The sequence below is a fragment of the Lycium barbarum genome, chromosome 10, assembly GCF_019175385.1.
Source record: "Lycium barbarum isolate Lr01 chromosome 10, ASM1917538v2, whole genome shotgun sequence".
Lineage (NCBI taxonomy): Eukaryota > Viridiplantae > Streptophyta > Magnoliopsida > Solanales > Solanaceae > Lycium > Lycium barbarum.
The window spans coordinates 20172566-20244654 of NC_083346.1; the positions used below are offsets into that span (position 1 = coordinate 20172566).

At 36.6% G+C, this 72089-nt stretch overlaps 2 protein-coding genes and 2 pseudogenes across 3 annotated transcripts in view; all 4 read right to left on the minus strand.

Moving 5' to 3' along the window:
• Positions 1–29474: 29474 nt before the first annotated feature.
• LOC132612639 (crossover junction endonuclease EME1B-like) lies at positions 29475–43377 on the minus strand. 2 transcript variants are annotated; one of them, XM_060326755.1, is made up of 13 exons: positions 43025–43377; positions 41548–41691; positions 39586–39741; positions 39405–39475; positions 37799–37981; positions 37562–37715; positions 37354–37463; positions 35802–35977; positions 34434–34497; positions 34201–34319; positions 31708–31797; positions 30732–30846; positions 29475–30072 (listed from the first exon to the last, which is right to left on the minus strand). In XM_060326755.1, the coding sequence occupies exons 1-13, from the start codon at positions 43284–43286 to the stop codon at positions 29890–29892; spliced, it is 1827 nt and encodes a 608-aa protein (XP_060182738.1). In that variant the 5' UTR covers positions 43287–43377; the 3' UTR covers positions 29475–29889. The 2 variants fall into 2 exon arrangements, with proteins under 2 accessions (XP_060182738.1, XP_060182739.1); XM_060326756.1 differs by lacking the exon at positions 43025–43377 and adding an exon at positions 40865–40904 and having other exon boundaries at positions 41548–41685.
• Positions 43378–51122: 7745 nt separating this feature from the next.
• On the minus strand, positions 51123–52010 carry LOC132612815 (TMV resistance protein N-like; annotated as a pseudogene).
• Positions 52011–52035: 25 nt separating this feature from the next.
• LOC132612816 (disease resistance protein Roq1-like) lies at positions 52036–56479 on the minus strand (annotated as a pseudogene).
• A 5824-nt stretch (positions 56480–62303) lies between these two features.
• Positions 62304–72089, minus strand: part of LOC132612817 (uncharacterized mitochondrial protein AtMg00810-like) — an 11843-nt gene continuing 2057 nt past the window's right edge. Inside the window, exon 3 of the mRNA XM_060326901.1 lies at positions 62304–62353. Within this exon, the coding sequence (XP_060182884.1) occupies positions 62304–62353 (50 nt within the window). The remainder of the gene's footprint in view (positions 62354–72089) is intronic.

Genomic DNA, 72089 nt, shown 5'->3' on the forward strand with positions numbered 1-72089 from the left:
TTTAAGTATCCAAGAACTGTTATGTAATTTCACAGCATGCTTTCACAAGCAACATGGATTGCTCATAAACCAATGTTCACTTAACCCGAGCACCTAGCATTTGAATGGTATTTTCTATGGACTAATTTTTCCTCAAGCAGGTTGTCATCCACCCGTTATCAGGAAAAGCCTTTTCTACGATTAAAAAAAAAAGAAACAAAATCCTAACGGGCGAATTATGCCACTACCGAGGGCCTAACAAATCTAAAAGAAAAAAAAAATTTCGATTTTTCTGTGTTTTTGCATTTTTTTCTCTCTCTAAGAACAGTCCTAACTAAATAAAAAAAAAAGTTAAGTCTTCAAAAAAAAAATCCTACGGCATAATCATCCTCTATCTCGAGACGTACTCCCACCCCACACTTACTTTCATGCAATGCCCTCAATGCTTATGAAAAGGTAAAAACAAAAGTAAGGCAGGAGATACTCCCTAGGGCCCACTAGGGGCTAGTCATTCTCCTAAATGTAATCCTCTTTGTTGACACCCAATTTTGTCCCCCTTTTATTTAATTTACTCGGGCTTTCTAAATTTACTGACGAGCTAAATACTTTATTTTTACAATATTTTATTTCCATTTCTACTAATATCATTACTTTTATTTTCGACGTTACAAGTATTACTTTACTACAAATTTTAGATGATTCGTCATCATTTCATTTTTTCGGGTTTGGACTCGTTAAATTAATTACTAGACAACACTTTCTAAAAATCCTTATTTTTTCTACATATTAATTATTAATTATCTTGACGTAGTATATGTTGTGCTAATTATTAAATTAGAAGCCCAAAAAATAATTAAAATAGCGGAGGAAGGACCAACAATTTTCAGCCAATTAATGGCCCGAAATACCAATACAATATTATTCCCTATCCAAATAAATAACCTACATTTTAATACCCAACCCACATTTATATCAGCCCATATTTAAAATTAATAGGCCAGCCCAAACGGACCAGCCCAATTTAATTTCGACCCGACCCAATTCCTTCAACCTAACCTTCACCCGCCTCCTCCTCTCTCTCTCTTTCTCTTTTACCTCATCTCCGCCGCTCCTCTGTCTCCTTTCTCCCTCGTCTCCGCCGCTCCTCCGCTCTCTTTCTCTCCTCTCATCGCCATCCCCTAGCCGCCTCTCTCTTTCTCCCTCAACCCCTACAGCACCCACGTTTCTCCTCTGACACCACCCCACACCACCTCCTTCTTCGTCTCTCTCCTCACGTTCTCCCCACACCCACGCCTCTGCCATCTTCCCTGACACCTCCATCACGCCTGTTCCCCGCTTACTCTCTCTCATACGCTCTTCTTCCATTTAAAAAATCCCAATTGCAATCCTATAAAAAAGGGGGGATTCAGTGTTTAGAGAGGGGGCAGGAAACGGGGGTCAAGAGGGAAAAACAAAATCTTGAATCCCAAAACTCCTCCAACGTTCAAATCTCCCCTAAGTCTTGATCAGATTTCTTTTTTTTATAACCTTGATTTTCCTTTTATTTTTTTTTCAAAAATCCGGTCCGAACCTTACTCACACTTGAAGTTCTGGAGACAAACAGAATTTCCCTTTCCTTTAACAAGTATATTATTTCCGTCGACATCGAAACTGTCGATTCGAAAGGTTTGTCGAATTTGAGTTCGTCGCGTTCGAGTAGATTCGACGACCTCGATATCCCAGTTCATTGCACACAAAAGAGGTAAACTTCGATACCTTATCACTCGTAAGCTTTAATTTCGTTTTTGGTTGAGATTTTAGTTTACTCTGCTGTTGTTCAGTAGTTATGTAATTTCGCTGTCGTCGTATTATTCCTTTGATGTTTGGGAGCTGTTAGGATAGAATTTTAGTCGCAAAAAATGAATTTGAAAGGTGTATACCGTAATTCGGATGTCTGGACTGATTTCCCAAAACTCAAAACCCATTTAGAACTAAATATACATATGGTATACAAGGAACTATTAAGATAAGGCGAAGGTATATACTCGCTATACGTTCGATATACACACTGGGTTGTGTATATCTTAAGTATATCATGTATATAATTAAAGCGGTCAACACTTTCCCTCGTTTACTCTATTTGTTAAGGTAATATAACGGGATACAAATGCAATCTGTTCAGGATGAGGTATGATGAAGTGATTACATAACATGGGGATGTTGTTTGCTAGTTAATACTGCCTAGGCCTAGTTTTAACAGAAACACATTATTTCAGACCATAAGGTTGTAAATCTCCCCTCTCACTTGATCAATTAAACCACATAGAAGAAGTAGAATATGGCAATCCTGAAATCTGCCCCTGTTCTTCTCTTGCCTTCACAATCTAGTTCAGTTTCGTTTGTTCAATGGGGGTTGGTCTGATGATTAAGTTGGGATGAGACTAATGAATGTTGTTTTAAGAGGGTACATGGTTTGATATAGTCGCTAGCGGAGTTCAGTTACAGTTTAGGTTAGTTGGCTAATATAGATTGGTTACGAATCATATGCTTGGAATGCTCAAGTCCCCTGAACACATTTCCCCCTCTGTATCCCCTCAACCATGTGCACTGCATCCTTTTGTCTAGAGCTGTTAGTAGCCAGTTGGTTTATACGAAGACGTAATTTGTCCCCTGTATTCACGATTGCAAAGAATAACCTGCATTCTGCCTGCTAACTTCGGCGAATAAGCAAACTGAAATACTAATACTATCGATGGCTATGAAATTGGCAGTTGCTTACTACATGAACAGGAAGTACTATGTGTATATTAGGGTGTATGTACGAGGGTGTCTCAGATATATGTATGAGTCATTTATGTTGGAAGTCGGAACTGTTCTTCTTTTTTTTTACTTGTTACTTCGATTGTTTGAATACGAGTTTGGGACCCGTGTTCATCTCCTTCTAATGGTTTGTTGGTATGGAGCTTTTTGCCTATTTTGTTTATTCTTGTATGTTTCCAGTTCGCCAGTGAGCTCTGTTTGTGGTGCCATTATTCACGTGACGTTTTCCTTGTTTCTCCTTCCATCTAAGTGTTACCGTTATATAATTTGAACGCATAAGACTTTGTAAGCTTGTGATCCCTATCATTATTCCCTCTCCCTGCACTTCAAAGTGATAACCATGCCACCTGCTTATTCATTTGTTGTGCTAAATTTCTTGCTCAAAATTGCCCATAATGACACTGTCAAATATGTGAAACATCAATACATGCCATGTTAGAAGCATAATAACATGATATAGTGCATTCTTAGCTCAATTGAAGTATTAAAGTTCAAAATAGAAATATAGTATAGCATCTTCTAAAATTAAGCTTTGGTTTATGTTTTGGCTGTTATATGTGGAGCGCATATCTAAGTATACCAGATGTATACAACCCTTATATATTCCCGATATATAAAGGTTGGTATATCAGGTATAGTTTGGTATATCAGTCCTCTAAATATTTCTTCATGTGCATTATGTAATATCTAATATGGGCCAGCTATGTTTGTCTAATCTCTTTTCTTATTGCTTGTTTGGGAAGTCATTAATACATTCATCTTAGCTTTATTTATGGGTTATATGCTAATCCTTTTCTTTTGTTTTTATGCATGACCATCGCATACGAGTCCGAGAGACTCGTTCTTCTTCCTCCGCACTTGGCGTTGGGCTAAAGCCCGACAAATCTCCCTTGAGTCAGCCTTATACAAACAGAGACAGGCCGCAGCAATAAAAAAAAAATATAAAATTTGTTGGGCCGAAGCCCAACAGCCAACAGACCACAGCAGCAATATAAGTAGATTTGTCGGGCTTAAGCCCGATAACGTAAACAGTTTGCAGCGGCTTGAGTCCATTTAAACTATTTACTCTCCTGTTTTATTTTATTTTGTACATTTAATTTGTAATTGCATAACTAACACTTTACTTATTTTATTTGCTTAGATTAGGTGAACCTTAGCGAAATCAGTGGGGTTTGATTTTAGTAAAATAGGTAGAAAGAACCAATAATTAATTTCATAGTTTCATTTTCATATTAAATTAGTTACAATATCTACAATATTTATCTATATTAGAACAATCGGTTTTTTTAAGGACGTGAGGTCGTAAATATATATTTTGAATTAAGATCACGTTTCTAGTCTTACTTTATTAGAAATTTCAAACATCACGGATACACAAAAAATATAAATTCAAGTACATTTTATGAACACACTTTTAATCATGCATATTTTAGCACAAATAATGTTAAATAAAGAGATAAAAATATAGAAAGAAATTCATGGACTTTTTATCATATTTAAGAATATAAGTCTAAGTGTTTTTATATTATCATATTCATGTAATATCATTTTTTACTTAAAGATCACTTTTGTCAAACTATCCTTTAAAAAGGCTATTATTCATAAGCAAATCATCCCATTTTTTACAAATCTTATTTTTGAATGACATTATTATTATATTTTTAGCTAATGCCTTAGCAATATCTTACAGTCTCATTTAACATTTAAAATCTTCTTTTACGCAAATTATTATGTTTTTTTTATATATATAAGTATTACTATAAACAACACTATTATACTTTTATTTAAAACTTTAACAATATTTATAAATTGTATTTCAAAACAGTATAAAAAAATATTCTTTTATACAAATTATTATTATTTTTTACAAGTTCAATTTTAAATAGCATTCTTACATATCTATCTTTGGCCATACTTACAAACTGCTTTCCTTTTCCTATAATACTATATTTACACTTAGCCTAACTAATTATAAGTCCGGTCGGTTAACCATTGTTAATGGATCTTAAAGGGTGCCTAATACCTTCCCTCTAGATTAATTGAACCCTTACCTAGAATCTTAAGTTTCGCAGACCTTAAACAGAGTTAACTTTAAACATAACTTTAATGAACTTTAGGTGTCCTAATTCACCATAAATAATTAGGTGGCGACTCCTTAACAAACCAACAAAAAACAGGAATCTCCAATACGTCATACTTCTACTTTAACCTCCCGGGTAAAAAAAGGGGTGTGACAGCTTGGCGACTCCGCTGGGGAATCACTTAGGTTCTAACCATAACGGACTTAGTTTAAATAGGCTTTGTGTGTTTATTTGGAATCACTTTATTTATTTGTTAACTATTTTTACATGCTATTAATTGTTTGTTTGATATAAACTGTCTGTTTTGATATAAACTGTTTATGTGTTACTGCTTCGATAAATTGTCATTCCGTTCATATTTCCTCCACTTTTGGAAATCTCACACTATCACACGTACACGCGAGGTGTGCTTAGCGCACCCGCAAATTTCTTCGTAGAATCCAAATCTTAGGAGAGTTGGCGCGTGCGTGGGGGTGTCCGAATAACGGTGACCGCGTAGCCTTCTCACTCGAGTAGTCCACTCGGGAACCTTGCGTCTAGTAAACCCACTCCTAGTCAACCTAGGATAGGGCTAAACCAACACCTTTTATTAAGAGCATACATTTCATATCCTAGGAGGTTTAATATCCTTGGTGTATTAAGCCCATTAGATGACTTTGTCCAAACGTCCAAGCGGGTTCACGACCCCAAGTGACACCAATCATACTTTATATGCATGTTTGAAGGATAACTGTGCCTAAATATTGATTATTTGCTCTAATTAATTAAACTTTAGAAAGGAGGGGGTGACTAACATTTCTATGACAGGTATGCATCGGAATATAACAAATGACGAAGATCAAGGGTATCACAAATGGAGCTAGAAGTTAGACATAGAAATTTTATTTACTTTATTTAGATTAGGAAACACTTTATGTTGTATTCATTTGACATGTAATAAATATTACATTATCTTGTACTTTATTTTGGGAAATAGAATTCGTTTAATCAAAGCAACGGGATGACGTATTATGGCACACTTTACCCTTCAAACAAACGTTAGGCCTACCTCTGGCACAAAGAGGTCACATGCATGTTAGGACACGTTGTTGCTTGATATGCTTGTTTGACAACTTGTTTGACTCTATTTGATGAATTATTTGCTACATGACTTACTTGACTTTACGTGATAATGACTTTACCTAGATATGTTCATGAGATTAACATCGTTTATACTGTATGTCTATTTTATCTTATTCCCGAACAGAGAGTTGATTCGTGTTGACGCTCGATGGCCGACCATCCTTACATCACGAGGTCAAAGACGTCATCGTTACCTGAACGTAGTTGGGCTGTCCAAGGAAACGAAATTACTATGTCTGATCCGGCCGCACCTGTTCCAACTGGTGTAGAAAACCTCGTGATCGCTAGCGATCCGCCTGAAACTTCTGAACATGGAACTGCTATTCAACGGGATGAACATATCGCCCGCCTGACTCAAGAAATTGAGAATCTACGTGGAGAACTAAATCGGGTTAAGGACTTGACCAATTTATCCATCACGCTCCAAAATTCACCTCCTGAACCTAGAAATACTGCACCAGACCCACCTCGTTTCCCATCACTCGAATCCCCAGTTGCTGAGCATTTTCCTCCCCAAAACAATGCACCTACCAACAACAACTTACCTCCGATCACCCCCGCAAATCCACAAAATCCATCATCCGCCTATACTTCTCCACAAAGTCAACCACCCACTTACACTAACTATACTCCTCCACAAAGTCAACCACCCATCTACACTGCTTATGCTACTCCTAATCCACCACCCGTCAACCCACCAAGTCAATCGCTAGTTCATACTCCCTATGTTCCTTTACCCACCAACACTAATCCACTACCCACGACCACTCCTCTAAACCCACCAAATCAACCACCTATAAACACCAATTACAACACACCACCTCTTGTCCAAAACACCCCCATCGTCCAAACTTATCCAACCCAGCATATACACGGGGCACACTTTGTCACCCCTAATGCACAATGCGTTCCTCCGGTATATGCCGCAGAAACACAAGCCTTTACCAATCCAATAACGGTCAGGTTCCAACCCGAGGTAGATCAATACGAGGAAATGGAAAAGGATGCAAAGGCAGGGCCAGATAACATACTGCTAAAAGAGATCCACAGTCTCAAAGAAGCAATGAGGAACCTTCAAGTTGCTAGAGGAACTAAGAGTGTAGAATACGAAGATCTTTGTGTTCAACCTGACGTTGATTTACCCGTGGGCTACAAACCGCCAAAATTTGATACATTCAATGGAACAGGCGACCCTCATACACACTTAAGGGCTTATTGTGACAAACTGGTTGGAGTGGGCAGAGACCAGAGCATAAGGATGAAGCTCTTCATAAGAAGCTTATCTGGCGAAGCACTTACTTGGTATACACAACAAGATGTCCGTAAATGGCGTGGTTGGAGTGACATGGCGCAAGACTTTATGGACAGGTTCAGTTTTAACACCGATATCACACCAGATAGAGTTTACATGACTAAGTTAACCAGGAAGTCAACTGAGACGTTCCGCGAATATGCGTTACGTTGGAGGTCAGAAGCAGCCAGGGTTCAACCTCCGATGAATGATAGGGAAATGACTGCTACCTTCATTGAATGCCAGGCTGGCATATTTTACGAGAAAATGATAGGTATGATGGGACAAAAATTCACAGAAGTTGTTCGAATGGGAGAAGCCTTGGAAGAAGGAATCAAATCGGGGAAAATTCAGGATCTTATTGCTTTACAAGCAATGAACAAAGCTATACAATCTGGTTCTATCAACGGGATTAAAAAGAAGAAGGAAGATGTCGCTGCAGTCATGAACGCTCAAGGACATGAGCCGAGCCAAGCCATTCCATACTTTAACCACCCACAACAAACTTTCTACCCTTACCACTACCCTGAACCCTACCAAGCTCCACTACCTCCTTACCCCGTTTACAACACCCAAGCAAACTACTACCAACCCCGAGCGCCTCCGCATCAAAACCCACGCCCGTATCAACCCAACCAAGCTCCAACTTACCAAAATCGACCACATACTATACCTAGAGCCCGTCCAAACCCTGACACCAAAAACACCCGTAATTACACTCAGATCGCTGAACCCTTGGCTCAATTGTTCGAAAGAATGAAAGCAGCAGGCATAATACAACCGATTGAAGGAAAAATTCCCGAGCCTATCCCAAAATGGTTTGATGGTTCCAAAAGCTGCGCATACCACTCTGGAGTTGTTGGGCACGCTACTGAAGATTGTTATGGGCTTAAAAACAAAATCAAAGCCCTGATTAAGGAAGGAGTAATTCAGCTCGCTGAAGCTAAGCCCAATGTGGTCAACAATCCTTTGCCTGCTCACGGAAATGCCAAGATTTAGAGGAGTCCAGTGCGGAAAGAGTCAGATCAACAACTTTGTCGCTCTCGTGGGAACAATCCAATACAACTACTCGCAACACCAAGGCACTGACAATATGGGGCGCCTAACCAGGAAAGACTCCGAAAAATTGGACTTGTACTCCGTCCTCGATCCGTCAGGAGCCTTGGTAGTATGAACATGTAGTGAACTTGTTTTCTTTCATTGATGCTTGAACCGTATTCAAAATTTTGTTTGTTTTGCTTCACCTTGTGGAAGCTTGAATTGCAAAACTATGAATGCATTTCTGATTTTCCTTAATCATCTATTTTCTACTTTATTTATCAAAACTGTCAACTCTACGATTGCGACATAAAATGTACGAATAGACAACATACATCCCGAGAGAGTGACAAACAAACTAGGGGACAAGACAAGATTCCACTCAAAAGAATTGAAATAGCCGATAGGTGATAACATAAGCCTGAAAGCTAGCAATCCAAAAAGAGATCAAACGACGACATTAGTTTGCAACCTTTCCTTTAACAACCAGTGCGAACTACGCTTGACCTGATTCCCATGGGGGATACGTAGGCAGCCCACATAGGGTTCGGTTGCGTTATAACAAAAAAAAAATCCAAAATATCTTAAGCATGCGAACTACGCTTGACCTGATTCCTCGGTGGATACGTAGGCAGCCCACATAGGGACTCGGTCATACTAGGTTAGATTTTTCCCATTTGCATGCGTACGAACTATGCTGACCTGATTCCCATGGGGGATACGTAGGCAGCCCACATAGGGTTCGGTTGCGTTATAACAAAAAAAAAATCCAAAATATCTTAAGCATACGAACTACGTTCCGACCTGATTCCCATGGGGGATACGTAGGCAGCCCACATAAGGTTCGGTTGCACTATAACAGAAAAACCAAAAAATCCTTACACAAAGAAAACCACACAGAGCTTGATTCCCTCGGCGGGATTCGTAGACTATTAACATATAGATCCGTCACACCTAGATAAAATCCAACAAATCTTTTACCATTTATATAGCAGAACTACGCCGACCTGATTCCCTTGGTGGGATACGTAGGCAATCCACATCGGGTTCGGTCCTTTTATTAGTAAACTTCAGATCATTTTTTGTTATGAACCTACGAACTACGTTCTGACCTGATTCCTTGGCGGATACGTAGGCAACCTATATGAGGTTCGGTCACACCACAACATAAATTTAGCACACCTGTCTGAACCCAAAACTGGGGCATATTTTGGAAAAAATATAGACGAAAGAACGGTTGGACATCGACAAGATTAAGGCTATCAGACAGGAAGTATTATAGACCAATTACTTTAGAAGCGTCACAATCTAAAGTTGGCAGAATATTTTACAACTTACATATGTATACGTTTACATATATATCTTTCCTTACATACATACATTTACATATACATATTTCACAACTTATATACGTATAATTACATTTCCTTATACATATACTTACATACCTACCTTTCAAATGAAATACTTTCTTTCAATTATTTCACTACTGTTCATCTACCGAGGCTTAAACAGAGGCCACAAGATCCAAACAAACAGGATGAATGGAGCGCCAACAAAGCCAAGCTTGGAGTCAACACGAATCAACTTCCCCCTCCCAAACTAAGAATTTTTCTTTGAGTGCAGGAATTAAAAGACCGCGAGATCAACAGTCAAGTCTATCACGACCGAAAAGCATCATCTGGCTCAATATGGCCTCGCCTCAAAAGCCAAACGGCTTTATTTCTAAACTCTATCTTTAATTTTATTTTATCAAAACAACTTTATGACTTCATTAACGAATATACCTGTTTTATAGGTTAAAGACGAATCAAATCAGGATTACGCGTCATTAATTCAGCCTGTTGCGATAGCGTCGACTTCATCAGCCAAACGGCTATGCTATCGCTTTACTACATACTTTATTACCTTCTTCATCTGTTTTAACCATTTCGCCTGAACTTTACAGGAATCAACATTAAGTCTCCGAAGACAACCGGAGGGAATTATCATCGAGTCCCCCGAAGACAACCGGAGACACAACATCAAGTCCCCGAAGACAACCGGAGACACAACATCAAGTCCCCGAAGACAACCGGAGACATAGCATCAAGTCCCCGAAGACAACCGGGAGCATCATTCGGCTATACGGCCTCACATGCACAAGCCATACGGCTACATTTTGACTTTACTCTCTACTTTATCATTTACTTTACCAACTTTAACAACTTTACCCTGAACTTTACAGGAATTATCATTGAGCCTCCGAAGACAACCGGAGACATCATCCACGTTACAACTTTATCCTGGACTTTACGGGAATCAGCATCAAATCTCCGAAGACAACCGGAGAGATATCATCAAGTCTTCGAAGACAACCGGAGACATCGCATGGCCACACGGCCTCATACGCATAAGCCAGACGGCTACACTTTGACTTTACTCTCTACTTTATCATTTACTTTACCAACTTTAACAACTTTACCCTGAACTTTACAGGAATTATCATTGAGCCTCCGAAGACAACCGGAGACATCGTTTGGCTATACAGCCTCATCAGCATATCATTGAGTCCCGACAACCATCGGAGACATCACCCGGCTGCACGGCCTCACGCGCATAAGCCAAACGGCTATACACCTATTTTACTCCTTACTCCATTCCTTTATTTCATCATCTACCTTACCACTTTAATGAATTTACCTTAAAATTCGCAGATATCATTTATCATCGAGTCCCGGAAGACAGCCGGAGACCTTATCACTATCATCTGCAAATGCAATTGGAAATATTATCACATCCTCAGCATACGCATCACGCATTCATTCAAGTCCCTGAAGACAATCAGAGACAACATTAGCCACACGGCTTCACTTTCATTCCCACACTCATATTTACTATCATTTTACACTCTTTACAATTTTACACTTTCAACTCTATTACTAATTTTGACATGAATTTCAGTTTTGGCAGAAAACACAACCTGCAGGGACGCAACACAATGTGGAACTTTATCTTACGCAGTGAACTGGGGCAAATTTGCTGAAGAGGAATATCAAACTCACAAGCAAAGGTCGCGAATCTACTCTCGAACTCAACTCCGCCTATGTCCACAAACACGTGATACATAGGTTAATTTCTCTTTCGTATTCCCCACCAAAACTCTATTTCAATCAACTCTTTGCACAATCTCATATTCCTTTCTACATCCCCAGCGTCTCCATAACCCAACACTGGGGCATCTTTGAAGAATTTACATCGTGCCTAGTAGAGTCCTACTTAAAGGTGTGTCGCGCACCACATTTATAATTAGGAGGCTACAAGCATATGTTACATTCTTGAACGTTCGCGACACCTGTCTACAATCCCCACAAGATTACGAATCCTCAAAAACTTTCGAACTACACATGGCCTGATTCTCGTGCAGCCCGAGATATGTAGGCAACTCGAAACTGAGATTCGGCCATAATTTTCCATAATTCCTTCGGTCCTCATAATATTTTCCATCAATTTTCCTACACCGTACTTTCTTACAAACTCATATTCGTCAGTCCAAACAAAATTGGCTACTACGTCAACTTCTTCGCCCGAAGATTCTTACATCACCTCCGGTCGAAGAGGGGCATCTGTTGACACCCAATTTTGTCCCCCCTTTATTTAATTTACTCGGGCTTTCTAAATTTACTGACGAGCTAAATACTTTATTTTTACAATATTTTATTGCCATTTCTACTAATATCATTACTTTTATTTTCGACGTTACAAGTATTACTTTACTACAAATTTTAGATGATTCGTCATCATTTCATTTTTTCGGGTTTGGACTCGTTAAATTAATTACTAGACAACACTTTCTAAAAATCCTTATTTTTTCTACATATTAATTATTAATTATCTTGACGTAGTATATGTTGTGCTAATTATTAAATTAGAAGCCCAAAAAATAATTAAAATAGCGGAGGAAGGACCAACAATTTTCAGCCAATTAATGGCCCGAAATACCAATACAATATTATTCCCTATCCAAATAAATAACCTACATTTTAATACCCAACCCACATTTATATCAGCCCATATTTAAAATTAATAGGCCAGCCCAAACGGACCAGCCCAATTTAATTTCGACCCGACCCAATTCCTTCAACCTAACCTTCACCCGCCTCCTCCTCTCTCTCTCTTTCTCTTTTACCTCATCTCCGCCGCTCCTCTGTCTCCTTTCTCCCTCGTCTCCGCCGCTCCTCCGCTCTCTTTCTCTCCTCTCATCGCCATCCCCTAGCCGCCTCTCTCTTTCTCCCTCAACCCCTACAGCACCCACGTTTCTCCTCTGACACCACCCCACACCACCTCCTTCTTCGTCTCTCTCCTCACGTTCTCCCCACACCCACGCCTCTGCCATCTTCCCTGACACCTCCATCACGCCTGTTCCCCGCTTACTCTCTCTCATACGCTCTTCTTCCATTTAAAAAATCCCAATTGCAATCCTATAAAAAAGGGGGGATTCAGTGTTTAGAGAGGGGGCAGGAAACGGGGGTCAAGAGGGAAAAACAAAATCTTGAATCCCAAAACTCCTCCAACGTTCAAATCTCCCCTAAGTCTTGATCAGATTTCTTTTTTTTATAACCTTGATTTTCCTTTTATTTTTTTTTCAAAAATCCGGTCCGAACCTTACTCACACTTGAAGTTCTGGAGACAAACAGAATTTCCCTTTCCTTTAACAAGTATATTATTTCCGTCGACATCGAAACTGTCGATTCGAAAGGTTTGTCGAATTTGAGTTCGTCGCGTTCGAGTAGATTCGACGACCTCGATATCCCAGTTCATTGCACACAAAAGAGGTAAACTTCGATACCTTATCACTCGTAAGCTTTAATTTCGTTTTTGGTTGAGATTTTAGTTTACTCTGCTGTTGTTCAGTAGTTATGTAATTTCGCTGTCGTCGTATTATTCCTTTGATGTTTGGGAGCTGTTAGGATAGAATTTTAGTCGCAAAAAATGAATTTGAAAGGTGTATACCGTAATTCGGATGTCTGGACTGATTTCCCAAAACTCAAAACCCATTTAGAACTAAATATACATATGGTATACAAGGAACTATTAAGATAAGGCGAAGGTATATACTCGCTATACGTTCGATATACACACTGGGTTGTGTATATCTTAAGTATATCATGTATATAATTAAAGCGGTCAACACTTTCCCTCGTTTACTCTATTTGTTAAGGTAATATAACGGGATACAAATGCAATCTGTTCAGGATGAGGTATGATGAAGTGATTACATAACATGGGGATGTTGTTTGCTAGTTAATACTGCCTAGGCCTAGTTTTAACAGAAACACATTATTTCAGACCATAAGGTTGTAAATCTCCCCTCTCACTTGATCAATTAAACCACATAGAAGAAGTAGAATATGGCAATCCTGAAATCTGCCCCTGTTCTTCTCTTGCCTTCACAATCTAGTTCAGTTTCGTTTGTTCAATGGGGGTTGGTCTGATGATTAAGTTGGGATGAGACTAATGAATGTTGTTTTAAGAGGGTACATGGTTTGATATAGTCGCTAGCGGAGTTCAGTTACAGTTTAGGTTAGTTGGCTAATATAGATTGGTTACGAATCATATGCTTGGAATGCTCAAGTCCCCTGAACACATTTCCCCCTCTGTATCCCCTCAACCATGTGCACTGCATCCTTTTGTCTAGAGCTGTTAGTAGCCAGTTGGTTTATACGAAGACGTAATTTGTCCCCTGTATTCACGATTGCAAAGAATAACCTGCATTCTGCCTGCTAACTTCGGCGAATAAGCAAACTGAAATACTAATACTATCGATGGCTATGAAATTGGCAGTTGCTTACTACATGAACAGGAAGTACTATGTGTATATTAGGGTGTATGTACGAGGGTGTCTCAGATATATGTATGAGTCATTTATGTTGGAAGTCGGAACTGTTCTTCTTTTTTTTTACTTGTTACTTCGATTGTTTGAATACGAGTTTGGGACCCGTGTTCATCTCCTTCTAATGGTTTGTTGGTATGGAGCTTTTTGCCTATTTTGTTTATTCTTGTATGTTTCCAGTTCGCCAGTGAGCTCTGTTTGTGGTGCCATTATTCACGTGACGTTTTCCTTGTTTCTCCTTCCATCTAAGTGTTACCGTTATATAATTTGAACGCATAAGACTTTGTAAGCTTGTGATCCCTATCATTATTCCCTCTCCCTGCACTTCAAAGTGATAACCATGCCACCTGCTTATTCATTTGTTGTGCTAAATTTCTTGCTCAAAATTGCCCATAATGACACTGTCAAATATGTGAAACATCAATACATGCCATGTTAGAAGCATAATAACATGATATAGTGCATTCTTAGCTCAATTGAAGTATTAAAGTTCAAAATAGAAATATAGTATAGCATCTTCTAAAATTAAGCTTTGGTTTATGTTTTGGCTGTTATATGTGGAGCGCATATCTAAGTATACCAGATGTATACAACCCTTATATATTCCCGATATATAAAGGTTGGTATATCAGGTATAGTTTGGTATATCAGTCCTCTAAATATTTCTTCATGTGCATTATGTAATATCTAATATGGGCCAGCTATGTTTGTCTAATCTTTTTTCTTATTGCTTGTTTGGGAAGTCATTAATACATTCATCTTAGCTTTATTTATGGGTTATATGCTAATCCTTTTCTTTTGTTTTTATGCATGACCATCGCATACGAGTCCGAGAGACTCGTTCTTCTTCCTCCGCACTTAGCGTTGGGCTAAAGCCCGACAAATCTCCCTTGAGTCAGCCTTATACAAACAGAGACAGGCCGCAGCAATAAAAAAAAAATATAAAATTTGTTGGGCCGAAGCCCAACAGCCAACAGACCACAGCAGCAATATAAGTAGATTTGTCGGGCTTAAGCCCGATAACGTAAACAGTTTGCAGCGGCTTGAGTCCATTTAAACTATTTACTCTCCTGTTTTATTTTATTTTGTACATTTAATTTGTAATTGCATAACTAACACTTTACTTATTTTATTTGCTTAGATTAGGTGAACCTTAGCGAAATCAGTGGGGTTTGATTTTAGTAAAATAGGTAGAAAGAACCAATAATTAATTTCATAGTTTCATTTTCATATTAAATTAGTTACAATATCTACAATATTTATCTATATTAGAACAATCGGTTTTTTTAAGGACGTGAGGTCGTAAATATATATTTTGAATTAAGATCACGTTTCTAGTCTTACTTTATTAGAAATTTCAAACATCACGGATACACAAAAAATATAAATTCAAGTACATTTTATGAACACACTTTTAATCATGCATATTTTAGCACAAATAATGTTAAATAAAGAGATAAAAATATAGAAAGAAATTCATGGACTTTTTATCATATTTAAGAATATAAGTCTAAGTGTTTTTATATTATCATATTCATGTAATATCATTTTTTACTTAAAGATCACTTTTGTCAAACTATCCTTTAAAAAGGCTATTATTCATAAGCAAATCATCCCATTTTTTACAAATCTTATTTTTGAATGACATTATTATTATATTTTTAGCTAATGCCTTAGCAATATCTTACAGTCTCATTTAACATTTAAAATCTTCTTTTACGCAAATTATTATGTTTTTTTTATATATATAAGTATTACTATAAACAACACTATTATACTTTTATTTAAAACTTTAACAATATTTATAAATTGTATTTCAAAACAGTATAAAAAAATATTCTTTTATACAAATTATTATTATTTTTTACAAGTTCTATTTTAAATAGCATTCTTACATATCTATCTTTGGCCATACTTACAAACTGCTTTCCTTTTCCTATAATACTATATTTACACTTAGCCTAACTAATTATAAGTCCGGTCGGTTAACCATTGTTAATGGATCTTAAAGGGTGCCTAATACCTTCCCTCTAGATTAATTGAACCCTTACCTAGAATCTTAAGTTTCGCAGACCTTAAACAGAGTTAACTTTAAACATAACTTTAATGAACTTTAGGTGTCCTAATTCACCATAAATAATTAGGTGGCGACTCCTTAACAAACCAACAAAAAACAGGAATCTCCAATACGTCATACTTCTACTTTAACCCCCGGGTAAAAAAAGGGGTGTGACACTCTTTATCAACCTCGCCATCAACCGGCTCGGCTTCTTCTTCAACATCTTCATTTTCCTCCTTCATATGTGACTCTACCTCCTCTCCGGCTGTTCTATCAGCCTCAATCAAGTCTGTTGAGTTCACAGCCGCATCGGCAGCTAACTTGGCCTCATTCCACATAAGAACTCGGGAGTACGGGGTGTGCGGTATTGCCGCAAATACACTGGACAAATCTACTTCGAAGTGCTCAGCCACCAATGTCATACCTTTGTAGAGCTGGGCCAGCACTATGGATTGGGCTGACCTCTCCTCCGCGGGAGTGAGCTGTTGTTTCTTACTCAACTCGGGAACTCAAACATTTGAAATGTCAAGCGCATCCTCAGGTGGTGCTAACACTCTGTCATATGGCTTTGCCAATCTTTCATTTAGGTTCATCAAATACGCCGTGAGAGTATTACCGAAATTCAATCTCCGCTGTATGTGCTCTCAGACCTTCTTAATTTCTTCCATCATCAAATACCCTATGTTTACGGGCTGCCCCTCCAATGGCCAAATCCGGTAGTTCAATAAACGCAACCACACTCGCGCGCTTCTTGATTGAAATTACTCATCTTCAGGTATTTGTGCTTTTGATATTTTCCTGCGTAACGGGCCCATGAAGCTTTGGAATCAATGCCACACAAGGTTTCCTGAATAGCCTTATAAAGCTTGTTGATGAAGTCCAGCAGCGGCTAGATAGGATAGTTAGGAACTCTTAAGTGTGCACATAATAAGGATAGCGAGATAGGTATATCCCCTCCCCTGTAATAAACAGTTGCATGTGCCATATCGATTGAACGTGATGTTGGCATAGAACTCGAGGACTAGATCAATGTTGACTGGCCTCGGTGTCTCAAATATTGATACGCACCTCATTTTCACGAGCCTATTGTACACATTCATGAACCAGCACTGCAATAGGATGCTATTTATGGCTCAATCATGGATGTACCCTGATACGGGGTTGAACCCGTCATACCAATCCTTGGACACTCAGATATCTAGTCTGGGCCTCGAAAGTGGAGCTCGAGGGATAGGAGTGGTTAGTTGCTTACCCCCCCCCCCCCCCCTCCCCTCTCCCCCCGATAGGGATTTGATTGTCTTTTTAGCCTTTGGGGAGTTCGCTCTCCCCCGTTTTGTGCCTTGGGAGGAGGTAGTAGTAGACTTCCCTTTGTTCTTTGTGTTGACCATTTTGCCTGCAAAACAACATCACACCACACGCTAAGTAAAATTCAATAATCAAAGAAGGTCGTGGAACAACCCCACTTAATTCTATGTCATGTACCCATGTCTAGAGTGTGTGGCCCTTTCACTTTTCCTGGACCTAAGCATGGTTATTACATCATTTTCTCACAATTGGAGTTGAACCTACCCCACACTTATTCTAAACTATATTACACAAATTTAAAAGAAAAAATTTAACTACTGCTATACTAAAAGTAAAATACCAAAATAAAACAAGTTCATGATTTAGGAATTTTGGGTTGGTGGTTCACAAATTTGCTCCAACCCATTGAAAGTTCAATTTTTATGATGGAAATTGATGCCCAAGGGTTCATATTGTTGTTTTATTGTTCCATTGCTACTCAAGAATTCACAATTTTCACAAAAAAAACTTCTTTCAAGACTTTTATCAAACACCTTATAGGCATAGAATCATCCAAACCATTTCGCCCCAACGTGCAAAAACAACTTTAAGTCAAACTTCTGTTCACGCGTTGGTCCTGCGTCGTGGGTCCAGCGCGTAAAATCTCCTTGCAGTCAAATTTTGTTCAAGCATTAGACCCACGTCACGAGTGCAACACATACAACAAACCTGGAGCGATTTTTTGACTCTTTTCGCATATATTGTGTTCCTGCTCCGTCCCTATTCCTGCAACATGAACAATCGTGACATATAACTGTAAAAATCTTAGGTTACCTCCTAATCTTCACCTTAGTTAAGGACGTGGCATGACACTTTTGCATTTTTCCCATTTTCTCATCATTGTTTTTCTTAATTGCTAATTTTACAAACATGGGTTGCCTCCCGAAAAGCGCTTGATTTAACGTTGTGGTACGACGCAGGCTCTCTCAAGCCTCTTCCAGTTCCACCGAGGTCCTCTCGCGATCAGTGACCTCTCTAAAGTAGTGCGTCACTCGCTGCCCATTCACCAAGAATGACTCGTTAGAATTCAGCTTTTTCAACTCAACTGCTCCATGTGTTGTTACTCACGCTATCTCAAAAGGTCCAGACCACTTACTCTTCAACTTCCTGCCAAAAATCATCAGCCGAAAATTATTCAACAAAGCTAACTTCCCAGGTTCAAACTCATGAGGTTGGATGCTCTTGTCGTGAATTCTTTTTGTCTGTTCCTTGTACAGTTTCGCGTTCTCATATGCATGATAGTGAAATTCATCTAACTCGTGCAATTGTAACAACCTCTTTTCGCCAACTTGTACCAAATCCAAATTCATCTTCTTTATTGCTCAATAAACTTTGTGCTCAAGCTCAACCGGTTGATGACAAGCCTTGCCAAAAAGTATATTATATGGAGATGTACCAATGGGAGTTTTGTAGGTTGTTCTGTAAGCTCGCAGAGCATCATCAAGCTTCATCGACTAATCTTTCATACTCACGCTCACAGTCTTCTCCAAGATTCTCTTAATTTCTTGATTCGATACCTCCACTTGACCACTCGTCTGGGGATGATAAGCGGTCGCTACCTTGTGTTTTACCCCATACTTGAGCAGCAATTTATCAAAACCCTATTACAAAAATGTGTACCTTGATCACTGATGATGGCCCTCGGGGTTCCAAACCTTGTGAAAATATTCTTCTTCAGAAATATTGCTACCACACTAGCATCATTGGTGGGAAGTGCAATGGCTTCCACCCACTTCGAGACATAATCCACAGCCACAAGGATGTACTTGTTCCCTTTGGATGGTATGAAGGGACCCATAAAATTGATACCCTAACAATCAAACACTTCGATCTCCAGGATGCCATTTAATGGAATTTCATGCCATTTTGAGATGTTCCCAGTCCTTTGACAACTATCAGATGCTCTCACGAATTCATGAGCATCTTTGAACAATATTGGACAACAAAATCCGAACTGGAGTACTTTTGTAGCTGTTCTATCTACGGCGTAATGACCCCTATATGGTGATGAGTGATAATTCTCAAGAATCGAAGGGATTTCTTCCTATGGAATACATCTCCTTATCAGCTGATCTGTGCTAACTCTGTAGAGATATGGCTCATCCCAAATGTAGAACCTACTATCATGTAAGAACCATTTTTTCTTCTCATGATTAGCATCAGGATGATACACCTCACTTATCAGAAAGTTCACCATGTTTGTATACCACGGTAGTTCGGCTGTCTGAAAAGTAAAAAGTTGCTCATCTGGGATAGTCTCCTTAATCACCACATCTTCATCAACATGTTCTCGATCTTCCAACCTCGATAAATGATCTGCTACTTGGTTCTCTGTGCCCTTTCGATCAAGAATCTTGATATTAAACTCTTGCAGTGCAGCATCCAACGAATAAGTCTGGGCTTCGCATCCTTCTTAGCAAATATATACCAAACAGCAATGTGATCAGTATAGAAAATCACCATGGTCCCCACCAGATAAGATCAGAATTTGTCAAAGGTGTAAACAACCGCCAATAACTCCTTCTCTGTGACTGTATGGTTCATCTGGGCTGCGTCAAGTGTCTTACCGACATAATAAATAGGATGAAAAATCTTGTCCCTTTTCTGACAAAAGACAACCCCCACAGCAAAATCGCTTGCATCACACATTAACACGAACGACAAGGTCTAATCCGGTGCAATGATAATAGGTGCAGTCACTAACCTCGCCTTCAGCTCGTCAAAAGCCTTCAGACAGGCTTCATTGAAAATGAAAATCACATTCTTCTTTAGCAACTTGCACATCGGATCAGCAACCTTGGAAAAGTCCTTGATGTACCGTTGATAAAAGCATGTATGCCCAAGAAAACTGCGTACTCCCCGAACAGAAACGGGAGGTGGTAATTTTTCAATCACCTCAATCTTAGCCTTGTCAACCTCAATTCCCCTGCTGGATACTTTGTGCCCAAGAACAATGCCTTCTCGAATTATGAAATGATATTTTTTCCAGTTAAGCACCAAATTAATCTCCTCACATCGAGCCAACATAACATCAAGATGGCTCAAACAATCATCAAAGGAATCCCCGAAGATCGAGAAATTATCCATGAATACCTCCCCATAGTTATCCACTATATCGGTGAAAATAGCCATCATGCATCTTTGGAATGTACCTGGAGCATTACATAAACCGAAAGGCATCCTCCGAAATGCGAAAGTTCTATATGGACATGTGAAAGTGGTCTTTTCTTGATATTCTGGTGCAATCATAATCTGGTTGCAACTTGAATAACCATCCAGAAAGTTATAATAATCGTGCCCAGCTAATCGATCCAACATCTGGTCCATGAAAGGTAAAGGAAAGTGATCCCTTCTAGTTGCGGTGTTCAACTTTTGATAATCAATGCAGATCCTCCAACCAGTAACAGTTCTCTGAGGTACAAGTTCATCTTTCTCGTTCTTCACCACAGTCCTACTCCCTTTTTTCGGGAAGCATTGAACAGGGCTCACCCATTTGCTGTCTGAGATGGGGTAAATAATACAGCTATCAAGCCACTCGACCACCTCTTTCTTCACCACCTCTTTCATGATTGGTTCAGCCTTCTCTAACTTTCAACATTGGCTTTGCTATCCTCCTCTAATAGTATATTATGCATGCAAAACGAACTGTTGATGCCATGGATTTCAGCTATCGTCCACCCAAATGCTCAGATGCTGTCTCTTAGTACTCGCAATACACGTTCAACCTACACATCAGACAAATAAGAAGAAAGAATTACAGGCAATGTGTCACCACTGCCCAAGAAGGCATACCGCAGATGGGATGATAATGGCTTTTAATCCAGAGGGGGAGCTTCTTTAATAGATGGTTTTGGCTTCTTCCACGACTTTGGTCTATCTAACTCCTCAAACGGGGTGTTGGCTCGTAAATACGCACAAGAAGTGTCAAGAATCTGAAGACACTCCTCGACGTTTTCATCATCCACCAAGTCTTCACCATACACCAATGTTATCTCCAAAGGTTCTCGAGAAGCTAGAAAGTGATACTAATTCTGCATTCGTGAGCTCGGGCTCCACAGATGTAATCATCTTGTATTCTTCATAATGGGGCGGAAGCCTAATAGCCTTGAAAACATCAAAAGTATCTTCTTGCCTATCAATTGTCATAGACATCTTCCCATCTCTGACTTGAATAACCGCATCAACAGTCGCTAAGAATCCTCTTCCTATGATGAGAGGGACATTCTTATCTACCTCGTAATCAAGGATAATAAAATCAACCGACAGAATAAAAGGACCCATCTTTACGAAAACATCTTCAATTATACCATCGGGATATGGAAGGGATTTGTCAGCTAGCAAAGTGACTGTTGTCGGCCTTGGCTCACCCAACCCCAACGTTCAGAACACATAGGTGGGCATCAGATTAATACTAGCACCCAAATCAAACAATGGCAGCCCAACCTCAATATTACTAATAGCGATAGAAATAGTAAAACTGCTCAGATATTTCAGCTTTGGTGGAATCTTGCTCATCACTCTAGAATTACACTCCTCAGGTGCCACAGTCTCAAATTATGTCTAGCGCCTCTTATTTACAATAACATCCTTGATATACTTCACATATTTTGGAACTTCTTGCAAGAGCTTTACCAAAGAAATGTTGATGTGTACCTGCTTCAATATGTCAAGAAATTTCTTACAAGCTGCATCTATTTTCTATTTCTGAAAGCGTTGTGGGAATGGTGGAGGTGGTCTAGTCACCACACGTTCAGGCTGCTGCAAGACTTTCTCGGGACTTTTTTCAGCTTTAGTCTTTGAGCAAGAATGAGTTCAGCATCTATCTTCTTGTTGTTCTTTGGTGGCACTTCTTCAAGTTCTCTGCCATCCTCAAGGTGACTACTTTACAATATCTCGGATTCTTCTCAGTATCACTCGAAGGAGCCCCCTGTGGTCTGACATTCTGAGCAAGTGTAATCTGCCGGACTTGACATTCGAGCTCATGAATAGATTTCTGCATCTCGCTCTACACTTTCTGATTTTGCTGCTGAACCACCTGTTGTTGAGCTATGAACTGCTTCATTATGTCTTTCACGAGCTTCCAGCTATATGGGCTTGGGGCTTCTAATAATTATTCTGCTCGAAGAAATCCTGCTTTCTGTATTGCTAACTATAATTATGTCCGAAATATTTTCCCTGATTTCCACCATCACGATTGTGTTGCCCCAAATAATAGACTGATTTTGGATTCTGAGGACAATTAATATAAGCATGAGGCTTACTACAACTCTCATATGCTGCTTGCTGAATATGTTGAACTGGTTGGATCTGCTAACATTGAGGAAGTGCTCTCGTTAGAAGATTACAAATTGTCCCAATGTCGCCCCGAATAGTTGCAACATCATCTACTTGAAAAACCCCAGCGGCTTTCTGTGAAACTCCTATGCGACTCGTCTCTTGATACTTATTAGCACCTTCGGACAACAGCTCAAGGAGAGCTTTTATCTCCTCATAAGTTTTGTTTAAGATCTGCCCCTGAGCTAAAGCATTCAACAAGGCCCTTGATTCATGCCTTAGCCCTTCTACAAAATAGTTCCCAATGATCTGCTTCGACTGCATGTGATGTGGACAATCCCGCAAATAACCCTTGTACCTTTCCCACGTATGCAGTAAAGATTCAGAATGTCTCTGAGTGAAGTTCGCAATTTTTCCTCTCAACTCCTTTGTTTTCTTGAGTGAGAAAACTCTGTTGATGAATTTATTCGATAATAGCTCCCAAGAAGTGATAGAACCAGTAGGAAGATTTGTCAACCAATCCCTCGCTTCACCAATCAATGAGCATGGAAACAAGGACAGCTTCACATAATCGTTGGGGACATCTCTGTATTGAAAATTCCCGCTCAAATCCACGATTGGATCAAGTGCTTATACGGGTCTTCATGAGCCTTACCCATATACTGGCACATATTCTACACCAGCTGCACTATTCCTTCTTTCAGCTCAAAATTTCCAGTAATCTTAGGCCTGACGATAGCCTTAGCGATAGCTGCCAGGCTGGGTCTACCATAACTGGACAAAAGAATCTATTTTTCTTGTGCCATCTCAGTAACTCGTATGATATTCCTGTTCCCGTCTTCAATGTTGCCAACCAACTCGGGCGCTCGCTTGTCTTCTGCCAGCTTTGTTTTCTTGTGTAAAGTTCTTTCGATTTCCGGATCAAAGACAGCTAAGGATTTTCCTTGACTTCGAGTGTCTGGCATAAACAAGAGAGTTCATCTGAACGAGCACAAATCAACCAACGAACCAGAGTAAAAACTTGAATAGAAATTCAAATATCCAAACTAGAAAAACAATAATTTTTCTAAGTCCCCGGCAACGGTGCCAAAAACCTATTGCTCCCAAACCCACACACAAGTATACGCGGTCGTACAAGTAATATAGGATTTTTAAGTCCAGATATCGTACCCACAGAGTCTTAGATTTTATACTGTTCAACTAATTCAAATTTCGTTGTAACTATTCAAAAAGGTGACAATCAAAGTGTTTGTTGTGACTAAACTAAAACTGAAAGTAAACAATTGAGTATGAGCGTGTTTGTGACTGAGAAACGTGTAACGAAGACTGTAAGGTCTATCAGATGAGAGAAAGTTCCAGGGTCATTGCTTTCGACAATGCAGATGATTTTTTGACAATTCTACCTATCTTATTTCCTGGGTTACTAGTTGACGGGTTAATTGTAACTTTATGAGAGCGCATTTATTTTTCTGTATTCAATTAAGAAGGGCTAAAGGGTCTATCTCTATCCTCAGTAGCGAAACGATAATATCGAACAAACTCTATTTATTCTTATTACGTACGTGAATTCCCTCTCTCAAGTCCAATTCACGCACCACAGATAGTGTCTAACTATTGGCCAAATAATCAAACAATTAAGCATAAGAATAAATAAGCAACTCAAAATATGAAATTTAATTGATAGAAATTGTCGCAAACCAACTATCATGTCTTTCGTTACAACCCTAGAATTAATAAGTTTAGCTACTCATGATTCTAGAAGAAGAACAAGAATTCATGAATAATATAGGGTTGAAAAGAAGAAAATAAAATAAAACTAGAGAGAGAAAGTAAAGATGACGGCTTACAAGTCTTAGAATAATCCCAGCACGTCATTAATGTTACACCTCGGAAAATTTCATGTCGTTGCACAGTGAATGGACTAACATAGGGTACGAAGTATACGATGTTTCTATAAGTAAGAAATAGTATTTAATGGTCCTAATTGAGATTTCAAAGATGTGTGACGCAAGAGAAGAAAGTTCGTCAAGAAAGGCGAGGTATACATTGTGTATCGGAAAGGATTTGCAAGGTACCGAACTAATGTTGACTTGATGATGTCTTAAAGAAGAATTATAACACCCCTTAGATTGTTAATGAAGTGTTAAACAAGTGTTAAGAAGGTTCCATAAGGATTGGAGATCAAACGAGTCGAAGAGGTTAAGTTTCGGAGAACTGAGCATTGTACGGTCCTTTATACGGACCATATAAAATATACGGCCCTTATATTAGACCGTATAAGCTGCCCAGAATTGGAGCCTTCACTGGAACAAATATACGGTCACACATACGGCCCATATAAATTATACGGACCGTATGTGTGTCCGTATAACCGAGTCGGGACAGATTTTTTTCAGTTGATATAAGGGACCCCAACCTCATTTATTTCATTTCATTTTTCACTTCACACCTCAAGAACCCTCTAGAACTCTCTCTACACTTTATCTACAAGAAACCAAGAGAAATTAAGGATCAACTTCATCAAACCAAGGAAATCAAGTGCAAGAAGCTCGCTAGGGTTCATCCAAGACAAGAAATCTCTTTGGAAATGGAACTAGGGTTTTGCTCAAGTCAAGTGTTTCCACCTAAAGCTCATTCCCATACTATCAAAGGTAAGTTTTATGATCAATTCATGTTATTTAGAATATTGAGGGGTTAAAAGACTTGGATTATGAAGAGAGGTAGAAGATGGGTCATAAGTATGAGAATAGTGGCATTTTTTAGTAGTAGCTTGGAATGAGTCTTGATTCTTGATATGTTGTGATTATAATTATGTTATGAATGACATTAAGAACATGGGATAAACATTATATAGGAATGAATGTAATATTGTACTATGACCATGGTTATGGATGATTTGAAGCGAAATTGGGAGACTTGGATAATGTAAGGTGAACGAAGATTGTTGCTTATGATATTATGAATGTTATTATTGACGTTTGCGAGTTGATATATGATATGGAGAAAGTTGTATAAACAAAGGAGATGCTGCCCAATTTTCTCTAGCTTTAGCTCAAGCATGCTTATGTTATCGATTATCTAATATTAGTATGAACTCTCTTGAAGGTAGAAACGTGAATATTGGAGGAGAACGTTCAAGTGATAGAGTAGCTAAACGAAAAGGTATGTAAGGCTAGTCCCTTCTTTCTAAGGCATGACTCCTATGGCATGAATCCTCCGATTTTTCCATGACTTTCTTACATTCCAGAAATTATGAGTCTATGATTATAAATGGCTTCACATGAGATAAAGAAATGAGATATGTTACAAGTATGATAATGATGATGATGAGTTTAAGTCTAAATATTCTAAAGCCCATGATATGATGTCTCTACAAAGCTAATGATCCTAATTATGCTTCTTTGATGTTATTCTTTGTATTACACTCACCTTATAATGCTAGTTCCTCCAAGGTGAGGCAAGATGCTTATGAATACTCCATAATGGAATCGGAGGTTCACGACCTTACGTCACCCCGATAGAGCTATAGTTGCATTTGAGTCTTTATGCATGATTCATGATAAGTATATGATGATGATATTACACCGTGCCTATATGACCGGGAAGACACCGCTAAGGCGGGCAGCGTATACACCATGTCCAGATGGCATGGGCAGACACCACTAGTGGGCGGCATGAGATGGTTACATCGTACGCGGGAGGCCTGGACGCGGGCTAATGATGATCACACCTTACCTATATGGTCGGGCAGCTTATATATATATGCATACATGATATGATGATGTTTATGAAGTAAGTTAGCATGCATTATTCAGTCTTAAGTGACAGTCAGCTACAGGTTGTTCCTTACTTGATGTCTCTTTGTTTCATTGATATGTTATTATTGTTTATGCCTTACATACTCAGTACAATTCTCGTACTGATGTCCTTTTCTTTGGACGTTGTGTTCATGCCCACAGGTAGACAGGGAGGTGACCCAGATTCATAGGAGCTGATCAGCAGACTTACGAGAGCACTCCACTATTCTGGAGGTTCCATTTGATTTATTATTTTGTGTACATATGTTTTGGGTCACAACGGGGTCCTGTCCCGTCCTTATGTCTATTACTCTAGTAGAGGCTCGTAGATGCGTATGTGTGGGTAGTACGGTCTCACGAATTCATTGTTGTATAATTGTATATCATTTTGTAGCCACAAGAGCTCTTGTATATGTATATAAGTAGGCATATGTTGCCCTTGAGATCATGTATGTTAAGATTGGACATGATGACTAGCAGGATGAGTGGTGCTCGGTAGTCAGCTCCGGGTACCCGTCATGGCCCCTAGTCGGGTCGTGACAATTAACGGCTAATAAAACATTAATTTATAGTCTAGGGTTAAAACTAACATAATTCGACCAAATCCTAATCAAAATAGGAGAAACTGGATGCTTGCTCGCGTTACACCCGTGTCGCATGTGCAACGCGGGTGTCCTCTAAGTTTTCTGATTTGCATTGGTTTGCAGCTATTTTTCACGTCTTCTACCGGCGATGCAGGTCTCACGCGGATATGCCTTTTGCGTGACGCGAGCCTAACGCGCGTCTCCCTTCAGTCGTCCAAAAAATCTTCTAAGTGTCGCGAGCTCCTCTCGTTAACTCGTGCACACAGGATCACCTCCAAAATCACCCAAAACTGCTCGGTTTCCAATTATTTGTCCTCATTGTACCTAAATACATAAAATATACCAACATAAGCAAGAATACAATGATTCCATCATAGAAAATGCGATTAAAGTACTAAAAACAAGAAGTAAGATGAAGCTGAACATCGATATTTGTGCCAAATATCACTAGAAAAAGGTAATAAGGAATATTCTAGAAGAGAGTAGTAAATACTGCTTACTAAATCCTTCCATCACCAACTATAAATAGAGGTGGTCCATTTAAGTTGTAAGTGTGCTCAAGAAAAGAGTCTGCTAAAAAAGTGACAGCAAGTAAAGTCACTCAAGTAAGAAGTGCTCAAGCAAGTATGCAAGAAGTGAGAGCGTGAGTGAGAAATAATAGAGAGCAACAAAGAGATTTGCTAGTGTGTGGGAGCAAGAAAAACATTAAATGTATGAATTGTAAAACCGAAATTGGTCTTACTTTGCAATAATTAAATTCAAAATTGTGAGCAATTAATTGCCCGACGATTTTCAACAAGTTGTATGAAATTTCCCACCAGCAAGGCGTCTTATTTACCACGTGTGTAGTATTGTTGATGACAAACTCGATGTATATATTTCAACAATTCACGAACTTTGCTAACAAAACACTCCCAAAAATCTTGATACAAATAGTCGTCGATTTTTTAGTTGCTTTTAAAATATAATTTCATATTTAAATACTTAAATGGTAGAAATATAAATCATAATTAGAAGTCAAACTTTTTACCGCAAGATAATGGTCTTTCATATTCACATTTATCACTTAACCATAATAAAATAATATATATTTTATTTTTAAATGTTAAAGTTAAAAAGTAAATACCAAAAGACAGATAAATATTTACTTGCAGTTCTTCCCCGTACCAAGAGTAATTATCTATGGAAAACATAAATAAATAAATGAAAAAACTATGGGGTTATTTTTTTAAAAAAAAAAATGTTTTTTGCAATTTTCTTTTTGACTTGATGGAGCTCATAACCTACTTGTATAAACTAAGCACCACTGTCATAGCAAACCAGAAATGCACGAATTGATTTTTTTTTTTTTAAGTTTTTGCAAAAACGAAGAATTAAATTCGATCTTCTCTCCTATTTACTATGGCGACGAAAATCAAATTATCACTATATTTATTCCTTTTCCTACTACTTTTTCCAAGTGCATGATAGTGTAGATTGATATATATGTGCGTATGTCTTATTTCTTTTTCAATTTTCAAAAAAAAAAAAAAAAATTACTCCCTCCGTCCAACTTTACTTGTCTAGTATACTAATAAATAAATGTCCACATTTGCTTGTTCAGTTTGAAAATCAAGACATAATTTACCACTTTGTACCTATTTTACCCTTATTATTAATTATTGGATTGAAAACTTTCAGGATTTATTAGTGACTGCACAACTTTTAAAGTATGAATAATTTTAATTTATTTAGATGATTAATAGTAATTATGGGTGATATAGTAAAATAGTGATATTTTTTAGTGTTCCTTAAGAGTAGCAAGTCAAATGTGGACAAGTAAAAATGAACGGAAAAGGTATTTATCAAGTAATGAAATCTTAAGAGTCAAGGTCTAGCTTTGATTGTAGTATATGTCATTAATATTTATCAGATTTGTGGTCTCAAAACTGCTGCGTTAGACTAGTTAGGCACACCAAAATCAATGATTAAGAGGAATAAACATCACAAATAATCTTAACGAACTTCTAAGCGACCGAACAAATATCAAGCATTGAATCAACTTAATCAAAAACAAGTATCTTCTGCAAGGCTGTAAAGCCAGGTTTTTATCTACTTTAACGGCAACCAGTAGCGACTCAAAAAAGGATTAATGCAATTGAAATACTAATTCTCTTTTTAGACAGGGAATCCCCAGATTAGGACTAAACGAAAAGGAAACAAAAAAGAGTCTAGCAAAGTGAGAGAGAAAAACAAATCAAAAGAACCTTGATATGAACTATGAAGGATTTCGATCAGTTAGGAGCATAGCATGATATTACGAGGGTAATAAACATTATATATCATTGTGCCCCAAGTCGATTGCCTAATGCAAAGCTCATCCTAATCTCCATCGAGATTACTGCCTTAGCCCTGTCCTATCATCTGTATTATTGACGGATTTGTCTTTCTTAGAATTAAAAGAAAAAGGATCAGGCATAGAAGTAACTTAGAGATCACTCGTCCAAAACTGAGCTACAAAAATTGGTGTGACTTGGTCTGCTCCAGTCTTGGTAGGTAGGATTGCCTTGGATACCTGTGCTTGTGGGCCGGACAAGTTGTCCGTTGAATTAGTTGAGGGGCACGCAAATTAGTCAAACACCGCCAATGTCCAAAAAGATTATATATAGATCATTCAGCAGAATGTTGGCTGAAGAGATCAGCTCCACACTCAATGTCATCTGTCTTGCTGCTTCCACTTTGAGCCATCAATATTCTGTATATTCTCTTTGAACAGATCTCCCCCAATCTTCTATCATCGCTCAACAACCCTTCCACTCTCAAATCTTTCAGCAGAAATTCTTTCTCATGCACCTGAAAAAATTTCAAGAGTAAAAATATATTAGGAACCCATTTTTCCCCAAAGGATCATATATTACAGCATGAAATGTGGCCTTCCATTCACTGTTAAGAGACTAAATAAGTACGACACGACGAAGCAAGTGTACATGTTCCCATAACATTTCAATTTTCAGTATTATCAACATCTTGTTTGCGCAGATTACATGGGTATGTTTATGGTTGTATCAAGCTCTTGTTTGAACAGAATTGTCTGAATGGCTCCTTGCATAACAGTATCCTCATTGAACAAGAAATGAATTACATTTACCAGACAATAACAGCTCCATAAGGTAACTTGCCCACTAGTAAATGACATTTCTTAAGCATACACTCCTCAGTTCTCTCAGATGAACTGAATATATGCTAATCTAATGCAGTTTTTAAAAAAAAAAAAAAAAAAAATCACCCTCTTTAGAAAGGTCTTCATACGATCCGAAATCTTAAGTTGAATACGCTGGTGAAAAGGAGAGAGATGGTAGTGTAACAAGACCAAAGGAAGTACCGTTCTTGATATTATCTTGCCATATATGCAAAAGCCATGAAAGTAAAATAGTGAACCAGAAGTTGCACCGTGATATCAGTAAATGAGATACTTTTTCCGAGGGGAAGATGGAGGAAATTTTGTTGCCTACCGATTTACTCGGATCCATGTAAACACTCAAAAGAGATTTCATTGTGGGATATTTCTTCCATATGGCAATGGCAAATCGTGGCTGAACCTTTGGAATAGCCACCAATGCTTTCAACCTGCAAGAGACGACAATTCATCCAATCCAATAAGAATGGAGCAGCCACCACTACCCTAGCATCGAAGATGGCTAAATGGGTGAAACGCTTGTAAAAACAGGTAAGCTTTCAAAGTTTTAAGTGATAAAGTAGCTTACTTTTACCATTTAACACACAATTGACCATTATGAAAGTACGGTTCAAGTAGAAGCCCCATAGTACAGTACAAACTAGCTAAGGCAAAACTTGCTAAATTGGGGTCGAGCCGTGGAAGCAGCAGCCACTAATGCTTGCATTAGGGTAGGCTGTCTACATCACACCCCTTGGGGTGCGCCCCTTCTCCGGACCCTGCTAACGCGGGATGCTTTGTGCACCGGGCTGCTCTTTTTTGGGATCTCAAACATCATTGTTGGATGAAGCAGGAAAGACGGTACAATTCAGCAGTAAAGGATGAAAATCTCTCTAAGTCAATCAGGAGTGATGATAAAATAAGTACATAGAAAAAGAGAAAATTGAAACTTAACCCAAGATAGAGAAACAACTTGAAACATGTTCCTTGCATATAACTGTGATCTTGCTTGCTTCAATACACTCTAAAAGATGAGTGCAAGAGCTTAGCAACATGAAGACAATTCAATTAGAGGGTTTCTCAAGGCAGTATAGGTTAAAAAGGAAACTGAAAAGGTAACAATTAAGATAGATTTGTTACTATTTCAACCGGAAAAAAAGGTTCTTGGTAAGAGAACAATTGAGGCCAAGATAGTGAGTGATTCACAGCCTTGGGAGTTCGGTAGAAAACCTACTCAGCTTTTTCCATTACACATGTTTATGGACATTGAGGAAATCCAAACTTCTAAAATGGAGAACAGAACAAGCACTTACCATGGGCTCTTTTTTATCTGGTTCTTGTCAACGGCATCCTTGGGAATAAGAGAACCATTCGCATTAACAGATAGTCTTGTTAACTTGTCTCTGTGAAAAACCAAGAACATCTTAGCAATGACATATGAAACAGTAGAAGGAACCACTAACTTCTTTATCATCTCTATTTAATCTAGGCAGCTGGCCCAGAGAACAGAAGTCCTTAGGCATCTGCATATTGAAATGTCTCGAGCATCACCATCTCATTTGAACCAAGAGCAGGAATGACACAAAACGACTTTTTCCATTCAGCCGAGTATAGTACTCTCTCTGTCCACATTCCATTAGCAGTGGAATAATAATGTAAAAATTCGTACTCAATCAATAATAATGTACAGACTTTTATAAATGAATAACAATACAGGAATTTTTATGCAGGGATTACCTACTTTGAGGGCATATCATTACATAATCATTCTAGGTATTACTAATAGTATAAGTATTTTTATTCAAATTTTACTCCACATAAAATAATAAAAAGATGCCTGGATAAATTATACCACTACTAATAAAACAGAGTTTCATGCCGAAATCAATTGTTAAATTAGCTATTGCAGAGTTGTAAACCGGAAATCAAATGTTTTATTAGCTATGCAGGAACACATTTGTAATGTGGAGTTTTATGTTGTAAACTAACATTGTATTAATCATCCATAACTTTATGTTAGGTTTATTTTCGTTATGCTTCCACCCAACAAAATGATTATGGTGGAATTCTTTCTGACTTTTTTCGTTTGCTCACTTACATGTCTTATGAATGTAACGGTCTATTACCATAAAGCTATGCATCAGTTAAATACTGAATGTCAGTAGATATTTAATTGAATTGTGTACAACTGCAACTCGATCAAAAACTTATTGGCATCTAAGTTGCTCAAACTCGGGTGCGGGTACCTAATAGGGGTAAGGATTGGAGTGTCGGATTCGGCAAAATCTAAATTTTAAGATTTAGGGGTGCGGATACAGGTATGGATACGGGTGCGGGGATTCGGCTAAGAAAATTCAAAATTATAAAAATAGAGCTATAAAGAACACGACCCATTGAATTATTGGTTTCTCTCTGTTGGGCCTGAAACATGAAGCAATGAATATGAGACAAAAGGGCTATAATATTGAAGGTATGCCATTACCATGTCTTAAATGTGTTTTATCTTTCATTTTGAGAAATCAAAATCTCAACTTTCCCCCCAAATTTGTCCATGGACTCCGATCGAAGTATCCGAAGTTGGTTGACCGTATCCAAGACGTATCCCGCTTCCTCTCCCGCTCCCGTCCCATATCAAGACAGGTGCGGCATCAAAAACGAAGAGTCCGCGCAACTTAGATTGGCATAATACCTCGGGAAACCCCCCTAAACTTGGCACCATTTATTCAGTGCACATCTAAACTATTTTTATCCTAATAACCCCTCTATACTTGGCTACTTGGTAGCCTTCACCCCAAGGAGGTGTGATGCACTCGCTGCGACATGGATATCTTTTGTCCATGTGGTATTTTTTTAATATATAAATATATTTTACCTTTTTAAATTCATTAATTTTCCAAAAGAAAATATGCAGAAACCGGTTCTTGCTGTTTAATGTAACTACAAGCTTTGCAGATCCTTCCTCCACCCCCGACCCCCAAAACACCCCCGGGATTAGTAACTCCTCTAATTGAAGCTTAATAGGTCACTCCACATTTTTTACTCAAGTAGCAGTAAACAAGGAAAACTCAAAAAAGATGTTGCATTCAGGGGGATGAAATCCCTGAACCACCTGCCCACTCATCCGAAAAGAACAGGAAAAAATGTGAGCAAATATTTTCCTTCTGAAAAGAACATAGTAAACAAGAGGCCTCAATTTTCCTAATTAGGAATTGTAGTAGACAAACGGTAGTTAAAAGTGTTTCAAGGACGCGCTTAAGCCCTGAGCGAGGCTCAAAACATGTTGAGTGCTTCGTCTCGTTTAATTTGAGCTTCAGTTTCATCATCAACACACTAGGAAAAAATTTTCCTTGCGAATGAGCTTTCTTGAAGAGGAGACACTAAACAATTGATACTTCACTTTATCGGAAAAAAGTTCAATTTCTTTGCCCATAATTTGTTATTCATGCTTATAAATATTAGTGTTGGACTAAACATATATATTTGTGTTTTTTTCTTTATTGGCGCCTTTTTTCATTAAAGCCCATGCTTTATGTGCGCTTAAAGCCCTAACAGACCTTAGAGCTTTTTTGCACTTTTTCACTTCTGATAACACTGAGGTAGTAGTATAAGAAACTTCACAAATTCACAATTCAGTTGGGTATTAATCAATTTTTTTTTTGTAAATTGGTATTAATCAATTAACTAGCCCAAATTTTATTTCAAATTACTTGCAAGCCGTTACATTGATATTATATAGATGTTTGCATATATGGAATCCATTGAATTGTCCAAGAATACAAGTTCACTGAGATATAACTATGACATACCTAAACTGACAGGAAGCTAGGCTGCAAGTCAGCCCAGCTACATGTTCAGCTAATTCAGCTTCATCGATACAGTGCCTAGAATGCACCTTAACAAAATTAATTGTTAACTTGCACAGAGCCTGCCAAAAAAAAAAAGGGAATTCAAAACCCAAGGAATAGCACCAGAATTTCAAGCTTACATGAATAAGATACTTAATTATTTCAATAATTACAAGAATCAGTGTTGCAACAACCTCCTCTATAAGTGGCCGTTTCCAACCAGTCTGATTGGCAGGGTCCTTGTATTGACCTTGTTCCCTATCACCAATAGCAGTCACAAATATTAGGTACCGTAGAAAATTAAATATCTTTCCTGCTGTCTTAAGCGTTAGAGATCTTGAAGCCTTGACCAGTTGTTTCTTTGAGCTATACATGAGGATTTGGGACAGAAGAAGTGCTTAGACTTGCAAAATATGATGACAAAGAAAATAACATTCACAAGCCAGCCTTTTTAGGGCACACAAAGTATTCCACCAACAACAACAACAACAACAACAACAGCCCAGTGAAATCCCACATCTTGGGGTCTGGGGAGGGTATAATGTACGCAGACCTTACTCCTACCAAGGTAGGATGGCTGTTTCCGAGAGACCCTCGGCTCAAAAAGTATTCCACCAACAAAAAGAACATAAATATATGCCCAAGATTAGAATGCTCTATGTTAGATGGACTCGGTTACAAGTATCAAATATGCTATGTATGATGATTACGTTCTGTAACCAGCAAATAATTTGTGTAATAAGAACGACTATGAAATACACATACCCAGTTCATACCAATTCAACAAACTCATGTACCAGAGGAGTTGCCTAACAAATCAAATTTGAACTGCTGCATTTTTTTGTATACTTCTAAAATAAAGCAAATGGAAATAAACATTCAGTTAGAATTATTTCAACTAACTTTTCTCCCTGGCTTCAATTAATAATTCAACGTGCTGCTACTTTTTTCTAAAACCAAGAAATCCCCGAGGGACTTTGCTGCTACTTATTCTTTCTTTCTTGAAGAGAACAATTAGATACTAAGCACATGATTCGAAAGCATTACAATAGAAAACCACAAGAAACCTAATAGGTGCATCGTAATTGTACTTAATACAATTTTCTCCTCAAAGCTTCATTCCATCTTACTTAACATTCAACAGAAAGAAAATTAACAACGAAATGTTAAATTCAGGATCTATCACAACTTGTGTTTCATCTCTCTAGCATGTCAGGCATGAAGAGAGGAAAATTGAAAAAGGAAAGGCACCTATAATAGAAAGTTCTATAGATGGACAACAAATGTAGTCAACAATCCAATGATCAAATTCAGGATCTTCAGTCATACATGAAGAAAAAAGGCTGAAAAGGAAAATACGGCAACAGTTCTACAAATGGAGAACAGAGAAGATATGTGTGTGTGTGTGTGTACATCGCAAAGAAGAAACACATTCACAAGAAAATAAATTAACAAACTTAACAATAACAACTACACCTCAATCCCAAGATGGTCCGGAAATTTAACAAACTTAAAAGTGAAAAAGAGTTGAGATAAAGGACAAAAATGAAGTTACCGTCAACCTTTTGTTGATGTATGCCAAAAGCTTGTTTGTGAGATAACAAACTGTATGAAGAGGATAAAGGCGTTGAACACGGGAGACATGACTCATCAATGATTTGCTATTTACAAGGTTGCAAAACTCTTCGGCCTCAAATATTAATAATACATATGGAACATCGATAACATCAGATGTGATCTGCGCAAAAATAATGAATCTAATGACCACACTAAATTGCAAAAGCTAGAAAGAATAGCTACCCTTAGCTTTAGAGAACCTATTCAAAAACTTGATATTGTAGCAGCACTAGCATACACAATTGCCATCATACACATGACAAGTAGAAAGCTCAAAAGAATGAATCAGAGACCAGCAAGACAAACTTTTGCATAGTACAAGAAAAACAGCTGGACACAGTTATCAAAACCCTAACACCAGCAATATGCTCTTTCAAAGCCCAAATGGACATCTGATATTATTCTTAGTATTTGACTGTTGAATTATGTAACCACCTCATTTAAAAACTCTGTTATTAGAGCGGGGACACTTTTATTACTTGTATAGGTCCACACCACACGCGTTCACATGCAAGCTTGATTCTTTTACTTGCTCTAATATATGGAAATATGACATTTGCGTTCTCAGGCACTATTTTTGTTAAATAAGGTAAAGTATTATTCATAAGTTTCTCTTATACCATTTTCCATGTGATCACCTCATTTAAAAACTTAAATTGCTAGACGCGGGTTTGCAACAGTGAAAAGAAACTTCAACATTTCAAGAATAGGAAGTACTTGAGGATATCAAGTAAAAAGTAAGAGACATCGATTTCTAGTACTTTACTTTTGATCAAGAAAAGCACCAAGTACTTTACTATCAGAATTTTTTGGGGATAGCATACTAATAGAATCTGTTGGACCAAAGAATAAGGACAAGTCCTTCCCCCACGAGTAAGTTCCTCGAAAGAAAGGGCCGACATGACTTATTTATATTGTTTTGATATTTAAACGTTGAACTCTTATGCTGCTCCATTAGTTGGTAAGTACCTTGGTTGATGTGAGACTTATAAGTATGTTTTAGAATTCCTTATGGTATCGGGTGATTGACATAGTATCATTGTGTTAAAATTGAATGCATAGTAATGGATATCACTTATTTTGATAAGCGTTATAGTGGAACGTAATTTAGTCGACATGGAAATATGGACAGCCCTAGAAGCAAAGGAAACTTTGTCCAATTTTTGTAGAACCCTAGAAAGGCTTGCGTGGGTGTCTTACCCACTAAGGGCATGTCACCACCCTAGATTTGGGTTGTGACAAGTAACTACCCAAATATTACCATCAGAAGAAAATAAATTTGCTTTTTCAAAGATAATTGACATCCAAATAGATATCACATAAAGATGCACATATTTTAGCACTAAATATAGTCAATTAAGCATCTATTATTCAACTGAAAGTTAAATGGGAACAATATTTAAGTATATGAGATTAAAACCAACTATTAAAAGGTGGTCCAGTAGTTCAAGATGATAGGTTAACTGAAATCTGCCAAATTTCTGAAGAATAAATTACCTTAGATAGTTCCTCTGGGACATTCATTGACCACACAATAGACTTTTCAATTGGATTTGATTTAATTTGGTAGGAAAGACCTTTCTCCGCAAGCCTTGTTAGCAAATGGCCTGACTTGATAACATTTCCATGTAAGACAGTCATTTATACGCAATTAAGGACACATGGAAGGGGGTGGGGAAGAAACTAACAGAGAAAGAAAATCTACCTCCAATTGAGCCTAGTTCCACAACTTTAGTGTCAATTTGAGCTACAATAGACTTATGTGCAAACTTTCCCTTTTCCCACTTCTGCTTTTCCTTTTCTAGCTTTTTCTTCTCGGCAGCTTCAGCCTTTTCGGCTGCCTTTTGCAATTTCTCTTGCTGTATTAATGAATATACATTAGTTTATATGCCATAATTACTTAACCTCCTCCAAATAAATAGGTTTTTGTAGGATGGCTTACCTCTTTCTGATATTTCTTTTCTTCCTTTAGGCGAAGTTGTTCTTCCTTTGACATTCTCTTTTTCCCTGTTGCTTCATCCCCACTGCTTCTGTTACTTCTATTGCCTTTACCTTTTCCTTTTGGTCTTGAGACCTCATTTTTTGGCTCCAAAGGATCTATTTCTTCATCAGGATCCCAATGGTCCTGTAAGCAAATTGCACCATCAAAATTTAAATAGAGACAAGCCCTTCATAGTATAGAATTTAGAAAAGGTCTAGACAAAGATACAAACATTAAGAACATGTCTTAACCCTTATCCTTCACGCTAATTATTTAGGCACGTCTGTGAATAGACTTATAATATTCAGATGCCTTTCTCATTTGGCAGAATCTGCACTCATGAGCTCGGGATATGATCAGCTCCCCAGGGTACACAAATCTTTAATTCAGATTGAAATCTTCTACTCTTCTGACAAAATAAGAAAACCCTAGAGGTTCAAACCATTTTAGTACAGTTTGGATATTTGCAGTGTATGAGTAGGTGTATTTAAATGAAATGAGTGGTTCACGAACAAAACTCACTCTGCTAATCTAAGCTCAACTTGAGTTCATTTATTTAGTACAAGCCGAGTTTATTAAGACCATTTGACTAAGTGTTGTTCATGAGGAATTTCTTCCATATTTTCTTTGGAAAAAGATATATAGTTTGAGCACTTAGGGTTTACGTTTTCCACCTCAAGTCCTCAATGCTCAACAGCCCTAAGCCTCCTTCTCACTTCCTTCCCCTCAAATCTTTCTCCAAGTTTCTCCCTTTCCCTCTCCATCAGTGCTGTTTTTCCTTCCTTAAGGTATTGCTTAATATAGGCCTCTCCCTCTCTTTTTCTCCAGTCCAATCTAAGCCGCACCTTCTCATTGCTATTGTTGTCTGCCAATTATTCTTTTCTTCCACAACCTTTTCACTCATTTTTTAAATCTCACTTTTATTCAATATTTCTTTGATTGAACCCTGAGATATGAGATTAATTTGATAGCATAATCAAGAGAATTTGATTGGAATTGATGAGAATTTAAGCTCGGCTTCAAGCTTTTTCTTGAGAAGCGACTGAACAGCAGTTTAAACTACAAGGATAAGCGAGTGAAGCTGAAATTGAATATTCAAAAATCTGTTGAGCTCACTTGTTCACATTCCAATTTACATGCAGTATATGGTTCCACTCCCATATTCCTGAAGCAAGTTACGAGGTATCTGTATTAACTTACATAGTCGAACAGGAGTCAAATCAACTTTTTTTCAGTGATGTAGTCAGTAGTCGAAGTGTCAGAAAATCCTAAAGTTAATTGAACATGGCTTTCTTTTTATTGGCTTCTTCTTGTGAGGTATCCACGCAAAAATCACACAAGCTTCTGTGGATAATGTGTGTTCCAAGGAATGGTATACCATAATGCAACATCCTGATAAAAGCTGGCTTCTTTAAGGGGCACACATGCACAAGATGAGGGGAGCTGTGGAAGGGGGGTGTTTGTATTCATATTAAGAAGAAGAATGGAATGGAAAGCCTATTGCTATGCAAGGAAAAAAAAAAGATGTTGAAAAATAATATAATAAACTTTAACAAGGCAGACACACCAGAGAAGGACCGGCTTCACTCGAATTTCGATGAGAAACATCTTCTTGCATTCGCATAAAATTGTCAAAACCTGTTCAACAATTTTCCGTCTCAGTTGAATAGCCTGACGGTAAATTCCAGCCAATGGAAAATTTGATTCTCTAATCTTATTCACCGGTAGATTAAACATTAGTAGCTTACCACGAGAAAGGGTGGACCCAAAAGGTCTGGAGCTCAATTCTGTCTCCTTTACAATTGCCTCCGGGGAACAAAGTTTCTCCTCCTCCTTCCAGGCACCATAATTACCACTATTCTCAGATTCATTATCAGACTCCAAACAAATTACTCCATCAATTCCTGAAGGAAAGCTTAAATTTAAGAAGAGCCACCGGTTCAATTCGATGAAAACACACCGCATCAGAAAAATTTCACAAATGGCAGTTCATGCAAACCTAATTAATAAAATTGGTTACAACAAAAGCTACCAAGAAAATGGTGCAAGAAATTCCTCTGAGTTAAAGCAGTCCACTTGTGCAAGGAAAGGTGCGGACAAAACTCTGAGGCTAAACGGAATCCTTGGAGGATTGACAATTTCTTTTCTTAAGTAGTATGCCAAGAAAATAGGAAAACCAGACTAGACCACCAAATGAGAAGAATCTGCAAGTATGTCAAAGCTAGGTTTGTCATTTTCCTATTTGTTTCGTATAAACTTAAACCTAAAAGCCAATGTGCCCATACTTTTTGGGTTAACAAACACACTGTAAGGACTAAAATATCCTTTTAACCATCCCCTTTTTGCATCAGAGAAAAAACACATATGAGGAGTGCGCCTAACTAGCTCAAAGTATTATGGCTGACCTTGACACGAGGCACACCAAGAATCTGCCTTTGCAGAAAATATCTGAATAATCAAACACAACTCATAGGAGCAGGCAGAGTGATGCAGCACCAAGAGCAAACCAAACTTCCGCACATCCAGGTTATAATGATAAGTATTATGGAAGTTTCCTAGTATTAGTTTAACAGGATATATGTCCAGGGGAAACGCAAACACACTAAAAGGGCAGCCTGGAGCGCAAAGCATCCTGCATTCATGCAGTTTGGGGAAGGACCGCAGCCCACAGGGCTGTGATGTAGGCAGCCTACCCTGACACAAGTATCTAATTCCACGATCGAAGCCATAACCTACAGGTCACACTGAGACAATTTTACCATTGCTCCAAGGCTCTCATTTGGAAAGGCAAACACAGTGCACAAAGAAAATGGGTTTGACTCCTGAGAACAGAATGTGAATGGATATATGGTACACTTATTTTAAGGCACATTCTATTAGCAGACCGGAGATATTTGTAACTGCATTTCATGTTTTTTCTACAGTTAACTAGTAAAATTAAAGAAGCAAAACCATATATGATCTTTAGAGAAGGGCCTGGAAATGATTCCTTTACAAGCTAATATGAAAGCTTAAGCCTCAACTTGCCGTAGTACTGTCTTGAAGGCAAAGCAACTGTAATCGCATGCTAGATCAACAAAAGCAACGGTCAAGCTTCTGGAGATGAATGATGATGACAAAGCAATCAATATAAACTAATAACAGTGATCGTAAAATAAAAAATATGAGTCAGGAAACTGAAGTAACCGACGTATAATGTTAACTAATGACAGAAGGAATAAGGAATAGATAAATACTAACATAAATTAACTGCTACGACCTACAACTTAACCCAAGAAACCATATAATTTATTTCCTGCACATTTTATAGGATGCGAAGAGTTTTCACTTTTCACACATTTGACTTGCACAAAGGTCTCTCCAAAAGAACTATATATGAACTCTCCCCAATTTTACTTCCAGATCTTTCCATCTTTTGTCCACATAATAATGCTCATTTTCTATAGATCTTCTGTCGCTTGTATTATTTGCTATGTTTTAGATTATTTTTTTTCTTATAGGATTTAAGATATTGTCCAACTTTTGCTTCGGGAGTTTGTTAACCCTTAAGTAGAAGTGAAATGTTTGGTATCAAACATTTGACTCTTGGGCCCTTTTTCACTTTTTCTAAAGCCCAAGTAAAGTTGCTTTCACCAGCACAATGGCAACTCTGATGTCTCAAAACTTGAAATTCAATTAAAAACTTCAAATTAGGCCAGTTGAAGGCTTACCGCCATCTTTGTTGTGGTCTATAATTGAAGAAGAGCAACTCTGCAAATCAGCATTAGCTTTAGTACATCTGACTATTGGAACACTATATCTTGGAAGCTCAGATGCCGGGGTTTCAGCAACCATGGATGGGGTCAAATCAAGACCTGAAGAAGATATAATTTTTGTCAACACTTGTTTCCTTTCTTCCTTTTATTGAAGAAGAAAGACTACTATTGAGTACATAAATCTCTAAAGACTTAAAAGACGCAAATTGCAATATAAATCCCAGTACAGGAGAAAATCCACAATCAAGCCTTTAGCAGTCACACCAAACAACAAAAAGAAACAAAGGAATATAGAACTTTTTTCCAGAGTGTTTTTCCGGAAAACTGTTTGGACATAGAATTGTTGCAATTCCCCGAAATTCGAAAAACTCCAAAAAGCTGTTTTCACAATTTTCACTCCAAATCACTCACAAAAATTCAAAAACAACTCCAATTTGTGTTCATATCCAAACACAACTCCAATTTCCAAATACCATTTTCAACTTGAAAACAAATAGTACTACTTCTTTTCTTTTTTTTTTTTTTCAGATTTCACAACTTTTATGCCCAAACGCCCACTAACACACATAAACCAAAACTCTGTAATTTTAGATCAATTGCTGAAAAAATACTTTAAAAATCCAATAATCCACAATTCAATCAACTCAAATTCAAACTATGATAAAGAAATATGAACTCACACGAGGATTAAGGGTCCAACATTGTTGTATTTTAGGATAATCTATATCCAAAAGAACTTAAATAAAACAAAGAATGAAATGGAACAGGTCCAAATGTTGTATATTCCACATTAACTTCTACAAAGAGACATCATCTATAGTAAAAAGACTAGCGTGCGTAAACCAAAACTATGTAATTTTCCATACTAATGGCAGAAAAATTACTTAAAATCCAATAATCCACAATTCCTATCAACTAGGATAAAGAAATATGAACACACCTTATCTTCGGCCCCCATCCCCACCTCTCATAGTATTTATCTAGATTATAAACAAATGCTTTTAAGATAATAGTTATTGCCTATTTTCCCCAAACCCCACTTGTGGGATTACACTGGGTATGTTGTTTAGAGAGGGTGTTTCCTATAGACCCTTGGCTCAAACTAAAATAAGATAGCAAGATACAAAACAAATAGCAACAACCCACAATTTGTATCAACTTATGGAACAAAGGAGAGGAGGACTTTATTAGGGTCCAAAATTGAAGAAGAATTTAACAAAGGAGAAATGAAACATGGGGTTTACAGCAACGAAGAGAAGGAGCGGAGTTTGAAGGCTTAAACTCGATTATCAGCACAGTGGGGTTCTTATTCAAAAGTGTTAAGTTGCTTACTTAACAAACACAAGAAAATACTGGTACCGAACACACCCTAATTGCACTTAAATTCCAAAACTTCAAATTTAAAATTAGGATAAAGAAAAATGGAACTCACGGGAGGAAGAGCATTTCACAAAGGAGAAATCAGACATGGATACGAAAGAAGGAGTGGATTTTGAAGGCCTATACGGCGTCGTATCATCATCGTCGTCTTCAATTATCAAAACTGTAGATGGGTTGTTCCAATTACTAGTTCTTTGTTTCTTCTTTGATCGAATTGTGAGTGGGCTCGATAGATCAACGGTGTCGTTTCGCTTCCCACCATCCTCGTCATCGTCGGACAGAATGTCCACGTGGATCGCCTCAGACATTTTCATCAAACAACAAAATACCTTTCTTTTTTTCAAAGGGTCCAAGGGTTTTAAGCTTCTCAAGTGTCAGAGCGGGAAACAAAAGGTGAGGGAAATAGGCAAGGGCTGTGTAATGGAGAGAAAAGAACAAAAATGATATTAACTATCATAGTACGTTCAAAATAGTCCCTTAACTATGCACTTAACGGTTTTGGTCCTTTAAATTTGCCATAAGTTGAAAAAATGGTCCCTTAACTATGAGGGTTGGTTAAAAATAGTCCCTTAAGTATGCACTTAACGGTTTGATAATGTCAGAAAATGATGTCTCGAAACACAAAGACCGACGGACTCTATCGATTAAAACTGAGGGAATTCATCGACTAAATAAAATACACTAGACTTTAGAAATAAATTAGAAATAGCAGAAACTAAAAAAGTTGTCACTACCAAAAACAAGCGAAAAAAATGATGGACGGAAATCGATGGATAAAATCGAGGGACGCTATTTTTTTTTTAATTTTTATTGTTTTTTACGAAAACCAACGGAAGTCCATCGGTTATTTTTGAGGAAAAATGCGCAAAAGTCCATCCTATAACCGACTAACGTTCGTCGGTTTTGTCTCGAGTTATTTGACCGATCTAGAGTTCTCACTAATTTTTCCCTTTTTTTCATAGTTCTCGTCAAATCTAACAAACAGAGTTCGATGAATATTTTGTCGAGACTAAAACTGTCAACTTATGGCAAACTTAAAGGACCAAAACCGTTAAGTGTATAGTTAAGGGACTATTTTGAACCTACTCTCATAGTTAAGGGACCGTTTTTGTTAACTTGTAACAAACTTAAAGGACTAAAACCGTTAAGTGCATAGTTAAGGGACTATTTTGAACCTACTATCATAGTTAAGGGACCATTTTTGTCCTTTTCTCGTGTAATGGATCAAGGGAGCCCCCAACTTTTTTAACCCAAAAAATAACTTTTTGAACCAAAGCACAGATTCTGTGCGTGAAAGAGGGTACCTTTTTTTTTCTTTTTTTAAGCTATCAAAATCACTTTTTTTCATACTTTGAACAAAGATTAGTCATGTTTTAAAATTCCGAAATATCAATATTTTATATAAACTTAATATATTTTTTTGCGTACAATAACGTAGGCTCATTACATCAAGTATACCTAAACATTTGGATCGTCATTTTAGGGGTTGTAAAGTGCCCCGAAGTAAGTTTTATTTGCTTGGAAACTTGTCATTTTTAGATCTAAGTGTCATATTTTATTGGATTTTAATTTAAGTGTTTTGAAATAAAAATATTATATTCAAAAATAATTCATCCAATACGAAAGGTTCAATCAAGGTATAATATATCTCATTCAATACTCCCACCAAGGTTTGATCACATGTTGTTGGCATAAAAAAGAAGTAAGTAAAAAAGAGAGGCTAAACCACCAAGCCAAATCGGTGAAAGCAACAAAGTAGACACTTTTTATTTTTTATAATGTTCACTAATGTCATCTAACTCGTTTTCATAAATTGAATTTTGAATCTCGAAATTGACATTCCAAACATCATTACCACGGGATTAGCATCTCGAAATAAATTTTATATCATTAGATTTTTACTAAAGAAGAATGAAATTTTTGCACAAATTTGGGGCAAAATTCAAATTGAAGTAGGGGGCATTTGTAGTCATTTAAAATTTTATTAGATTTAAATCAATATATTAATTTGGACTATATTAAATTTAAGAAAATAGTTCAAATAATGTGGCTAATATGGTTGGATTAATCATCTAATCTTAACGATATTGGGCTAGTCCATTTGATTAGGCTCCAAATGATGAGTCCGCTTTAATAGCCCAAAGTCCAAGCCCATCTTGAAATGCAAGCCCGCGCCACGTGTCAAATGAGGTGGCAATCCAAGTCAAATTAATGGGCCAATGAAATCATGCCAAGTGTACGGATGATATGCTCTGACCAATCAAATGACAAGGCTACACCTCCCTAAAAACTATAAATAGGGATCCTCATTAACTCATAAAGGAGGAGGAATTAAGAACAAGAAGCAAGAAGAAAGCTCGTGGATCAAAGTCTACATATTTCTCTACAAGCTACAAGTTCAAGCATCCAAGTCATCAAGTTCAAGCTCAAGTTCAAGTTCAAGATTAAGAACGAAGGCAAGTATTAAGGCGTTCAAGATCAAATTACTTGTTCGTGGCAAATACCAAATCCAAATTCAAATACGAAGATTCAAGATCAAGCTGCTGAAGCCCTTGAATCTAAATCATATTCAAGTTTCAACATAGTTTACGTTATTGTTGGAGAATCAGAGGATTATATAGAGATTGTAACACTCAATATTCTTGAAATCAAATACTACATTTTGTTACTCAATTTTCCTGTCTTGATTATTTATTTTTCTAAAGACGCGGAAATTTGTTGGTTACAGGGATAACGGGCATTTTTTGGAAAATCGACTCAGCCAAACTGCCCTGTGGCTATTTGCCCGGCTAGATCTCAAAAAAATATCCAAAATAAAAAAAAATCGCGTAAATCGGACGTCTGAAACAAAGTTATGACCGTTTAAAGTTTCAACAATTTACAACTAGTTTTCTACCTATACTCCTGTCCATATATTTTATTTACGTGAGTGAAGAGGCATATGTATACTTGATATAATGAGCCGATATTATTGTACGCTAAAAAAAATATTAAGTTCTATATAAAATATTTTATTCCAACATTTTGAAACATGACTAATCTTCAGTCAAAGTACGAAAAAAAACTTAAAGATAACAAGTTTCCAAAATTACTTCGAGACACTTTACAACCCCTAAAACGACGATCCAAACATATATGTATACTTGATGTAATGAGCCGCCATTATTTTACGCTAAAAAAAATATGAAGTTCTATATAAAATATTTATATTCCGGTGTTTTGAAACGTGACTAATCTTCGATTAAAGTATGGAAAAAAGCTTAATTTTGAGTTTGATTTCCAAAGAACAAAGATGACAAGTTTCCAAGCAAACAAAACTTGCTTCGGGGCACTTTACAACCCCTAAAACGACGCTCCAAACGTTTAGGTATACTTGATGTAATGAGCCGACGTTATTGTACGCAAAAAAATATATTAAGTTCTATATAAAATATTGATATTTCGAGGTTTTGAAACATGACTAATCTTTGCCCAAAGTATGAAAAAAAAGTAAATTTGATAGCTTAAAAAAAAAAAAAGGTACCCCTTTTCACGCACAGAATCTGTTCGTGAAAGGCCAAACTGAAAAAGTTACAGTTTGGTCCTTTCACGCACAGATTCTGTGTGTGAAGCCTAGTTTGGTTCTTTTTTTTTTTCAAAGGGTTAGTTTGGTTCCAAAAGTTATTTTTTGGATTAAAAAAGTTTCGGGTCCTGGATAAAGGGTAAATCGCCCTTCGCTGGGGTGGTCTTTAATTTTTGCCCCTGGTGGCTTTTAACTTTTGCCTCTCGCTAAAAAAAAATCATAAGGCAGAATTTATATTCGAACTTACAACCTCGGGGTATTAGGCGAAGGGCAAAAATTAAAGACCACCTAAAATGAAGGACAATCCGCGCAAAAAAAAGATGGATAAAGCAAATATTACTCTACTATAAGGGGAGGAGCCTTCTTTGACATGTTTTCTGTATATTTTTTTAAAATTATTTGAATTATAAACTAACATGACTTAAAGTATTTTTTATTTCATTTCTAAATAATTTGAAAAATTTATATTAAAATTAGCGGAAAGTTATAAAGTTTAACCCTCGTATCTCAAAACAATTCACATAAATTAAAACGAAGGGATTTTTTTTTTTTTGTCGTAGAAAATATATTTTACAGTTGAGAAATTATATTTTAGTTATTTTATTGTTTTTACTTTTGGTAGATTATGTCAGGTATGATAATATACCAAATAGAAGATTTTTAAAAATCAAATATTAGAAATTATATCAAGTGTAATACTTTTTTCTATGACCAAATGCTAAAAAAATTCATTCGAAATGATGTTCAACAAATATGTTTTATTGTGTGAGCTCATTCACATTGCCGGTCTAAAGTCTGAATAAAGGATCAGGTTCGCCGAGAGTCAATCGAAACAGACTCGCCACCCATAAAGGTAGGAATAAGGCTGCGTATATCTTACGTTCCCAAACACCACTTGTGAGATTACACTAGGTTTGTTGTTGATGTAGGTTGGTAGAAATTAATTCACATATAATACTTATAACAGATAAAATAATTTTAGTAATTAAATATTTGAAATTATATTTAATGTTGGTGTATTTTTCCATTAAAAATACTTTTCTATGACTGAATACTAAAGATAATTTCGTCAAAAAAATGATATTCAAGAATAAAAAACTGTCAGTCGAGCTTTACATTCGCGAAATTAAAATTGAATTTGTTTGATCTCCTTTTGCTATGTGAAGGAGGAGGAAATCAAAAAAAAAAAAAAAAAAAAAAAGAGGTAGAGGAACAGATGGAATAAATAGTTTCCATTGGTTCATAACTTTTACTCTTTTAGACCATCAAAAGACAAAAGGTCTCAAAAATGTTTTTTTCTTTTGGTATTTGATATATGTTTTGGAATTCAATTAATTTAGCCCTCTTTTGGCCATAAGAATTACTCACTTTATTCCGAATTTTTTTTTCACTTTTTTTCAGAATCAGCATTTGGCCATGAGAATTCCGAATACAACTTGAAGTTGTATTACGGAATACCAAAACTCAAAAAACTTGTTTTTCAAAAAAAATTCACTTTTTTCACTTTTTTACAATTACATTTCACCAAAAACTACAATTTCAAAAACTATTGTCAAACAGAACTCCAACTCCAAAATTTCAAAAAAAACGTATCTATGGACAACCGGGGCCTTAGATTTGCATCAAAAGTTTTTTCACTTTGAAAGATAGAACACTCAACTACTAAATGTGACATCATTTTCAGAACTAAATTTTTAATTAAAAATAGAAGAGTATTTATCACACTACCACAGTCTTTATGATCTTGAATACCAATGATTTGAATCAACAAACTTATAGTATAAGGTCATGTTGATTGTTGAAAAATATTTGTCTAGATTCTTTCTTTAAAGACATGTTAATGAATATTTAATAGAGAAAAGACATCATTTGACCCTTGAACTTGGCACGAAAACTCAGTTTAGCAACTAAACTTAACTTGTATTTATTTACCCCCCTAACAACTTTCATCTTAATTAAATACAACCCCAAATGTAGACGTGGCAAAAAAAAGTTAAAAAAAAAAATTAAGAGAGTGAAAAATATAAAAAGGTGGGCCCGCTGATATATATATATATATATATATATATATATATATATATATATATATATATATATATATATATATATAATTAAAAAATAAAATAAAAATAAAATCAAAATGCACCCCCACCCCCACCCCACCCCACAGCCCCGACCCTCTTCTTCACCAAACAACCTCGCCCCCACCACCATCTTCTTCTTCACAACCCCCCACCCCACCCCACAGCCCCGCCCCCTCTTCGTCACCCCACAGCCCGCCCCCACCACCTTCGTCTTCTTCACAACCCCCACCCCACGCCACAGCCCCTCCCCCACCACCTTCCTCCTCCTTCTTCTTCTTCACAAATTCCTCTTTCTCTCTATATTCTCATCATTCTTTTCTTACCATTTTCACCATTTTTTGGTTTCTTGATTTTGATTTTTGTTTTCTTTCAAAAATAAAGTTATGGAATAATGATTATGGAAGAAATGGGATTGCTAATAATAATAATAATAGCCAACAATACAACAACAACAACAACAACAACAACAGCCCAGTGAAATCCCACATCTTGGGGTCTGGGGGGGTATAATGTACGCAGACCTTACTCCTACCAAGGTAGGATGGCTGTTTCCGAGAGACCCTCGGCTCAATAGAAGCATAAAAAGGGGGTCAGATAAGGTTAAAAGATTTAAAACGATATTGCAATGAAATAATGCAAGCGACACAGTAAAACAGGATAATCAAGGAATTCAAAGCGATATGGAAATGCAAATCACGAAAGCGGCACAGATAAAATAGAGTAATCAAAGTACAGAAAGTAGCAAATAATAACATAAATCAAAGCACAAGAAATTATAATGCGCTAATGCGCCTACTAATAATAGCCAACAATAACAACCAAAATAACCAATTTGGACGAATTTGAGAAGGAATGGGATGAAATTTGGTGGGGTGATGATGGTGGTGGTGGTGCGTGTGGGTTAAAGAAGTGGGTGTTGTTCTTATGGGTGGTTATGGTAGGATGAGGAGAAATTATTGTTTCTGTTGTAATGATTTGTAATGGTGACAATGTTGTTAGGGATGTAAATGTAAATAGTGTTTTTTTTTTCGTGCTCTAAATAACATTAGAGGAACGATTTTTCTTAGTAGTTTTCGATTTTTTTTGGTACCTTGTAAAGATATTAAGTGGTTGATTCTTAAGGAAAATGATAAAGAGGTGCGTTGTTCGTGATTTGGGCTTGTAGATAAAGCATCTCTCTGCAGGAGGTTCATCTAATTCTACAGGTAGAATTTTAAGGTTCCGAATTAAATAACTTGTTTAAGCTTTTCTGTAATGCATATATGGTTTTACTGCAAATGATCTGCTGATTGTGTACTTCTAGTGTAAAATGTAGCTCCTGGAACTCATGAAAAATTGTCAGCTAACATCTGGTTTTTATGTAAAAAGTTTCATTTTTATATGAAATATGACGTATTCATGGTATCTCCGAATTCATTTTGAATCACTTTTGGTTAACGTTGTTCAGGGATTTCGCAAAATCGAAGGAGAAGATGAGATTGAGAAACTCAGGAAGGAGAAGAGTTTGATGATGCAAGAAGTAGTTGAATTGCAGCATGGCGGCTGCGGCGGTGGCGGCGGGAGGGTTGAGGAGAAAGAAGAAGAAAGAGAAAAGGGGGAAAGAAGATGAAAGAGAAAAAATAATAAAAGAAAAACAAAAAATGAAGGGTTAGTAATTTTTGACATGGAAATGACGTGGCAACGACGTGGCAACGATGTGGCAATGACGTGGCGCGAGTGTAATACACCTCCCATTGTGAGAGTGATATTATTTTTTCAGGGTGGTAAATAATTTAAATGAAAGTTGTTAAGAGGGGTAAATAAATACAAGTTAAGTTTAGTTGCTAAACTGAGTTTTCGTGTCAAGTTAAGGGTCAAATGATGTCTTTTCTCTATTTTATATGCCAATTACTTTCTTATGCAATTTCTCGCATTGATTGGCATTTGTTATCGATCAACATTAAAAGCATTGATTAGCCTATTATCCTAATTCAATTTGTTTCGTTACTTTGCCAATGAAAACAGTCCATTTCCCTCTTCATTGTCATTTAGTCTTTATTTTTCTGTTGGAGCCATTAATCTGCTGACAACTTCACTCTTAGGAGCTAGCAGAGGCGGATCTAGAATTTAAACTTTATAAGTTCAACCTTTTAAATTTTTAGCATTGAACCATTATATTCCTAAAGTTATGGGTTCATATCTACTATTTGTTGTAATTTTAGTAAATTTTTACACATAAATTTATATCCCGCACCGAAAGCATGGGGTTCGATTGAACCCATAGATATAGTACTACATCCGCCTCTGGGAGATAGTATTCTTTACCTGTATAAATTCATGTTCTTTCATTGGGTGGATGATATATACAAATCAAGAAAATGCATCTTCTTATTTCACATATTCTTTTAGCGTGCTGAGTTTTCTTTCTTATTGAATCTTTGTTAGTTGATTCTTATAAGAAAATACAGGCAATGATGGCATCAGTTGATCCACTTCAATATACTATAATTAGCTAGTCAATAAACTTACTGATTTCTTTGACATAACATCGCATATGTCATCAGGAATCCACAACCTGCTGTATTTCTCTTTAGTTTGTCCATGGCGAACCATGAGCGGTTTCTTGAACTATTATGCATCTGGAATGTGTCATCATCAGATCTTTGAGCAAGCACTGACACTCCAATTTCAGGTTTGAAACCGAAAGCATTGAATTTCTTGATCACGGGTTCTCTTTGTTTCCCCTTTAAGAAACAAGCAATATTTTCTTGTCCAGATCACTCAATGCGTCAATGCTCACTTTTAAGTTTCCCTATTACATCATCATGAGGAATGCCTTCCAACCTCGTCAACTGGCTCTCCCATTCTTCCTTTTCTCTTTTGTGATCCCAACACTTTGAGAGCTAGTGGGAGGCCCGACGCACATTTCACAACGCGTAGCGCTAGTTCCTCGAAAGGACCCATGGGTTGAGTTTCCTTGAAAGCAAACTTGTTGAATAGCATTAAAGCCTCATTAGTCCCTAATAGTTTAATTCATAAACTTGATCAACTCCATGAGCCGATAGCAATTGCTTGTTTCTTGTTGTGATAACTATTCTACTGCCAGCCCCGAACCCCTTGTGCCCTCCAGCAAACAAATTCTCTATCTGCTCATCTTGATCGACGTCATCAAGAACAATGATCACTTTTTTGTAGCTCAGCCTGTTCATCAGCAAATTGGTGCTGGAGTAAAGATGATATTGTCTTTAGTCTCTTCCAGTGTCTCAGAGAGCAATTTTTTTCTGCCAAAGCTTGCAGTCCAAATTTTGATGTGCTTCTCTAACATTGTCAAGAAAGCAGCCACCCTCGAACATTCCATGTAGTTGATCAAAGATAGCTCGGGCGATAGTTGATCATTTGCCTATGCCGCCCATACCCCATATTCCAATTATGCGAACATCAGTGGCAGAATTTGTGTTCAACAGAGATATTAAAGTTTGTACTTGGGGCTCGATTCTGACTAGACTCTCTGCAATTTTTGGTTTTGTATGACCCAACTTGTTCAAAATTTGCACAGCAATTTGTCTGATGCACCTGATTAGAAGCGGCAAAAAGACAGTGAAATGTCAAAGTGTTGAAATCGAAAATGTAATACGCTGCATGCTGCAACTGATCTTTCTTGAATTGGAAACTAAAACTAATTCCAATTATTATTAACCACTGAAATTTCGACAAGCAGAGCTATTTGGGAAGTGTTAATTATCACCTAGTGGCTAGTAAACGTTAAAACCTTGTGCAAGCAGGATCATTTTGTAGGCATATCTACAAATTAGCCGGCTGTAACAAAAGATTTGAGGTCAAAGAATGTCCTCTGTCAGCCTTAAACATCAAACTTGTCATGAAGTTCCGAGGTGATTAATCCATACGATGAGAAATAGGAGATGTTAATGGACATTGTTGAGAAATAGGAGGGCATATCTTAGAGACGTCTGACGCCTGATTCCAAAAATTAGACCGGATAGCTAATTTTTTTTAACAGCTTATTAATATTTAGTTGTAATTGAGAAATATTCACTTTTTAGTTTTTAACGTGAAATACTCCCTCCGGATCAAAAAAATTGTCCACTTAGCCTATTTTTATCAAAAAAGAGTTAACCTTATTTTTCCAGATTTGCCCTTATTAAGTGCTACATGATCAAATTTCAATACTTATTTAACTAGGGCCAGTTTAGTCAGATTATCTATTTTTTTTCTAGGAGTTAGTATTTTCTTAAGGGGTGTGCAAATAGCTAAGTGAACACTTTTTTTTTATCTGGAGGGAGTATCATTTGGAAATAATACCATTCTTTCCGTTCTCTTTTACTTGTCCACTATGGACTTTGCACACCCCTTAAGAAATAATAAATGAAGTGCATATTTTACCATGATACCCATATTAATTGGTGTATAATTGTATTGGATTTGGAAAATGATTTGGAATGAGTAATGAATGTTAAGGGCAAAACATTAAAAATAAATTACTCCCTTAGTCCCATATTACTTGGCCACATTACTAAAAATATATGTCCCAAATTACTTGTTCATTTACAAAACCAAGATAAAATTAATTAAACCTTTCCCGCCTTACCCTTAGTATTAAATGTTCTTGAAAATAGTCAATATTTATTAGAACACATTTATTGGACAGAGATAGAGGTAAGATAGTAAAATATATCTTTTATTTATGATGTATTTAGATTTGCATAAAAAAAAAAAACACTTTGAAGATAGAACACTCAACTACTAAGTGTGACTTCATTTTCAGGACTAATTTTTTAATAATTAAAATAAAAGAGTATTTATCACATTACCACAATCTTTATGATCTTAAATACCAATGATTTGAATCAACAAACTTATAGTACTCCCTCCGTTCACTTTTACTTGTCCACTATTTCATAAATTGATTTTCATTTTTACTTGTCCACTTTCGCATATCAAGAGAAAATAGTTTATTTTTCCTGGTTTGCCCTTAGCATTAGTTACTCATTCCAAATTATTTTCCAAATCTAATGCAATTATACATCAATTAATATGAGCATCATGGTAAATATGCACTTTATTTATTATTTTTTAAGAAGCGTGTAAAGTCCATAGTGGACAAGTAAAAGTGAACGGAGGGAGTATAAGGTAGGGAAAACTACATATATATACATGTTAAGGAGAAATATTTACGAAATGTGACGATAGTTTTCCTTATTTACAAAACATAACGATATATTACGAAACATGACGGATTTTCATATATTTTTCGTTTTTTTATTTTTTTTTTAGAAAATAAAAAATATTAAAAATATTAATTTTTTTTAAAATTAATTTTTATATTTTTTTTAAAAAATAATTTTATATTTTTTTAATTTTTTTTTATTCTTTTGCTCAAAGGCTTAAAAAACTACCTCAAATTTTTGTGTATGAAAGCTGTATGAAAAATGTATGAAATGTGTATGTATGAGCGAAATTTTTAATAAAATTTTCATACACAAAATTGTGAGCGAAAACTTTAAGCCTTGAATATTGTATGAAAGTTGTTACAATGTTGTTGTAGTTGTATTAATTTTCCAGAAACCTAATATAACATTATATACGAAAAATGTGAATGAAATTCTAAGTCCTGAGTGAGATATACACATTTTATACCATTCTCATGCATAAAATTTTGAGTGTAACGTTTAAGCCTTGATCGAGATATACACACTTCATACATTCTTCATACAAAAATTTGAGCGACCTTTTTAAGCCTTGAGTAAGATATACACATTTCATACACAAAAATTTGAGCGATTATTTTAAGTTCGATTATTTTAAGTCTTGAATGTTGTATCAAAATTGTATACAGTGTTGTTGTAGTTGTATTAATTTTACAGAAATCTAACATGAACTTTATACACAAAAATGTGAGCGAAATTTTAAGACTTGAGTGAGATACAAATTTCATACACACAATTTTGAGCGGATTTTTAAAGCCCTGAATGAGATATACACATTTCATACATTTTTCGAACCGTTTTCATACGCTAAATTTTGAGCGAACTTTTTAAGCCTTAAAAGAGATATACACATTTCATACAACTTTCATACATAAAATTTTGAGCGAAAAAAATATTTTAAAAAATATTTTTCAATTTTTTTTTTAAAGCATGTTTTGTATAGGGTTTGTAATGTTATATTTTGTAAATATAAAACTATCATCACGTTTCGTAAATACTTTTCCTAAGATGTATATACACGTAGTTGTCCCAATAAGGTAATGTTGATTGTTGAAAAATATTTGTCTAGATTCTTTGTTTAAAGGCATGTTAATGAATATTTTATATGCCAATTACTTTCTTATGCAATTTCTCGCATTGATTGGCTTTTGTTACCGATCAACATTAAAAGCATTGATTAGCCTATTATCCTAATTCAGTTTGTTTCGTTACTTTGCCAATGAAAACATACCATTTCCCTCTTCATTGTCATTTCGTCTTTTTTTTTTTTTTTTTTTTTTTTTTTTTTTTCTGTTGGAGCCATTAATCTGCTCACAACTTCACTCTTAGAAGTTAGCAGAGGCGGATCCAGGATTTGAACTTTATAAGTTCAACCTTTTAGATTTTTAGCATTGAACCATTATATTTCTAAAATTATGAGTTCATATCTACTATTTGTTGTAATTTTAGTAAATTTTTAACCTTAAACTTATAACCCGCACCGAAAGTATGGGGTTCGATTGAACCCATAGATATAGTGCTACATCCGCCTCTGGGAGATAGTATTATATTCTTTACCTATATAAATTCATATTCTTTCATTGGGTGGATGATATATACAAATCAAGAAAATACATCTTCTTTTTTCACATATTCTTTTAGTGTGTTGGGTTTTCTTTCTTATTGAATCTTTGTTAGTTGATTCTTATAAGAAAATACAGGCAATGATGGCATCAGTTGATCCACTTCAATATACTATAATTAGCTAGTCAATAAACTTGCTGATTTCTTTGACATAACATCACATATGTCATCAGGAATCCACAACCTGCTGTATTTCTCTTTAGTTTGTCCATGGCGAACCATGTACCAAGCGGTTTCTTGAACTATCATGCATCTGGAATGTGTCATCATCAGATATGGATAACAAAGATGTTTGAACAAGCACTGGCACTCCAATTTCAGGTTTGAAACCGAAAGCATTGAATTTCTTGACCACGGGTTCTCTTTGTTTTCCCCTTTAAGAAACAAGCAATATTTTCTTGTCCAGATCACTCAATGCGTCAATGCTCACTTATAAGTTTCCCTATTACATCACCATGAGGAATGCCTTCCAACCTCTTCAACTGGCTCTCCCATTCTTCCTTTTCTCTTATGTGATCCCAACACTTTGAGAGCTAATGGGAGGCCCCACGCACATTTCATAACGCATAGCGCTAGTTCCTCGAAAGGACCCATGGGTTGAGTTTCCTTGAAAGCAAACTTGTTAAATAGAATTAAAGCCTCATTAGTCCCTAATAGTTTAATTCATAAACTTGATCAACTCCATAAGCCTATAACAATTGCTTGTTTCTTGTTGTAATAATTATTCTACTGCCAGCCCCGAACCCTTGTGCCCTCTAGCAAACAAATTCTCTATCTGCTCATCTTGATCCACGTCATCAAGAACAATGATCACTTTTTGTGGCTTAACCTGTTCATCAGCAAATTGGTGCCGGAGTAAAGATTGTTTTTAGTCTCTTTCAGTGTCTCAGAGAGCAATTTTTCTGCCAAAGCTTGCAGTCCAAATTTTGATGTGCTTCTCTAACATTGTCAAGAAAGCAGCCACCCTCGAACATTCCATGTAGTTGATCAAAGACAGCTCGGGCGATAGTTGATCATTTGCTTATGCTGCCCATACCCTATATTCCAATAATGCGAACATCAGTGGCAGAATTTATGTTCAACAGAGATATTAAAGTTTTGTACTTAGGGCTCGATTCCTACTAGACTCTCTGCAATTTTTGGTTTTGTATGACCCAACTTGTTTAAAATTTGCACAAAAATTTGTCTAATGCACCTAATTAGAAGCGGCAAAAAGACAGGACACATAGGTTGTGTTTCAACTTGAGCTTGAATTATCTCCAGATTTTTATCATAGGCAAAATTAGGAGATAATTCAAGCTCAAATTGAATACTTATATGGCTTCCGATGGCAAAAAACTGCACCTAGCTAGGCAAAATCAGGAAATAATTCAAGCTCAAATTGAAACATAACCTATGTGTCTTGTTTTGATTGACCATGAAAAAGAGTTGCTAAAAGAAATCAAGAAGTGGTGTGACATTGAGGAACAAGTACTTAGGCAGAAATCCAGGACAACTAGGATTACTTGTGGGGATGCTAATACCAAGTACTTTCATTTAACCTGTAGGAATGCCATCACATATGTGTATGATGACTTGGAAAACATGGTGCAAGAACCCAATCTGGTGGAAGCTGAGTTCATCAAATTCTTCTCACATTTGATTAGGTCAGTTGCTGAAAGTCTACCCGGTCCAAATGTGGAGATAATCAGAAGGGCCATGTCTCTCATACCAACAGAAATGTCAAATAATCAGGCCAGTAACTGATCAAGAGATACTAGATGCAATCAAAGGAATGCCACATGATAAATCTCTAGGTATTGATGGTTTTCCAGTTGAGTTATGTACTTGTCATTGGGCTATGGTCAAGGTGGATGTTATTAATGTTGTCCAACAGTTCTTTGGAACTGGGAAATTACTTCAAGCTGTAAGTTGTACTGCTAAAACTCTTGCTCCTAAAGTTCCTTCCCCAACTCATGTAAAAGACTATAGACTTATAGCCTGCTGTACTACCATCTATAAGATTAGAACTAAGATCTTAACAAACAGAATTAAGGAGGCCATTAGTCATGTTGTTATAGAAGAAAGGAGCATTAATAGATAATATCTTATCCAATCATGAGGTGCTGAAATGGTACTCTAGGAAAGGATTGTCCCCTAGGGGTGTGATGAAGGTAGAACTTAGAAAGGCTTATGATTCCATTGAATGGAGTTTCTTGAAACAAATGCTTACTGAATTGGGATTTCCATATAAATTTATCCATTGGGTAATGGAGTGCATTACTACAGTTTCATATTCTTTGGTGCTTAATGGTAGACTATTCACACCATTAAAGGGAAAAGGGGAATTAGACAAGGGGACCCTACGTCCCCTTATCTATTTGTGATTGCAATGGAGTACCTCTAAAGGGAACTATCTGAGTTGAGATTACACAAGGACTTCAAATTCCACCCAAGGTGCAAGAAGTTGGGGGTAGTACATATTTGCTTCGCAGATGATCTTTTAATGTTTTGTAAGGCAGATGTTAAATCTATTCAGTTACTACAAGGTGTTTTTCAAAGGTTCTCTGCTGCCTCAGGTCTGGAAGCAAATGTGGATAAGAGCTCCATTGACATGTCTGGTGTTAAACCAAAACTCAAAAATAACATCTTAAATATCTTGGGTTACAGAGAGAGAAATCCCCTTAAAATATCTAGGGGTGCCATTATCCTCTAAGAAGCTTACTATATCTCAATGCATGCCCCTAGTAGAGAAAATCACAGAATGAATTAAATGCTGGTCAACAAAGTTACTCTCTCATGCATGAAGGATACAGTTGATCAAATCTGTAATATTTGGGATCCAAACTTATTGGGCATAAATTTTTAATCTTCTAAAGAGGATACTCAAGTTGATAGGCAGTGCTTGTAGGTCCTTTCTGTGGACAAGATCAACTTGTAATTCAAGGAAATCTCTTCTTGCTTGGGACAAAATGTGCAACCCAAGGGTTGCTGGTGTCCAGAATATACTCAACCTAGTTAGATGGAATCACTCTGCTATTATTAAATAGTTCTGGGCAATTTGTGAAAAGAATGACTGTCTCTGGCTTACATTAGTGCATGAGTATTATTTGAAGAACAACACAGTGCCATCTTGTGGTATCCCAACTGATGTTACTTGGGTAGTTAGGTAAATATTGGATGCTAGGAAATACTTAGTTCAGGCAAACTCTTCACAAGATGAGCTTACAAATGTCCACAATTCAATGGTGATCTATGGCAAGTTGTCACGACCCAATTCGTGAATCATGATGACACCTACACTGTCCCCCTAAGTAGGCAAACCGTTCCAAAATCATTTTAATCATTTATAAGAATTATGCGGAAATGGACAATAATTTTGCTAACAGATTCTAATCATATAGATAATAAATGCGGAAGTAATAACAATCCCAAAATCTGGTCTAGACCAGTACAAGAGTCACTATTTCGAGATACAAGTCTGATATGAAGTAAAAATCTCAAGTATAACAATACTATCTCAAGAATACAAAATAGACAGTTATATACAAAGGAAGAGTCTCCGGGTTGCGGACTAGCCAAAGCTCACCCTGGAATCTCTGTTAACTAGCGTCGGATCACTTTCGACGACAAGAGCTGGAACTAGTAACAAACTCTGCACTTAAAACTCTGCACTTAAAAAAAGAGTACAACAAGAGTAGCATCAGTACAAACAACACGTACTGAATAAGCATCATAGGCCGACTAAGATTAGTCCACCTATATAAGCATAAATCAATGAGATAAGCAGGTAAGCACCTAATACTCAAACCAAGTCACAGAATTTCCCATAAACGAATCACCATGTAAGATAAAGCTTCTAAACCACAAGTCTGTCTTATCACAATAATCTTAATCGATAATCACAACCTAAGTTCTAACCAAGGCAGAGTCACTACCCAGCAATCTAACCCAGTCCATAATCCGATCCATGCCACCATAATAATACGAACTGATCATACCAAATAAAAAATAAAGAGTCGTATGATGATGCATGATTATATGTAATGATGTAAAATGCAATGCAATGGCCAAATACCTCAAACCGATACATACATGCTAAAGGCTATTTTGGTACAATAGTCATGACCCGTGAGAGACCCGCAAAGTCCATGTACCCCTCACTCCTGAATAGACCTCGAATCATGAGTTCACAAACAGGCCACGCCCTCACCCCCTGTCAAATGTGCCTTTAATATATATATCAAAATAGGCCACATCCTCACCCCCTGTCAGATGTGACTTTTAAACATATAATGTATGCAAGATGAGTATTCAAGATATGGTTCAAGTCTAGAACCCCAAGATTAAACATCAACCCAACAGTAGCATGATAAATCAATGAAATCAAATGCCAATGAAAATGCAAGTCACAATGCCATAAGCCATATCAGGACGTAGCTAAATCAACTCAACCATGGAATAAATCATACAACCCATCTCGATCGTCATAAAGAGTCTTTGACACCCTTTACTTCCAAATATAGCACGTACACCTCACAACTAAGTCTTGTGTCGCTCCACTTTCTCATGTATCATCATCAGTACCAAGTCATAATTCGATATCAACATACATGTGAAATTAGAATGTATGTCATGCATGATGTCATCATAATTATACAACTCGATTCAGGCCAAATCTCATTATTCTTCCTTTCTCCGATGATAAATGACATAATGAGAGAAAAATGAGTGCAAAACGTATCACAACACAACAAAGCAAGTAACAAGCCTAATCACAATAACAGGGCAGCAAGCCACAATCAACAACATGAGTATATATTAACTCCTTCCTCCTCATATAACAACAAATACACCTCCTATTCAATACATAAAGTAATGGCGACAAGCCCACATAATCAGAAGTCATACCAACCTAGGTAATATCCAACCATACATCTTGTTCGAAGACCTATTCATGCTTTCTCCAGTAAATTCAACACAATATATACGTTTCGCTAATCAAAGTCTAACTAAAGTAAGCCGTAACCTACCTCGAATGCAGAACAAGAGCCACGAACTACTCCACACGAGCCTTTTGTTTCCGAAATGCCTCAGAACGATGGTAGTCTAGTAAATAACGACAGACCATAATGCTAAGTAAGCCACATACCATCTAATCAAACAAAACAACAATTGGGGAAGAAGACCCAATTACTTCTACCCTTTTCAATTAGGTGACCCATCAATTAATGGTGAATTTGTCATAATCTCAATCCCAACAATCATACTATTCCAATTCGTGGGTCTTCTAATCAATTTAACCCCTTTCAAACAAATTTTAGGCCAAAGTTCTCATTTTTATTAGAACCCTAAGTCTTAATATGCAATTTCCACCACAGGTAATCAAATTTCCTTCCTAAAAAGTGATAACCTATACGCCTAGATGATTAATCCACAAAAAAAATCAACAACCCATCGATTATTTAAGGGTTTACTAATTCTAGGGTTCAAGTTTTTTCCTTCACCATTAGAGAACATTAAACTATTCATGGAACTTAAAGATAATAAGGGAACGAACAGGAAAAAGGTTAAGACTTAGCTTCAAAGAAGAGTTTCACCCTAGCCTTAGAAAATCGCCTCTCATTTTCTTGAAAACTGTTTTTGATGTTGTGTGGGGAATGGCTTCGAAATTTGCAATATAAAAGTCAATTTCTGCCTCCCGTCGACCGCTACAGCTGTCAAAGTTTCACTTTAGTGGTCTCATTATAGCGGAACTTCTCCCGCTACGGCGGACCCACCAGGTACAGCAACGCTAAAATGACCATAACTTCCTCATACGAAGGTGAAATGCGACTATTCTTTTTGATATAGCTTCGTAGTTACGAAACGGATCTAATGTTTCAATCAAACACAAAACAAAGGTCTTTTAATCAATATGGTTCCCTTTATTGCCAAAGAACTACGGCGAAAACATCGAATACGAGCGCGACACAACCCAAATCCATCTTAAACTCTTCGGAATCTCACCAAAACTTGTGGATAAGTCCAAAATCATCATACGAACTCATTTGAACTTTTAAAACATCGACACGGGGTCATCTTAACCCAATGTTCCGTGGTCAACTCTACCTCTTTAACTTAACTAGTTCCTCCACCAACGACTCAAATCACACTCAAATCTTTCGAGAACCAAACCAATGACTTCACTAAGTCATAAATTATGTTCCGAACCTAATGAAACTATTGAAATTCAGTTACATCCACTTTTTTCCAAAAGTCAATTGTTCGTTAGTGGTTTTTCAATTTAAGACTTTAGATTCCACAAATCTTACTGGAACTCGCTCGATGATCTCGTGAATCGTGTCGCCCATCCCGTGGGTCAAAATCGTACTAACAGGACTCGGGGAAGGATCAACAAGGATAAATGGGTCAAAAATACTATAACGACTTGCTATAACGACTAAACAAGTCGTTACACAAGTTCTTTATTAAAAAATTCTATTTTCATTTCATGCCTAATTACCAAAGAGTCCACTGGAAGAGTATGGTATTGCAACAAAATATTCACCCAAGGCATAAATTTACCCTATGGTTAGTAGCTTGGAGGAAACTAGAAACAATGGATAGATTGCAAAAAAATTTGGTATTCATGTTCCTATGGACTGTGTCTTTGAAACACTTGATCATCTGTTTTTTCAGTGCCCTGTTATTCAAGGTTTATGGTGCAGAATGCTGGCTTGGCTGGGATTTCATAGAACTGTTGGTAGCTATCATGAGGAACTTTAGTAGGCTTATAAATGGGCAAGGAAGAAATCTGGCAGAGGGGCAATCACATGTTGTGTTTTTGATATGGTGGTGTCACTTATTTGGAGAGAAATGAAGAATTTGAGATTCCAGTCAAGCCAGATTCAATGTGACAGACTTTGCAGGGAGATTTCTCTTTATATCTACATTAGAGGGAGAGATATACAGTAATGGAGGACTGCATCAGACAGCTTAAACAACTTTCCTTGAGTATTTTCTTGTTTGAGTCTCTGATGTAGGCCAGTGATGTTATTTTGCTTTCAATTTTTGCATTGTAAATGTTGATAGGTAAATAGGCTAACAGTTGATTAGTATAAGTTCCTTAGATAGCTGCAGTTGGAATTTCTGGGAAATAGAAGGTCTGCTTCTATCTGGCTTTGTAATTATCACTTTGGTATCAATAAAATTTGATTGTTAACAAAAAAACAAAACAAAAAAAAAAGAAGAAATTACCTGGGTCCAAAACTTGTTTAATGACCTACAATACCAAATCTCACAAACACCAAATATTTTTTGTGATTATATTGCCGTTTCATTTCTTAGCAAGAATCCTGTTTTTCATAGTAGGATGAAGCATATTACAATGTACTTTTGTTATCTCAGCAATAGTGTGCAATCAAGCAAAGTGGTTGTTAAATACCTTTCTTTCGTGGACCAAGTTGCAAACACTCTCACCGAGCCAGCCTGCCTTTCTTCGATATTTATCCAAGTTAGGTGTAGTTGCACCACACCTAACTTGAGGGGGTGTATTTAGATAAACTCATGGTTATCAGCTTGTTAGAAGTAGATTTAATTATCAATTGTCATCGGTTTGTTGGAATTAAATTTAGTTTAATTATTTGAATTAGTTTGAATAATCAAGTTGTTCGATTAGTTCCTTAAATCTAGTCAAGTTACATTTACTTGTATTTAAGAAAAAGTAGTCATTGAATAAAATCAATCAAGTTTGCTCTCATTTTTCAATCTCTTTAAAGAGCTTATTGAGTCCTGGGGATTACACCTATACTGGGTGAAGTATCCTTAAGATTTTTGACACTCCTTAAGCTTTCAAGCATTTCCTACATTGTTCGTGATCAAGTGGTTTCCTAAGTTTTACAACAATATCATCATTCAAATATTCCTTTTCAAACCTCCACTTGTAAGTGAGGATATAATTTTCCATTTAGGGATTTCCTTACTTCCCGTGAATACTAAAAAATAAAATTAAAAAGTTAGTATTCTATCAATGATTTTACAAATTTTGTGCTCTTAAATACTTGATCCCCCCTTATACAGTCAAACCTCTCTATAATGGCAGCGTTTGTCCAAAAATTTAATGGCTGCTATAGTGAGGTGCTGCTATGTATGTATACTGGCATTAGATGTTTAGATTTCATTTAGCTGTTATAAATAAAATTACGCAATTTTTTTTTTTACTTTTAATGCTAGTATAAACGAAACCAAAAACACTTGTTAATTTTAAAATCCCAATTGATTTTCATATTTCATTAATTAAAAATTGAAAAGACTAATTAATTACTAAGAAATCCATAACTAGTTATACCATATCGATAAAGAATTAAAATCTAAGGAACATATGCATTTAAAATTAATTGAAAATTTAAATTTTCAAGTTTGATGTAAGAATTCTAAAATTGTAGATTATTTCATAAATTCCAGTCTCTTAGTAATAATATAACTTTTGAACTGACAAGGATTTTTGTTCAAACTTTCAGCAAAAGAGAATTCAATAGCTTTCTGTTGAAGGCTTTCTAAGAACTTAATAGTATAATTGAAGAATTTTAGATATTCGTACTTGAAATTTACTATGTACATGACATTAATGATGATTATCATAAATATTTTAATATTTTATTTTATAGATAATATATTTCTTACAAAATATTATCACACAATATTTGAGTGTGACTATTATAGAGAGGTAATGTTACAAAGAGTTTACCGCTATAATGAATGTCATTACTGTAGTAGGAAGAATGTTGTTATAGAGAAGTAAAATATAATATAAAAAATCGTTCTGGAGAAAATTAGACCGTTATAATAAAATGTTATTATAACGAATGACAATTATAAAGAGATTTAACTGTAATGCTCTTTATGTGACTGTAATTCTCTTTCTTCCGTGCCCGTGCAAAACACGGGCCATTATAGAATTGGAAACGATCCCTTTTTTCAGGCGGAAGAGTTCTTTTTTACTTTTTCTAAATAAAGCACTAAATTTTGAAAAGATTACCTACTAAAAGTAAGATATTGTCTCATATCATATCAGCCACTAAAGTATGGAAAACAGTAATGAGAGGGTAGCTTGACGTGTCCTATTTTGAAACCATTTATACATTCAATTCTTCATTATGAGATCAAAATGTATCAACTCCGAATCTCCCTCGTTGATCACTTAAAAAAATAGTTCATATTGAAATACACTACTTTTGCATAATACAAATTAAGATACCGAGTGTAACTCTCCTGACTCTCGGTAATCACCAATGATATAGTGAGGCAAAGAAACAGTTGAAACATACTCATAAAGCAAAATTATCCGTTGAAGACCATTATGGCATCAAGAAAAAAACGAAATTTGCGACCAGTTATATTTACTATACATATTTGCATGTTGGCATCTCATTCATTCATAAAAAATACTAAATCTTTACTGTTTAGGAAAGCTTCAGAAAGTGAATAATGTCCAATATCAATCATATCTATTTCTATTTGCAAGCAGATTAATAAAACAAAGCAACTGTAATTCTTTAATATCTAAGCTTGTAGAGGAGTCCGGAACCAAAATGCCAAAAAAAAAACATTTTGAATCAAAATACCCCAACAAAAAAAAAATGTTACCAAACTATTACTGCGCTAAAGCAGTTAACGGGATAGTGTTGCTCTTTTTTTTTTTTTTTTTTTTTTTTTTTTTCCGGCCCTTTTGGTTAACCCTTCTTCCATTACACTTTTTAACGTACTTTGACCATAGATTAATCATGCTTCGGGACCCCGAAACTTCAATATTTTATATAGAATCCTGCTTATTTTTGTACGATTAATAAGGTAGGATCAATACATCAAGGATACACAAAAGTTCGGATGGCCGTTTTAGTGGTTAAAAAGTGCTCGAACGCCATTTTCGTTTGAAGGCTCGGTGACATTAGCTTGAAGTTCTTTACGAATACTTAAACTTGTTCATTAATAATTAATCAAAAGTTAGTCAAAATGGCAGCATTCATACAAAAAAAAAACTTAATTAAATTGCATAATTCATAATCTTGAGTAGATGAAAATACTTAAACTTGTTCATTAATAAGAAACCCAAACTTTTTAAAATACAATCATCAAAGTAAGAAAAAAACTTAAAAAACATTCATCAATTAATGCCCTTGAGTTGATCTTCCGCCACCACCCGCGAGATGTGCCACCACCGCGAGATGTGCCACCACCACTAGAGGTACTTCCACCACGAAAGTTTCCTCCATCACGAGAGGTACTTCCACTGCGAAATGTAGTTTGACCACCATGCCGTAAGGGACACTTGCGCTTATCATGACCAACATAATTGCAAAATGAGCATTTTCGAGTGTATCTCCCCGGTGGAACATCCATTTCATTATGAATACGCGAGTATGCATTCTTTCTGAATTTACGGATAAATGCTTTATTTGCAACCATTGAAAATGGATCCGGTGGCCAATAACTCTCACTACCAAGTGGGTAGAACCTTCCAGCATACGTTCTTGCATAATTTTCAACTGTATATTCCTCAGCCATGTACGGAGAGACGTTCTTTCCCATTGCGATAAAACACTTGAAGGCATGAGAACATGGCATGTGATATGATTGCCACTTGCCGCATGTGTATGTTCTTGGAATCTCACAAATTGTGTGGACGTTACCTCCTTTACCTTGGTGCACACTTGTTGTGAGTTCAAATATGTGCTCTGCAGAGTCGTACTCCATCCGGTCATGTTTCTGAGCCTTATATTTGTGGTACTCGAACAGTTTTGACGGTTTTGGCATCCATCTTAGACGTGATGTTGCATGTGCTTTGGCCTCTTTTGATCTACTGACGAATCGCTCCACAACCTGCTTAAATGTCATTCTCACCATTGCGGTGACGGGTAGTCCCCGTGCAGATTTCAACAAGCCATTGAATGACTCAGAGTTGTTTGTTGTCAGCATACCCCATCGCCTACCTTCATCCTGGTGTAATGTCCATTTGTCTTTATCAATTGCATTCAACCAGTGGAAGGCTTCATTCGCCCGCCTAATAATGTCCATCTGCAGGTTAAACTTCTTCTCCTGATGCTCTGTTGCAGCCGCCCACATCCAATTGCAAAGTGCTGGGATTCGATATGCCTTTTGGAAGTTTACCTTCAAATGCCTTAAACAATAACGATGGTAGGCAAATGGTGGCTGCAACCCCTGCAAATTGAACATATTGTGCAATATGCCAGCATGTCTGTCTGATATCACACATATTCCCATGTCTTCCTTAATAACGTGTTGCCTTAAGTAGTCCAAAAACATACCCCACGTACTAATGCTCTCATTAGCTGCAATTGCAAAAGCTAGAGGGAATATAGCTCCATTTGCATCCATTCCAACTGCTATTAGCAGCTTTATGTCATACTTCCCGTACACATGTGTTCCATCTATTGATAATACAGCCCGACAATGAGCAAAACCATCAATGCATGGTTTGAAGGCCCAAAACACAAAATCAAAAATATTACCGGGCACACCAGGCTTCGATTTGAGCTTCCATTCAACAACAGTACCATGATTGAAGTGTTGTAGAGCCGCCATGTATCTCGGCAATCTCTTGAAAAAGCCCTCCCAATTGCCGAAGACTATCTCATGTGCACCACGTCTACGCCCAAGATACGCCTTCCTCCTAGTAACAGTTTTGCTATATACTTTCAAGACGGCTCTAATACAATCTTTAATAGGGAACCTGAAAAAGTTAAAATATCAGCATATAACAACGAGGAACATTATATTAACACCAAAAGTAAAATAAACTTAGGCGAAGGGGATACCTTGGGTTTTCTCTAATGTCGCCAACTAATACACGCGCAATAAAATTAGTATCTAGATTGCAATGATCATCTGGGAGGTCACCCATATCACAAGTGTGCTTTGTGTAGAACTTTGAAATAGTCCACATATTTTCAGCAATTTCCTTACCACGGAGCATCCATTCGCAGCCTTGATATTTTCGCTTGCAGACTAATCGCCAAAGTTTTCGCGTGGAATCGTCAACTTTAAACTCCCTCATCCCCTGGATGCAATAAATATTAACAGCCCTTTGCAATGATTTTTTCGAGCTGAAAATCATCCCTTTTTCAATATGAGCCTTTTGTTTTAAAAGATCCACTGGCTCTTTCCACAAACTTCGCCGAATATGATCATCATCCCTAGTAAAGACAAAGGCATCTGGGTGATCTTGAAGATGATCAAGATAGGGGATCTCATCGGAATGCCACTGAATCGGGGTCAACTCTTGCTGTTGAAATTGGTTTTGTGACTGAACCGGAGTCGACTCTTGCTGTTCAAATGGTTGCTGCGAATTCAGTTCCTCCTCGTGTGCCGGACTGTTCATCATGTCTTGCAACAGTTCTACTTGATGTTGAGGATTAGTTCCAACCTCAATCTCATCGTCACTTTCCTCCGCATTAGGTATTTCCTCACTATCGCTGGATGATGTCACTATATAATTCGGATAATCCGGACCATCCATAGCAGGCCTTTGCCTATAATTTGGTGCAACCACCATATTCTCCCTATATAAGAAATTAGGGTGTTTTAACTACTACACATCAAATGACACTATTGATGTTAAAAAAAATAGACGTACCGATAGTAATCAACTGCACCGAAACTTGAGGAAGGACCATCGCTTTGAGTTGTTGGATAGGTTGAGGATGTTCCAACCTGATTCATCCATCCCGATTGAGGAGACCGTCCGATATGATTCATATCAGGTGTATAACCCTAACTAATATAATCAACATCATTAGTAGCATTCAAGTGCCACTACACATAATAATAATAATAATAATAATAATAATAATAATAATAATAATAATAATAAGAATAATAATAATAATAATAATAATAATAATAATAATAATAATAATAATAATAAGAACAACAAGAACAAGAACAACAACAACAATAATAATAATAATAATAATATTATAAAAAGAATATTTACCACTGCCCGTCAAATTGCCGACTTAAACTATCCAGAGGCATTTGGCCAGTCAAAATGCGTTCATAGGTACTCATGTCAGGGTAATTGTGTTGATAAGTAGGTTCCGCTTGAGTGACTTCGGCCTGAATTATAGACAAGGCTTCCCGACGAGGTCTATTTCGGGCTTCCTGAGGAGCCCTAGCCATGAATTCAAGTCGATTAATGGGGACCTTCTCTATATACATTTCAAAGACGTTTAAAGTTATGCATTGCCAATAATCATAAGGCGCCTTCAAATAATCAGTCAAAGAATCATCGTCTGGAATGTACCACTGTCCATAACTAGTTACACCTTGCGGCGTAAATGACATTGGATATTTTCCAATTATATTTAGATCAAAATCACTTCTACTAAATTGTAGTCTATTATACAAGGCTTGGAGTAGTTTTGAGAATTTTAAGTCAAGTGGAAACTTAACATGGTATTTTGGGGAAGAATCATAGCGCAAATTATTTTCCTCGAATATAATTTGTCCGTCCCAGAATAAAGAAACTCTAATTCTTGGAACATCTCCTATTTTGAATAATTTAGGAGGAATACAAAATGCAAAAACTAGATGAAACTTCAAAATTTTTGTTTTTTTTGCCTTATACTAACTCGGTATTAATAGGATTTGAAGTTTGAATATAGAACCAACGCATGCATGCAATTACAGTGTTACGTCAAATCAAATTAAGTATGGAGTATTGCATAACGCATGAAATAATTGCGTTATGTCAGGTCCCAGCAGAATAGCGCAGTAAATTACTGCATTATTCTGTCACAACGTAGTAAAATACCGCGTTATGACACTATAACGCAGTGTGAAATATTCAGATCCGTGGGAATATTATTGCAGTTTACGCCGAGAATGGTCACATCGGCTTGCCGAATCAGAACGTCTTGTTCATGACTTGGAAAATCTCAACGCTCCAATCCCAACAAGGTACTCCTTAACCATGCCTCAAGTAGGTCCAGAAACTTGCGAGCTTGCCGTGCAAAGGATTAGAAAAGAAAACAACAAAATGCTGGCAAGACGATGTAGATTTTACATGCTAAAGTTGGCCGAAGAACAAGCATCATCAACCGGTAAAGAACTAACTGCTACTGAAAAAAGATGTGTCTTAAAAAACCGCCAATATTTTTCTGAGGACAATATTGAGGACTTGTACTCTGATGATGATTAAGAATGTTGTGATTTTAGTTTTAAGTTTAATTTATGATTATGCTGTTATTTTGAAGAATATTAGTATGTTAAGTATTTTCATCTACTCAAGGTTATGAATGATGCAATTTAATTAAGTGTTTTTTTTTTGTATGAATGCTGCCATTTTTACTAACTTTTGATTAATTATTAATGAACAAGTTTAAGTATTCGTAAAGAACTTTAAGCTAATGTCACCGAGCCTTCAAACGAAAATGACGTTCGAGCACTTTTCAACCACTAAAACGGTCATCCGAACTTTTGTGTATCCTTGATGTATTGATCCTACCTTATTAATCGCACAAAAATAAGTAGGGTTCTATATAAAATATTGAAGTTTCGGGGTCCCGAAGCATGATTAATCTATGATCAAAGTACGTTAAAAAGTGTAATGGAAGAAGGGTTAACCAAAAGGGCCGGAAAAAAAAAGGAGGGACACTATAGCGCAGTAATAAAGGTAGTTTGGTAACATTTTTTTTGTTGGGGTATTTTGGTTCAAAATGTTTTTTTTTGGGGCATTTTAGTTCCGGACTCCTTCGTAGAGCAGGGTCAAAATACATAAAGTTACATTAAGATTAACATATGCCACTGGCAGAAGACAATTAAAATGACTCAAGCATAGAAAATAGCCTAGAGTACATAAAAGTTTTAAGATTAAGACGACACTGACAGAAAAAAGTTAAAATGACCCAAGCAAAGGAATATATTCTATGTAACAAAGTTCACACAACATGGCACGAGCTTACTTACAACCATTCACAATTCCTTTATTATATTTTTATAAGTGAGAAATTAATCAAGCATTTGAATTTTCAGAAAGAAGTTGAAATTTACCAGAAAAAATTATAATGAAAAATGGGACTTAATTGAGTCTCGTTACAAATGCTCTCATGAGAATGAAGATTTGACAAGAATGCTCCTTTTTCTATAAATTTAGCGCATCACCATAAGGAAGGTTAAAAAAGAGAAAAACGCACTTGCGCTAACCGAAAAACGCACTTGCGCTGTATAAATCACATCTCTTAAATGTCAACTTCAAATGAAGCAAAGCATCGAACTAACCATTTCTTACTTCTCAGAGACTAATATTAGAACAAGAAGATAAAAGAACAGTTGTGTTGATTAGTAGGTTCCGTTTGAGTGACTTCGGCCTGAATTATAGACGGGGCTTCCCGACGAGGTCTATTTCGGGCTTCCCGAGGAGCCCTAGCCGTGAATTCAAGTCGATTAATGGGGACCTTCTCTATATACATTTCAAGGACGTTTAAAGTTATGCATTGCCTATAATCATAAGGCGCCTTCAAATAATCAGTCAAAGAATCATCATCTTGAATGTACCACTGTCCATAACTAGTTACACCTTGCGGCGTAAATGACATTGGATATTTTCCAATTATATTTAGATCAAAATCACTTCTACTAACTTGTAGTCTATTATACAAGGCTTGGAGTAGTTTTGAGAATTTTAAGTCAAGTGGAACTTAACATGGTATTTTGGGGAAGAATCATAGTGCAAATTATTTTCCTCGAATATAATTTGTCCGTCCTAGAATATAGAAACTCTAATTCTTGGAACATCTGCCATTTTGAATAATTTAGGAGGAATACAAAATGCAAAAACTAGATGAAGCTTTTTTTGCCTTATACGAACTCGGTATTAATAGGATTTGAAGTTTGAATATATAACCAACACATGCATGCAATTACAGTGTCTTACAGTGTTACGTCAAATCAAATTAAGTACGGAGTGTTGCATAATGCATGAAATAACTGCGTTATGTCAGGTCCCACCAGAATAGCGCAGTAAATTACTGCGTTATTCTGTCACAACGCAGTAAAATACCGCGTTATGAAAGTATAACGCAGTGTGAAATATTTAGATCCGCGGGAATATTATTGCGGTTTACGCCGAGAATGGTCACATCGGCTTGCCGAATCAGAATGTCTTGTTCATGACTTGAAAAATCTCAACGCTCCAGTCCCAACAAGGTACTCCTTAACCATGCCTCAAGTAGGTCTAGAAACTTGCGAGCTTGCCGTGCAAAGGATTAGAAAAGAAAACAACAGAATGCTGGCAAGACGATGTAGATTTTACATGCTAAAGTTGGCCGAAGAACAAGCATCATCAACCGGTAGAGAACTAACTGCTATTGAAAAAAGATGTGTCTTAAGAAACCGCCAATATTTTTCTGAGGACGATATTGAGGACTTGTACTCTGATGATGATTAAGAATGTTGTGATTTTAGTTTTAAGTTTAATTTATGATTATGCTGTTATTTTGAAGAATATTAGTATGGTAAGTATTTTCATCTACTCAAGGTTATGAATGATGCAATTTAATTAAGTTTTTTTTATTGTATGAATGCTGTCATTTTTATTAACTTTTGATTAATTATTAATGAACAAGTTTAAGTATTCGTAAAGAACTTCAAGCTAATGTCAGCGAG

Coding starts and splice junctions, on each gene's coding strand:
- LOC132612639 (XM_060326755.1), bottom strand. CDS start 43,286: ATGAAAATGTCTGAGGCGATCCACGTGGACATTCTGTCCGACGATGAC. Junction 37,716..37,798: donor AAAAGAAATATCAGAAAGAG/GTAAGCCATCCT, acceptor TCATTAATACAG/CAAGAGAAATTGCAAAAGGC. Junction 31,798..34,200: donor CTAGCTTCCTGTCAGTTTAG/GTATGTCATAGT, acceptor GGTTTTTCACAG/AGACAAGTTAACAAGACTAT.